Raw genomic sequence first — 72,089 nt, forward strand, 5'->3', positions numbered from 1 at the left:
TAGCAAGCAGGCGTTCAACCTTATTGAACCTGAGCAAAGGAGGAGTTGCAACAACAGTATAAGATCTTATCACAGTGCTTCTCATATCCTCAGAAGATCTATCTGTCAGTTGCTGGTCATCTTAACAGCATGGATCAATATATATTAAAAATACGTGAAAAAAAAACATGAACTTTATTTCCCTTTCTGCTGACAGGAGGGCTGTGAAAAGAAGACTTATTCAGAGGAATGCTAGTACTAAATTAAGCAAGCCACTAAGGCTGGCATGGGAGCATACATTTCTGATTGCTGTGCAGGGTCAGTGGCGGAATGCACCTACTTCAGGCAATCAGAAGAAAGGTATGGATGTGTTTGTGAGCCTGCAACAAATGCTCCTTTGCATTTTTAGCAGCCTTTAGTAGCCTTTTAACTGCTACAACAGAGACTTCAGAGTCTAGCCTGGTGCAATGACAACATCAAATCTCAGCTGTGTTTAGCAACCTAAAAGCAAAGCATCGGTTCTGAATCAGCCATGTGTACTACCCATAGAATCAACAGAAAGAGTCAGGTAATTAATCCCATCCCTAAATAGTGAATAGGATGATTGATGCTTGTCCTGGATTCAGCTGTAGCAGTCATTTTTCTCCTCCTTAGTAGCTGCTGCAGTGCTGTGGTTTTGACTTTTGGCCTGGGAACAGCGCTGATAACACTGATGTTTTTAGTTACTGCTCAGTAATGTTTACTCTGACCAAGGACTTTCTCAGTCTCATGCTCTGCCAGGGAGGAGGGGAAGCCAGGAAGAAGCAGAGACAGGACACCTGACCCAAACTAACCAAAGAGGTATTCCATACCACAGCACATCATGCCCATCATATAAAATGGGGGGAGTTACCTGGAAGGGCTAGATCAGTGCTCAGTCGGGCTTGGTATCAGTTGGTGAGTGGTGAGCAGTTGCATTCTCTTCTTATCATTATTATTATTATTCATGGTATCAGTAGTGGTTTTTGTTATACCTTAGTTACTGGACTGTTCTTATCTCAACGTGGGAGTTACATTCTTTCGATTCTCCTCCGCATCCCTCCAGGAGCGGGGTGGTGGGGGAGAGAGAAAGGAGGGAGGGAGTGAGAGAGCAGCTGTGTGGCTGACTGAGTTTAAACCATGACAGTGCTTTAGGGGTGTGCCTATGTCTTTCCATTTGCTACAGGGTGACCAGGTAGGAATAGGCAACTAACTTTTAGCTAGAGAAACTTAAATGAGGTGACTCATTACCCATCAAATATGTTCTGTTGCATTAATTGGCTGAAAATATCTGCTTAGACACAAGATATTTCCAGAAGTCCATTGCAGTCAGCAATATATCCTGTAAAGTGCTATCTAACAGAATTGAAAATACAGTACTCTAACTTCTGATGAATGCAACAGCTTTAAGCTTAATCTTCCTTATTATCTGCCTTTAATAATCATAGAATCATAGAATCATATAATAGAATCATAGAATAGTTAGGGTTGGAAAAGACCTTAAGATCATCAAGTTCCAACCCCCCTGCCATGGGCAGTGACACCTCACACTAAACCATATCACACAAGGCCTCGTCTAACCTGGTCTTGAACACTGCCAGGGATGGAGCATTCACAACCTCCCTGGGCAACCCATTCCAGTGCCTCATTACCCTAACAGGAAAGAATTTCCTCCTTATATCCAATCTAAACTTCCCCTGGTTTAAGTTTTAACCCGTTACCCCTTGTCTTATCACTACAGTCCCTAATGAAGAGTCCCTCCCCAGCACCCCTATAGGCCCCTTTCAGATACTGGAAGGCTGCTATGAGGTCTCCACGCAGCCTTCTCTTCTCCAAAATGAACAGCCCCAACTTTCTCAGCCTATCTTCATATGGGAGGTTCTCCAGTCCCCTGATCATCCTCGTGGCCTTCCTCTGAACTTATTCCAACAGTTCCATGTCCTTTTTATGCTGAGGACACTAGAACTGCACACAATACTCCAAGTGAGGTCTCACGAGAGCAGAGGGGCAGGATCACCTCCTTCAACCTGCTGGTCACACTCCTTTTGATGCAGCCCAGGATACAGTTGGCTTTCTGGGCTGCGAGCGCACACTGAAGCCGGCTCATGTTCATTTTCTCATTGACCAGCACCCCCAAGTCCTTCTCCGCAGGGCTGCTGTCTGCCCAACCTGTAGCTGTAAGCAAAACTAATCTGATTTTGTTCAGTTTCTTCATTTCACCCCTGCTGAGGATGGCACCCAGCCATCTGTGGTACTACAGAGTTGGAAAGTAACCAACTCTAGGCTAACTGAACAAGATGGGTATGGTAAGAAGCCACACAGAAGGATTTTTGTCACCTTTTGCCTTTTCTGACCTGATGGTCTCTGATTTTACTATACAAAATGGAAGGTAAGAAATCTTGCCAAAATGAGAAGCAACATCAGGTTTGTGTGGAAATATGACATTACTCATAAGACATTGACTGATTTATATTGACCCATGTGTCTGAAAGTTAGAAGACCCCAGAAGGTGAACTATGACCATTTGCTAGAGAAGTTCAACATATTAAAAATCTGGTTATTATTTTTGAAAGCTGGTGTCAGAGTGAAAGTTAAGGGAAGCAGATGGTCAATCTTTCGGTGCAGAAAGTTCTCTCAAAAAAAAAACCAAAACAAACAACCCCCTGAAAAAAGACTGAATCACAATCCATTGCACAGCTTTTCTCATTATGGGTGCTCCAGTGTGATCACTTTTTATGGACTGTGATTGAACTACTTTTTCATTTAAATTCCCCTGCAAACCAGCATGCCAGGCCCATACAGATCGTTTATACCCAGTCAGTTTTGGTGACAATAATTTCCTTGGGCTCCCAGTTCATTTCCCCACCTCTGATGTAAGGAGGAGGTCATCTTCATTTAAGAAAACCAGGTTAACTTAGAATCACAGAATGCTTTGACTTGGAAGGGATCTCCAAAGGTCATCTAGTCGAGCTGCTCTGCAAAAGATCTTGAGCTAGATCGGGTTGCCCACAACCACATCAAGTCTGGCCTTGAATGTCTCCAGGTTGAAATGTGAGACTACATCCCAGAAAACTTTCCCCCTCTACTGATACTATCCTGTTAGCTAGTTTGTAAATCTGTTCAAACAACATGCATGTCAATTTTTCTTACCTTTTTCTCTTGTACGTTCTGTTTGCCTCACAAATTGCTGACACATTCAAACAAATTAAACTGATTAGTGATAACTTCTTGATTGTCAGCAGTGGTGCTATGCAGAAGAATCCCTACTGAATTCAGTATAGTATTCAAGACACAAAGTTTATTTTCCATAATGTACGAAAAAAGGTGGGAAAACAAAATTAATACCCTCTCATGTCTTCATACATAAACATTGTTGAGTTTTCAAAAACACTACACCTGCTGTCATTGACAAGATGTCATAGTCTAGAGGGTTTGTTTGTTTGTTTTTTAACTGCCATTTCCAACATATTGTGGTCTTCAGATTACTAAGTGCAACAACATCCAGAGAAGACCAACCAGACATCTTTGAAGACCAGCCCTTGAAGTGTACTGTACTTGTCACTGGCCTGAAGAACTTGCAGTTTAGGCAAAGGAAGGCTGTTTATGTTAATATTACAGAAACTTGGTGAGGTGATGACTGGAGTGGCCATTCCATGGGCAATGTGCAGCAGAAAAGACTTTTGTACTTCCTTCCACCCCTGTTCTCATAGGCCCTGATAAGTGTCAGAAAGGAAACAAGCAGCAGCTCATCTGTTATCTATTATTAATTATATATCTATTATTATTTAGTTAACAAACTAAACATTTGTAGGATTGTGGTGACCAGCCACGAGGAAGGGACAGTTAGAGGGCTTGTCTCCAAGTGTGAGGACCAACTTTAGCTCCTGCTCAGTAATTCAGTTCCCAGGAAAGACATTAAATAAAAAGCAAGGTAATTGATGTAAAACTTTCAACTGCTCAGGCTATACATAGACTGTGTTGTAAAGGAGTGCAGTGAGAATGAGCATCTCCTCTCAGGGACTGTGGAGATGTTTGTCTTTCCTTAGGAAGAATAACAGCAGCAGAACGTGCTAGTACAGTGGTCCAGGTTCATATCCTGCTTTTAATGCATATCAATTACTTCAGGGGAAGTGTCCTAATATTCAGGCCTATCTTGAATCTAGCTTTTTTTCTTCCAGTCTTTCTTAAATTATTCCTTTCCCTAAAGAGACGATGAAATTTTCCCATGTTCAGCACTGTGATGGGGCTCTTCAGCATCCTCTTTGGTTGATTGTCTGCTTGGCATCGGAAGGATGGTAAAAAATTAAAAAAAAAAAAAAAAAGAAGAAAATGAAAGTGGGATTTTTCAGCAAGACTGTTCATTTTGTACATAACCCTTTTGGCACCTGCAGCTATTATTTATACGAAACACTAATATTTTGAACACAGGTACAGAGAAGAAAGACATTCTTGATTCAAGTACACTGTAGCTGCTGAAGATGCTTTTGTGCTAGGACTATGGGCAGCCTCTTTTAAGAAAATTTATTCCCAGGAGGCTCCTTTATGTTGGATAATTATGCTTACAGTTATTTTAAGATGAAGTTCATCACGGAATACTATCTTCTTGTAAATCTACAGTGACACCTTCATTATCTCAGACTTTACAAAGAGGTTTGGAAGATCTTCACAGGCACTGATAGGGGTTTAGTGATAGATTCCTAATAAAAATGCCTAACTTCCATCTATATTTTTGGAATATTGTTCATGTGGATTACAGATTTGCTAAGAAAGAAGAAAAAAAAATTGTAGAGATATGAAGGAGGAAATAAGGGAAGCAAGGTTTTTGCTCTCAGATATGACATGGATTGTCCTTTTTATTGCTTTAAGTTAGAGATGTAACATGGTGAGCTGTTACTTTTATAATTAAGTAATCAGTAAATGTGTAACTCATTTATGATATCCCTGCTGTACTGGTTAATTGATAAACACAAGAACAGGAACAGCAGCTTTAAAGTTTTGTGTTTAACATATTGTTTGGAGATTTGGAGCACAGGAATATTTTTATTACTGTTTCTGCCAGACCTCCTAAATGACCTTGGAAAAGTCACTTCATTTTTTGTGCCTTGATTTCCATCATGTGAAATTAAACAGGTAACTACAAAAGGAAGGAATTATGAGAACAAATTTGTGCAGACACAAGCTGTGTACGAACTGGGGCACTGAGGTCTGTGGAGTGACTGCACAGAGAGAAATAAAAAGCATTCAGTGGCAAAGGCATAGCTAGCTGCTCTTTCTATCATAAGGGGGGGAAATAGACTTTGTATAGGCTTTGTGTTCAGTGGCAATGCACCTTTTTTGTTTGGTTGGTTTTGTTTCGAGAGGATACAACCACATTGGCTTTAGAGAAGTCTACTGTTGCTCGGATAAGTTTCAGTCTCTTTGCTATTACACAGCTCAGGTCATGTAAATCATGCCATCATGAAAAGATATTTCCATTGTGTAGCATTTACTTGTTGTGATCTGTGACAGGAAAACCAAAGGAGGAAAAACTAGCATGTAACAATGAGCTTGCTCTAGTGGCTCAGCCTAAGAAAATCACATCTGAGTTCAACAAGACCACATCCTGCCTCACTGGGACCTGTCGAGATTATTTACTGGTTCAGACTGTGCTGAAGAGTAAAGGGATAGGGGGGAATAGTCAGTGGTACGCAAGAGATGGGATGAAATTGTGAACATAATTTGAAAGCTTCAGATAAACACTTGGAGGTAGACTGTAATTTTATCAATCCAGTTCACCTCTTTTTGCCTCACCAAGCCTGAGTCTTCCCCACGATCCTCCTCACTTGTCAACATGATGCATAGCTTTAGTACTTGTCAGTATATCTGACACAACTGCATGGATTCTACCTATAAAACATGGTGTTATTATTATTATTATTGCTCTTTGTTGTTACAGCTGTTATTTTTTTAGCACACAAAGTCTTTCATGTGGCTGAGGTCCGAATGTATTGTATGAACATGAATGAGAAGTATGAACACTTAAATATATCGAACACCCTCTCTCCTCAAAAAATACTGGTAAGAGCTGCCTTTTTATTAGATTTCTGATCCTTCTGGTTGACATAAAAATACCACAATAAAAGTGTTTCTCAGGATATCTCAGCAATTTCTTTTCTGTCCTGGCCAGAACCAAGGGATGCAATAAAACAGAAAACAACTGAGAAAAATAAAAGCTAACTGAATATTTCACAACCCTTAAAGGTGTTCATTCAAAGTTAGGTACTTCAGAACACGTAAAGGCTCTAGGGAGAAGGGATGCTATTTGTATAGTTGCTTTCTATACATTGGTAAAAATTACCTTGGAAATGGCTGACTTTACAAATGCTTCTATTGCTTGTTTTACATGACTGTCACTAGCATTGTGAGGTCAATAAATGCAGCTAACAGATGGTGCAGCAGGACTAGCAGCCATGAGGGACAGTTTACTAACAAAAGAGGAAATGATTTTTAGGATTTCCCTTGCATATTTCAGGCTTTTTTAAATCTTTTTTTTTTTTTTCCTTTTGGACAGACCTCATCTTCATGGCATTTTGTTTGTGGGTAAGTCCAACAGTAGTAACAAATCTGTTTTACTTTCTCCCCCTGGATCGTATTAGGGTTATAGCTTTGGAAAGCAAGTAACACCAGCTGGGTTATCTCTGTTGCCCATACCTCGAGTGGCTCAGGGTATTGTTATGGGAAGACATATACAGATCTCTGAACTGTTGTCATTCTTAGTTCCTGACCAAACACTGACACATCGTGTTATTTACCAGGTGTAGCACTAGAACACAGCAAAAGCTCTGTAAAAGGAGATGTTGCTGATGACCTTAAAATTTACTGTGCTAAATGGAATACTGAGTCTTATGGCAAAGTATTGTAGAGTTTCCAAAAGCCATGATGCTGGTATTATTAATGACATGATAAAGTAGGCTGCTGGAGCAGCCATTTTGAATCTAGCATTAGCTCACAGGCTGCTTTGACTGCAATAAGCTGTTTGTGTCAGGATGAGGAGCTGATTCTTTAAGAAAATGTCTTTTGAGACTTTAGGACTTCTTCTATTGCAACTTTAGAGACTCACACAGGCCCAAATCTGCAGCTCCTATCAAAAGGGCAAGAACTTACACATATGTCTGACTTTTAAGCTCATAAAATTCACCAAAACACTGAGCAGCGTACTGAAAAACAATGAAGTTGATAATTAGTTAAATGAGAGTGGATTTATGCATATACAGAAATTCTTTATTGAAGTAAGGCATCAGAGTCATTAACTATGCTTTTTCTTAAATTTAGCTCCCTTCTTCACTTCTTAAAAAACTTTACTGGAGGGGAAAAAGAGCCTTGCTTGACTATTCTGATGTCAAATGTGAGGTGTACTTTTCATCACTGAACATGTCATGCAGCTTCATATTACATCTGCATTAGCATAGAAATTACTGCATGACTTCATTAGGTATGCAGATTAATCACTTACTCAGTCTAGTAGGCTTCTGTAGGGAACTTCGTAATTCACCTGTTCATAGAGCAGCACAAAGATTTCCGACATACACTTCTAAATGCCCTTTGTCAGAAAGAATTCACTTTGTATGGAAGACTCCATGTGAATAAATTTTATGTGTCCAGTGTCGATTTTCATTGTCATATTATTTATTACACCAAGTTCAGCTACTATTGTAAGCGATGTCTAACTCCATCACTGGTCCTCAGAGATGACAGTATACTGCTTCATATAGCTATAAATATAAAGAAATATAAAAGAGTTATAAAAAGTGCTTCCTCAGAAGGAACTGCCTGTTTTGCCTGATGGCACTGTCAAAATTGCTAAGGCAATATTAACTGACCAGAAAAACAGGAGCAGATTCCCAGGATTTGGAACACTGCATTTTAGCAGTATGTTTCTTTGGGGCCTTGAGGTAGGTAGGTAGATTTGCCTGCTTCTCTGTCTTCTAAAGAAATAAATAAATACTGCATTTCATGAAGGACTGGGAGACCTAGCTCAGGAACTTCCCTTTCACCCTTTACCCAAGCAGGATAATGACAGGGGGAAAAAAAAAGTGTCACACCTTTTATTCTGGAAGAAAAGAGTTTACTTTTTAATTCAAAGTATCATTATGCTGAATACCCCCAGGCAAGGCTTTCATAAAATATGTGCATGTGTAGAACTTGCAATGATACAAGTAGTGTCTGAATATGTTCCAAATTGCATTGTAATTAAATTTGGTGCCAGGAGCCTAGTGCTTCAGAGAACCAGTACTCTCAGCATCACCCACAAAAGCCAGCAAACATCTACTCACTTTTTGACTTACTTAGCTGCCATTTCACTCTCAGGTGTATTTTACCTAGGAAACAATATGCCAGAAACTCAGCAGTTTTAGTGTGGAAGATGTCGTAAGTTGCCACTTACAATGGAGACAATCCTCAAATCGTTACAAGTACAGTAAGAGCACTACTACACCATGAAGCTGGGTATCACTCCAAAGGAGAGAAAAATAAATACTTGAAAGAAGAAAGTATTTTGTCTTTTTTATCTCTTCTTGTGTCCTAGCCAGCAGTAACATTCAGGAATACCACAAATATCTGAAAACTTGGACGCTCCAAAACTCCTGAATAAGCAGTTCACATACACAGACTGTGGGTTTAGGAAATGCTCACAACATTAAATTTTAAAATGTGGTGATATTATGATTATTGTTGCTTTTTTATAACATAAAAATAGAAAACGAAAGCATTCTAGAGAAAAAAAAAATCAGATCTTTAAGAAGCAGGTATGATAATTGCATATCTTTTTGGTTTGTTTGGTTTGTTTTCACTGACACATCAAAAAAATGCAGACAAGTATTTGCTACCAAAAAATCTGAGAGCTCAGATGTTTTGAAAATGTTTTGATGAAAAACATTTAAGTGGATGAAGAGCCTACACTTTTAGTGATATATTTAGTACTTTCAAATCTCCTCCCTAAAAAGATATTTTCCGTTCCAATCTGTATGCAGAGGTATGCACTGTAGAATGAAACATTATTGCATGGTATATATAAAATAAATGAAATTACATGTCCATATTTAATACATATTTGAAGAGGGTATGATTAAGGCATTAAAGACAACACTTATACTGGTAAACTGAATAGTCAAAAGATAGGCATAAGCATTGGTACATAATCATCTATAGTATTTGATTACTCTCTTGCTTATGGCACAGGTTTGGCTTGTGCTTAGTACTGTCCCAGGCAGTCCCTAGACAGGGGTTCAAGGGCAGAAAGTGACATAGATTGTTCCCAAAAGGCAACATGAACAAGACCACCTTGTTTTAGTGAGAGCACAGAGAAGCAAGAGTTTTTAGTGTTGAGCCCTCAATACGAAACAATTAGTCCTTTCAACTTTATAATTGCCTATAATGTCCCTATAATTTATATAGGAACAATAATTTTAAGTTTGTTAATGACATGAATGGCCAAGCATTGTGCCACTGTTTACAGGGATTAACAAAAGGGGTCAGGAGGCCATATATCAATCCTGGTGTGAGGCTGAGGTCCTAAACATATGCAGCGTCAGATAATAGCAAAACATCCAGTCCCTAGTCATAGTTGTCACCATGAGCCCACTCTGCTCTGTCTCTGTGCGTGACCTCACCTGACTTCACATTGCCTCTAATAGCTGTACTCATTCTTCCATTTGCAATGCTGCCATCCTTTCCAGGATTTGACCAGTGACTGCAGTCCTGCTTGCATTCATTTAGTTAAACCACCGCATATAATCTTGTAGATATTTCTTTCTGCTGCTGAAGATTACTAATTTGTTCAATGAGTGTAAACCCAAATCTTTACTGAAGTTTAACATTAGCTTATTTCAGAAGGAATCTATTCCTGGATGATTTCAGGAGAAAGTTTCACTAAAATAAATATATTTGACTTCATGGCCTTTTGCATTAGTTCAACCAATTTGCGTTCAAATGAAACTTGATATTAAACAATAATAATTTTTAGAAGTGCTTATCAACAGATGTATGACTACCAGCAGCTGGCCCTGGATAGGACTCCAAACATCCCTCTGAGCTGTGATCAGTCTTCAGGACAGGACTGAATTGTAGAATGCTCAACTGCAGAAAACTTTTCAAACTTAATCATAAATGAATGCAAGAAAAGTGGTAAAGGCAGATCATGTTTTTACAACAGTAAATCGGCAAAGTTCAGTCTCTGTAGGGTGTATCTATTTAAGGCAAAATTATAAAAAAAAAAATCTCTGCACTTCCCCTCCCTAAAACATTAAAAGCCAAGATCAGGGTTTAAAATTAAAGGTTGTATCATAACTGCCTATTTTTCTGCTGATTATTGGTCTCTGATCCTCAGTATAATGAAGGTGGTCAAACGTTAGGACAGACTTCCTAGAGAGGTGAACAATGCCTGTCAGTGTTTAAGTGGCATTTGGACAATGCCCTTAATAACACTCTTTAACTTTTAGTAAGCTCTGAATTGGTTAATCAGTTGGACTATCTCATCATTGCAGGTCCCTTCCAAATGTAATAGTCTGTTCTATTCTATTCTATAATAATATTTCAGCACTCCTTGTGTGCTAAGTATCTGGACTTGCAGTTCTCATGAGCTGTTCTCTTATCCTCTCTGATCTTGCTTCTCATTTCCAGCTATAAAATGAGACCACATTCCTTTCTGATTGTTTCTGCTGTTGTTACTGTTAACATTTGTTTTCTTCAAACAATATCAAGGAATGTCTGGAAAATCAATGTTTAATAAGTTACAGTAATGTTTTCAATTTCCTGTCATCTGCTTTAATGTACATGTGTACCCTGTCATTTCTCATCACTTTCTAAATCCATCTTGTTATCAGCAAGGTATAACTTAATGTACAGCTAACTCCTTCCTAGGTGACCTTAAAGCATACACTACTGGGGATGCTTCACAGAAGAGTCATTCTTTCTTTTCAGTGAAGGTGACAGAGGGAACAGCTTGGAAGCAGCAGCACAAAACTTCAGCAAGGACTTTCACACTTGGGTAGATGTCCCCTCCCCCAAAAAAAAGTAAAGAAGAAAGGAAACAAAAACCCACACTATTTAGTCAGAAAAAAAAACATTTTGTCTGCAACTGTGTGATCACTGCATCAAAAGAGACTTTTTCCTTGCTTCTCTGACGAATGCAGAGTCCTAACTCTGAGTCATACTAGGTCTCATTGCACTGTCTGAGGATCCAGCCTTTAATGCTTATAACTTTTACTTTGCCATACCTTTTTCTCTGCAATGACTTAACTGATTGACAGAAATGAGGCTATGATAATTCATTTTGATGCTTCCTCTCCTACAGACATGGTGCTTTAAGAAGTTTCTTGATGTAACAGAAGTTAAAGCAAGGGTACAAAGGTAGAGGGTGCAAGACCCTATTGTTGTGGTGCAAAGAGAAAGAAATAAGGAGAGCAGCAGGAGGACAAACAAATTAAGAGGGATTTCACTATCCTGAGGAGATTAATCTGCCTACATCCAAGCAGTTCAGTTAGTCCTATTTGGATATCACTATGCTGACAATTCCCTTAAAGTAGTAAAAGTTTGTTGTGAAGAGTAATCTAAAAATGGAACAAGTAATGTAGGGCTGCAGACCTCTTGAAGAAGAGTCCTTGGCTTAAGCCTCCACTGTTTGAATGTTTCATAGATTGGTCACTGCAAGTCATTAAATCTCACCAGACCCAACAGGATGGCCTATGAAAAAGGATGGGTGTATATAACTGGCAGTGCTGGCACTCAGCCCACAGTCTTATTTTTATAGCGATTCTGCCAGACACTTGTTACTTTTGGTTGTGCTTCCCCTTTTACTTGTTCTTTTAAATTCCCCTTTTACTTGTTCTTTTAAATAACATTAAATATAATTGCTGAAGCATGCAAATGTCTCCCTGCCCATATGTGTTAAAGTCTTAGGTCAGCATTTTTGCATGCATAAAGCTCCTCAGACCCAGATTTAGTGAAGACTTGGGAGATTGAAGAGGCAGAGAAGTAGTGAATCTGGGAAAAAGGGCTAACCCACTCATCCCAGTTGTGAAGACACCAAAAAGACTGTGAACTCCCACATAGATTTCTGCATTCAATTCATTACCAGTTGGTACTTAGAGATAACATTATGGAAGTTTTTGTTTCTTTGCTTGGCTTTAATTGCCTTCCTTATTAGGATTTATCTTTCTGATATAAGAAAATATTATTTCAATAGATGCTGCAATATTATGCAAAAAGACTCAAAAATTATTTCCCATACAACATTATTAATGAATGTTTATGAGTTTCAATGCAAGCAATTTAAAGGGCTTGGAAGATACCTTTCTTGAGAGCTCAATTCAACGCAATAGACATTGGTTTCAAATAAAGTAAGCTTCATGCTTAGGGTTTTCTTTTTCTTCCAGTTTTCCCTCCCCCCCCCCCCCTTCCCCCCCCGGAATATACGAAACTGTTTTTCAAATGCTAACTAATCTAACCAATTTTGTATTGAATCATGAATGCATTTTAATTTACTATTCATCTGTTATAGCAATGAATATTTCTGCATCCCAAGCAATATGTTAAAAGATGGCTTTTTGCAGCTTTTTAAAAAAAAACCCTAAACCCAAAAAACAACTTCTGCAATTTCTTCCCACAGTCTGATTAAAATCCAATTAATTACAAACACAATTAAACCTTTCTACCACAGTTTGCAGAAGAGGGCTGATGAAAGTAAAGTTGTCAATCAAAGATCCAATAGGGAATAGTAAGTTGTCATCTGCATAGCTTTAAGCCAGTAAAAATATGAACTGAAAAACATTAATAGTGTATTGTCATATGCAAGTTTATTAGGAAATACCTCATTTTATTAGGAAATACCTCACTTCTTTGATTGTTGTTCTATCATCAGATTAATGCAATTTTTTTATATGGCATCTTCTTGACAAAGTCCTCCTAAGGCATTTCACACTAATAAAAATACATAGAATAAAAAGGCAGTTAAAAATACAATAAAAGGAAATTGAATGTTAAGGTACAATCCAATCGTATTGTGAAATAAGTGTTGTAAAAGACAAATTTGATAGCACCCAAACTTCTCCAAAGTTTGCTTTTAATTGGTATTTTGAAATTTCATAAAACCAATAAAATGCATAAGCATATTAAGTAATTTAAAAAAGATAATATACACAATATACATCAGAATTTTCCCCAGTCTAGATTGTCAGTTGTCATAAATCAACACTTCCTTGCTGACTTCAATGAAGTTACAGCAAATAACACTGAAGACTGAGTCTGTTACATATTGACTTAAAATGTAAAACTCAGATTATACTCTCTATCCTGTGGGGGTTTGGTGTTGATATTGGTTGCAAGGAGGTTATGCCTCTGTTTCTTTACTAACATTACTGAAAGTTCCCTGAAGGGTATATGTGGAACTTCTCTTCCAGAGGTCAGAAAGTAGGAGTAAACTTCCCTTTTATGGGATGAGCTGGTGTTTAGAGTGCTTCTGCATGCTCAGTTCTTGTTTTCATCTAAGAACAAACCAATCTGAGAAAATTCATATTTTTGGCTCATAATGAACTAATTACTCAGCTATAAGCTATGAAGGCACAAATGTGGTATGAGGGAGAGAAAAGAAGGCAAAAAGAAGCAACTCTCTATGCTGTCTATTGGAGGTATGCTGGACAGAAAAGAGAGAGCTTTAAACTAAAATGACTGAGGGAGGGGGACCCCAATGCATTCCATTCCTACCAGTCTGATGCAAGTGCCAGCAAGAGATATCCAGAGAGTGGAGAGCAATCACAGCACAAAAGAATTCCTGTCTCTCCAACCAGCAAGTTGACTTCATCAGGGCCCCAGCTTAAATGCCTCCATGCAAACGAACATAACATGGGGAATAAACAAGAACAGTTAAAGATGTGCACACACCTGGAGGGCTATAGTATCACAGAGATGTGGTGGGATGGCTGCTATGACTGGAGTGCTGGGATGGAAGGATACAGGCTCTTTAGGAAGGACAGGGTGGGAACACAAGGAGGGGGGGGTCACCCTCTTATGTCAGTGACCAACTGGAGTGTATGGAGCTCCACCTGGGGATGGATAAGGAGATCTTTTGGGTCAGGAATAGAGGGAGGGCAGAGACGGGTAACATTAAAGTGGGTGTCTGCTACAGGCCACCAGAATCAGGAAGACTGAGTGGATGAGTCAAACTATAGGCAGATCTGAGCAGCCACATGTTCACAAGCCCTCTTCCTCATGGGTGACTGAAACCACACTGATATCTGTTGGAGGGACAACACAGTAGGGCACAAACAATACAGGAGTTTCCTCGAATGTGTTGTTGATAACTTCCTTATCCAAGAGACAAAAGATCAAATTAGAAGACGTGCTATGCTGGACTTTGTTCCCACCAATAAGGAGGGATCCGTAGGGAACGTGAAGCTCAAGGGTAGCCTTAGCTGCTGTGACTGTGAAATGGTGGAGTTCAAGATCCTTAGGGCAGCAAGGGAGGCACAGAGCGCGCTCTTTGTCCTTGGCTTTGGCCTCTTCGGGGACCTGCTTGTTAAAGTACCATGGGATAAAGCCCTGGAGGGAAGAGGGGCCCAAGAAAGCTGGTTAATATTCAAGGATCACCTCCTCCAAGCCAAGAAGCAATGTATCCTGACAAAGATGAAGCCGGGTAAAAGTGCCTGGAAGCCTGCATGGATGAAAAAGGAGCTCCTGGATGAACTCCAGTACAAAAAAGGAGCCTAAAGAAGTGGAAGCAATAACAGATAGCTTGGAGGAATACAGAGAAATTGCTTGAGCAGCCAGGGATCAGGTTAGGAAAGCTAAAGCCCTGACACAATTGAACCTGGTCAGGGACATCAAAGGCAACAAGAAAAGATTCTGTAGATATGTCTGTGATAAAAGGAAGGCTAGGGAAAATGTGGGCCCTCTCCTAAAGGAAATAGGAGACATGCTTACCCTGGAGATTATGGAGAAGGCTGAGGTACTCAACAACATTTTTTGCCTCAGTCTTCACTGGCGAGAGCTCTAGCCGCACTACGTAAGTCACAGAAGGCAAACCAGGGATTGGGAGAATGGAGTCCCCAACATGAGGACATGGATCTGTTAGAATGAGAACAGAAGAGGCTACAAAGATAATCAGAGGGCTGGTACACCTCACTTATGAAGACTGGCTTGTTTAGATTTGAGAAGAAACCTTATAGCAACCTTCCAGTACCTAAAGGGAGTCTACAAGAAAGATGGAAAGGGACTTTTTACAAGGACATGTAGTGATAGGCCAAGGGGAATGGCTTTAAATGAAAAGCAACTAAACTCAGTTCAGCCCAGAGAAGACTATAACTCTATAGGCTGAGAGCACCTACAAAAGTTCAAGGCTTGATTGTTTGAATGAAGGCTGGAGGCTTTTTAAACTAGTTACTTACAGGAGTCTGAGACACAGTCATGAAAGCACCTCTAAGCAGATAGCATGTGTTTGAGAATCTATGAAAATTGTAGCCCCAAAATTGGCTTAAAAAATTAAAAATCAGTTCTGAACATCTTTTTAGCCCATTCATTTGCTTATTTTTGATTGAAGTCAAGTGGCAAGCATGCCTCTGATTATTTTCCTTAATACTGACAATCTAAGCAGATATTTACATTATTTTATTCCTAAATGTCTGGCCCTGGTCACTTGTGGTAATATCCAAAACCAAAAGAAGTCAATAAGATTCACTTTGTCAAATTTTAGTCTTCAACATCTGATTTAGTCTTTGAGAGATCCATGTAGTCGGTGAAGAGAACCAGGGAATGATTTGTTCGATATTTCTCAGAGAGCTGGTTTAGGGTGAGGTGAAGCTTATCTTTATGAGTTCCTGTCTTTTCCTCACTATAAAGGGAACCTATAAGGACTATAAAGGGAATCTAGTGCAACTGTCTTATATTTAGATGTTTACATTTAGTCAGAATATTCAACTTGCACTGTGTAAAGGTGGGGAGGAGCCAGTAGTCCAGCTGAAGATATAATGCTTTTTATACAGAAATTCCTCTGCTCAAACCCTTAGGCTATCTCCCTTTCCCATGTGTCTTGAACAAAAGGATGTCACTTTTCACTAGTGGCTAACTCAGTTGTGAGGCAAAGTGAGTGAGTGGGAAGAGTGTAATAGTCACAGCACAATGTGATGATCCTCTAGTGTATTCCCTGAAGAAGTATCTCAGACAATTTCTGCTAGGCCGTCTTCAAGTAATTACTGTCAATTCATGCTTATCTGCCAGCTCTCTCACCAGGTTTTCTTTTCCTTGACTTCCTTAGTGAAGATACTGATTCTGACAAAAGGACCCATTTGTCAAGGAGCCAGCATGCTAAATTTTCTTTTCCTTTCTTTTCTGAAATTATGCAAGGGATTACAGTCCAGCCCAAACCAGCATGTATCTTATCATAGAAGTTAATAAAGCACATAATAATCAATGTCAAATGGACATTGGTGATAGCAGATACAGCTATGTCATTCAGTAGACGGCTGCTTGTCACAGCCACTTCTGGACATCTTCATTTTAAACCTGTAAAATCACAGAGGGCTTTTAAATAGATCACCAAGGCTGATTAAGTAATTGCAAAGCCTGTAGTTGTTAACACACCTCAAAGAGGTTTTTGAACATAGACACTTCTCCTTAGGGACCATACTGGAAGTGAGAAGTCCCTTAAAGTTATCTCTCAAAAGATGAGATAACTTGCTTAGTCATAAGACATAAGGGGATAGGTTTCCTTGAGCTTCCACAGTGATGACCTCAACTTCAGCTTGGCCTGGGATGGGGTGATATTTAGAGCATATATCTCCCAGAGTTTGGATAGGGGACCCTCTATTTGCAGCTTGTGTGTAAGCCTAGTTTAGGCAATAACAAATGCAAATCCTTTAATGACTAAGTACAAATGGATTCAAATGATTCTAATTACCACATTACTTAAGTTCTTGAATGGAGAATGTAATTGGTTCAGACCTGTGAGGGCAGGGATAGGGACTGCTACTTAGAAGGTTTTACCATCTAGTACTGCAAACAGTAAATCTACAGGAGTAGGCAAAAATCATTTGGTGTATCCATGTGCTTTCAGTAATATCACAAGGGTTGTGTAACAATTTATTTGAATGAAAGTTTCTATCTTTGTTCTTAGGCTACAGAGAAAACATGAAATTGTTAAGTTCTCTGAAAGACTACATGATCTGAGATCCTGAACACAAATTCTTTTCCACTGTAATTTCTGGCTTCAGTGTAAGCACACCTTAAGAATGAAGGAAACCTCGAGTCCATCTGTATCATTTTGGTAATCCTACAGCTGTTGTGATGTGAAACACAAGTCCAGATGTAGGACTCACATGTCCCACTACTAAGCCAGACTCACACATATCTGTGCTACTAGACAGGGTTGCATTTCTGCATTTGTATGTCACTGATTTGTTCCTATTTTTTTAAAGTGCAGTATTCACCTTCTGTTGTCAGGTCAGTTTCCACTATACAGAACAAAGGTGGTCACATGATGAAAAATGTAGTGTGATGCTTCTACATTTTTTTGTTCTATAAGCATAAATTTTAGCTTCAAAGCAATCCACACAACACATGGGGGTAAAACAAGAATGAAATAGGAGGAAGGCAGAGCTTTTTACCCTGACAATTTGAAGAGGGTGCTTTAGCTTTCTCAGATGCTAGCATTTTGTCTCAGGATTTGGACTTATTATGAGTGTGGTTTGACTGTCAACAAATTGATCCAAAACAGCTGTCTTCCTGATAGTAGTTCCTCCAAGCCATACAGTCTGTCTGGAGGACAGGTCCTTCTTTGTTCCCCCCCCTGCCTTTTTCCCCCAGCACTGTAAGGGGTTCACCCAGTAACTTACTTGCTACCACATTTTTTACTTTCCTAGTCTTTTGGTGGATGAAGAATTCAGCAATGCCCTCTGAGGGCTCACACAAGTGAGTCACTTCTTTGCAAAACATCCTCTGATTTTGTCAGTTGCATGAGCTAAAGCCAGCGAAACTCCAATGCTTTGGAAGAAAATCCAGGGGCACCTTGAGGGTTTAATTTTTTTTCTTTTTTTTTTTTTTTTTGTAAAGTTCAAGATGATTAATTATATGGGACTCAAGATATGTAAAAGTTATCCAAGTTTTCACCATTAATCACATAAATGAACAGAAAATAATTAGTTCGTAGTGACTTTCTGGCTTATTATAATCAGCCCAACTCAAATCGACTTAGCCCAGAGAGCCAAATATAGCAAGCAAAAAACCTTGAGGCATTTTTTCGCTATGTGTTGCCTGTTATCACACAGTGAGATTTCTGTTCAAATGATGTGCCTTATTAAGGCAGGCAAAACCCATTTAAACAATATATCAGAAATGCAGACAAGCTGCAGAAAATACGTGTATAAAGGGTATATTTTTTTCTTGAAAATTATTGATGGCTAAGCCTGCTAAAACTTTAGAAAATGTGTTTGCTAAATCACTGACATTATATTTTTCTAATAATACAATTGATGCTTTTTTTAATTTTGCAGTCATTCTTTTCTCCCTTCTTACTTTCCCTTGTAATGGACTTGAGTAATGGCAATTATTCCCTTTTATTTTACGGGCTTAAACCATGTGCTTATTAGAATAAATGTTATCATTACCCTTTTTATTTTATGATTATTAATTTTTTATTTGATTGACAATACTTTTACTGTAGGCTTAAAGTCTTGAATATTACATGTGATAGAACAATAATAAAATAGAAAGGCTTGGTTATGATTCTTTCTTTCTTTTTCCTGATAACTACAAATTTAATTCTTAGAGATCTACTCTAATTGTAGGTATCCCAAAATATGTTTAAACTGATAATTTTTTTGTCATCTGTGGGAATTTGAGATCTCACTATCTTTGGCATTTTGACTGTGTGCATGATTTCATAGAATCACAGAATCATTTAGGTTGGAAAAGATTTTTGAGATGATTGAGTCCTACCATTAACCCAACACTGCCAAGTCCATCATTAGACCATGTCCTCAGATGCCACATCTACACATCTTTTAAACACCTCCGGGCATGGTTCCTCAACCATTTCCCTAGGCAGCCCTTTCCAATGTTTGACAACCCTCTCAGTGAAGAAAGTTTTCATAATATCCCACCTAAACCTTCCCTGGTGCAACTTGAGGTGATTTTGCCTATGTCTGGGAGAAGAGACAGACCCCACCTGGCTCCATCCTCCTGTCACGCAGTTGTAGAGAGTGATAAGGTCCCCTCTGAGCCTTCTCTTCTCCAGATTAAACATCCTCAGGTCCCTCAGCCATTCCTTATCACACTTGTGTTCCAGGCCCTTCTCCAGCTCCATTGCTGTTCTCTTGATCTGGTCCAGCCCCTCAATGTCTCTTTTGCAGTGTGGGGCCCAGAACCGAACACAGGATTCGAGGTGCAGCCTCACCAGTGCCCAGTGCAGGGGGATGATCACTGCCCTGGCCCTGCTTCCACACTATTGCTGATACAGGCCAGGAAGCTGTTGGCCGCCTTGGCTGCCTGGGCACAAGCTGGCTCATATTTAGCTCTGTCAATCAGCACCCTCAGCTCCTTTTCCATGAGCAGTTTCCGGCCACTGTCCCAAAGCTTGGAGCAGTGCATGGGGTTGTTGTAGCCCAAGTTCAGGACGTGGTACTGAACCTTCTTGAACCTCAATTTGCTGCAGCCCATCAACCCACAAATTAGCTCTTCCTTAGTCACTGTGTCATCCAGGAAAGTGTGGAGGAATATCAAACAGTACTAGAAGTTTGTGTTTGGGAGTTTGAACATCTGTGTCAGCAGACTGATGCTTCAGTCAGCCTCCCTAGGCCCCAGGCGTGGCTGTGAACCAACCTCCCTGGGATGGTTCCATCTTGGTTGGACCCACCTTTTTCCATACTGTCAATGAAGGTGACATCTGGACTTCTGCTCAGAACTCTGACTTCATATTTGAATCAGAAGAAGAACAGTAAACACTTGTGAGTTTTATGATTCTCTGACTGCTGAGAGAGCATCCTGTCAGGTGAGTTTCACAGCCAGCACACTTAAGTAAGTTAAGTGATAAAGTTGTAAGTAAATAGTAGTCTCTGTTACATGTCACCAGAACTGTGATATTGAGTGAGGAAAGGTACATAATCAAATGCAACTAAGACAAGGTCCCAAGACTCTCTGGCATTGATAATGAAGAGGCAAGACTCATGAGAATATCACACACTCTTCCTGATAGCTTTTTGCCCTGTAACTTCACCCTGGTGATGCAGCAAACAAATTTCCTCTCTTTTCAAATCTCCCTGGAACTTTAGCATGCAGCTTGGACACTTTAAACAAAAAACCTTCTCTAAAGTTAACATAGCTCAAAGGCAGTGATGAAATCTGGTCAGAGTCATCTTTTAAGCAAGAGAAGCAAAGTCAATACATGTAGACTCCAGATATACAGGATGAAAACACAGTGGAGGAATGGGGGTGGTCAGAATTTTCAGCTTCACTCTCTACATAAAATTTGCAAATACAAACTATGCAGCAACTGCTTAACTTGTGCTCTATTACAGGAACAAGCCTGTAAATGGAATCAAAGATTAGTCAGTCTCCTTAAAGTTATCCACCTTTATTTTATTCCTGTACTGTGTAGAAGAGGTGTCAGTTCTTGCGTCATAGCATTTAGAACAAAGAGCAAGTAGGTACCTAAAGACAATGAAAGGCACACATAGTACCTTTGCAGATACCTAAGAAACGTTGAAGACAGATTATTCAGTCTTATCCTTCCATGTCTTGATTTTGGTACTTTCATCCTAATACCAGTTCCAAAGCGCTTTGTTTTGAAAAATAAAAACACTGCTCAAGTGCTTTTAAAGTATCAGTGATAGAAAGATGTCTTTATGTGCTTAAAAGCCCAGTTTTACTGCAGTCATCCAGAAAATAAAAATATGCAGCTTGTTTCCATCTTAATTTTATGAGATTTTTCCATTTCAAAGAGCTGAATTTAGATCTCTACACAAACTTTTCTGGGGAGAACAAATACACAAACACCCCTGAAATTGGAAATAGCATCCAAGTTGCACAGTGTAAGGACTGATAATATCTGTTTGAGAAAGTGGATGCCTAGAACAAAAGAATACGTGTGATGAAAATAGCAGAACTCTGGAGACCCTCTGGAGACCCAATAATTACAAGATTTATGGATCTCTGGAAATGGAAATTGCATCTAGGCTTTGATAGCACTCATTAATGAAAGAGTCATGACTGAATGCAGAGCCCTCCCTGACTTTGTATTCCCACCAGGAAATATGTATAAGAGAACACCAAGACCTTTATTTTTTTTTTATTTTTTTTTTTTTGTCTTTCTTAATTCTCTGGTAAACCAGGTACCAATGAATACAGAACCCATCCAAACCAAGAACGATTTCTTAAAACAGGCAATTGTCACCATTTCTGGGAGAGAGACATTCCAATCCAAATTTAGAATTCAGTTCATGCTCATTTCTCAGTCCATGTCACAACATCTCAGAAAGCTTTGCAAGTCTCTGTGGGTGAGATCAGACTAAGACTTACAGGATGCAAGTGAAAATTCTGAGGTCTGCTAATGACCTATGTAACCTTGACTTGGTCATTTTGCTTTTCTTCTCTTCTACCCATGTTTTGTCTGTTCAGGCTAAACTCCTCCTGGCAATGCCAGCCTGTTATAATATCACAACCCCTAAACAAAAATAACAGAAAAAACAGCTGAAGCCTCTAGCCACCAATAATGTAAATAATAATAGATTTCTTTTTCTCTAAACAGCAATGCTCATGCATCAAACAGGGTCATAACATAAAGATTTGTAATAAAATAATAATAAAAATTTGAAATATTGTTACTAATAAAACATCTTTTCAAGTTTTCTCTTTTACAACACGTGTATGCATGTTGGTGAATGTGTGCAGAGCCAAATTAAATTTTGCATATTATATCAAAACAAGTGCAATCACAGTAACCATTTATTTCTCGGCAGTTTCATTTTTTTTTTAATGAACTTTCCCTGAGGACAATTGTATAATTGAGCATTTATTTATTATAAGTAACAAAAGGAATTTTGATTGTTGCAGCTGTGGCAAAGAAATACACTTTGATAAGCATACAGTACCATGGATGAAAATAACAACACAAGTAAGTAATTAAAAGCTTTGGAATTTAAGGATGAAATACTCTGCTGACATTTCACTGCAGAATTTTATGTAGTTATGCTAGAGAATTGGGGCCTCAGAAAAAGGGAACTCAGGAATGTTTGACCTTATTTCCCTATTTCTCTAGAAAAAATCAATTTCTTCTGTTTTAGGCAAAAAGAAGTCTCACTAATACGAAATGTCAGACTGCCTGTTTTGGAAAACATAAAATATAAGAACATAAATTACATAAAAAAAAAAAAAAGTTCTGTTTGTTTTCATATTTATACACATGGTGGGAAGTAAAGGAACAGAGTCATAGAGCAGTGTCCCACAGAGACTGTCTACATTAGGTACAAGATCATCCATTTTTTTTTTCTGGATGAGGACACACCAGCAAGTTGCCCTGGAGAAAAAAGCTCCTATGCTCCAGTTTAATACTAATTATTTTATTTATGCTTTCACCTCAGTGTGACTTCAAGGTTTTTGTACGTCTTTGGTAGAAAATGATAATCTATTTCACATATAGTAGTGGGATAAGAGGAAAATATTGTAGCACACTGTGGTTTTAAGCAGCACTATGTATGCAAATACCAGTCTGTTAAGTGCTTGACTGTACATTACACCATTGAAAAAAAGTTCTTTTTCATAGTATTGACACAAATACTTGCAGTTTAAAAAACATTTTTAAATGTTGTGCTTTGCTGGTTTTTATGGGATTTTTTTTCTGTACTGTGATTACTCTGTATATGAAGATCCATTTCTTAACATTTCATAGACCATTATTACTTAACAGTTTACCTCTGATAAATTTCTCTTCAGATGTTTTGTATTCTTCTTTGTAAGAATCACAGATAATATTTTTCCCCCACACGGAAGTCAAATGTATGGAAGACAGCAGTGGCAAACTTCTTGTTTATTCCAGACCTAAAAGCCGTCATAAGAAATTATGCAAATTTTTCCCTTCCTTGATTATCCATTCTGGGTCACAATAGTGCAACTACTGGTTTTCTGATGTAAAATTTGGGGTTTGGATGCAAAGGTTTTGGGAGTTTGTTTGTTTTTTGGTTGCTCTGTTTTGTTTTTTCTGGTCAGTCTGTTTTGGTTTAAAGTCTGACAGCTTTAAGTTGAAAAATTTTCTTTGCAGTTAATAGAAGCTGAACAAACTAAGCCCTCTTTGCACACACTGGGAAAACACCTGTGTATCAGGATCAAATTTGGCATGACATCGCTGCAGTTTCAGGATCATTGTTCGAGGAGGATAATTCAGGTATTGATTGGAAACTATTTCCCCTTCCTCAGCAAAGCAAAAGCAAAGCAAAAAAAAAAAAAAAATTGCTTTTGGGAAGAATGTTAGATGTGTAAATGCTGGTATCTCTAGCAAATAAAGTTCAGGTAATATAACAGTTCCATCAGCAAAATGGATTAGGTGGCAGAAGTCCTGGTTGTTTGAGGCAATGTGTTTGTGTTCAAAAAGAAAAAAAAAAGTGCTAGTAAGGCTTATTTGCAGTACTTTGTTGTGAAGGGAGCAGCATCAGTTGATGTGAAATTATATGAAAATGTATGCGAGAATTTTTAGTAAATTCTTTGGGGCATTTGCCCAAGTTTAGTCACAGCTCAAAATCTTTACTCCCACCTTATTAGTTTAAAGCTGTGATGGAAACTCAAAGTGACAGCACTGCCAACACACTGAGACATAATGCCACAGAGAACTGTGCTTCCGGGCCAGCAAACAAAACATCAGCTTCCAAGTGAAAAGGCATTGAAATAGGGTAAAAAAGCCATTGTATGCTATGTATCATCACCGTATAATGCTGTAAAGTAGAACAGAACATTTACTAAGGAATACAGGGGTCAGAAGTGTATGTGTATGGAGGTTCTGCTCATAATTGTGTCATAATCAGCAGCCTAATTTATTTATGTCAAAATTTTGAGTAATTATAGGGTTGGGTAGTGGTAGTAGTCTGCTATTAGTCTAAATGTTTGATTAAAATCTAAAACAAACTTCCTCTCCTCTTTCATGCATATATGCACAAAACAAAGTGAGAAAAACATAAAGACCTAACGTGTAGTTCTTACATGCAAAAGTAAGCAAAGCAAGATGAAAAGGCTTTGAAATTACATTTAATGCCATAGCATCTCTATTCACTCATAATAACTCCATTAAACTTGACAACTGAGAGGATACAAAGAAGTTTGCCCACTTTCTTTTCTGCTCAGATTCAGACCTCTCACACCTTCCCAGGGCTGCTATCAGGCACTAGTGAGTAGATTTACTTCTTAGGAAGTAGCCACTTCAGCTTCACTGTTCATTTGAAAGTTCAGGAGGAAGCTGCAAAAATGATGAATAGGGCCAAGGAAAACCAAATTTCCTCCTTCTGCCTGCTCCAGTGAAGTCACTACAGCAGCCTCCATTCTTTGAGTTGGAAGTGTTGATGGGGAGAAGGATGGAGACTAGCAAAGAAACAAATAAGCACAGCTCATCTGACTTCATGGCTCTGGTTAAATGCCATGGCCTAGACCTTACACAGGTGCACTTCACGGGGATCATGACAGTGAATCTGCATGAGCCCAGTCAGAGTGGGATGGGGCTTTTATATATGTTCCATTACGATTCAGTTAAAGAATGACAGTGAGTCGAGATAATCTTAGTGACAAAAATATACAGAGATAAAAGTGTTTCTTCAGGATTTACATGTGTTTTACAAAATAACCTCAAGGTCTCTTGATACCTAAATCAGCACCTAAACAGAGCCTTCAAGAAACCTGGAAAGGACTTTTTACAAGGGCAGGTAGTGGCAGGACAAGGGTGAATGTCTCTGAAGTAAAAAAGGAGAGATTAAGATAAGATACTGGGAAAAAAATTCTTCACTATGAGTGTGATGAGGCACAGGATGCCTAGAGAAGCTGTGGCTACCCCATCCCTGGTAGTATTCAAGGCCAGGTTAGATAGTATTTTGAGCAACCTGGTCTAGTGGAAGCTGTCCCTGCCCGTGGCAGGGGGTTGGAACTAGATTATTTTTAAGGTCCCTTCCAACCCAAACCATTCTATGATTCTATGGTATAGGATGGCTTTTTAGCTTGTGCAATGGAAAATATCTTTAGGAGTCAGTTCTTCGGAAATGGAAACAAATAAAGACTGTTGAAAATTTTCCACTAATTTCACAAAAGACCAAATCTATTCCTATAAAAATCCCAAACCAATTTCACTCCCACTCACACATACATGGACACACAAAGTCTCGGTTGATGACTTGCCACTGTAAAGTTTCCTTGTTACTGACATTAACATGTAACAGTTCCTACCACTGTGAATAACTATTGTTATTTTTAATAACTGTGCAACAAGGGCCTTTAAAGAAGACCAAGACACTGAAGTGCCAAGAGTTAAAAAAAAACAAACCAAACAAATAGACAAAAGAGATCCTAATTAAAGAGTTTTAAGTCTAAATGGATGAGCTGATCTGAGGGTACTAGGAGAATTACAGCCACAGAATAAGTCATCATGCAAAGCACTAAACATACCTACTCTCTGGTGTTACAGCAGCACTAGTATGCAATATCTGCAGTCTCCTGGTGAGATGCCAAAAGGAAAAGGGGAGCACCATCTCCCTCAATGATATAAACTAAGGCAACAAAAGCATTTGTTGGCATCATTGCATCTCCCACAAGCATCTTTCAGCACAGTAGTGTTAACAAGGTGATGCAATCTTTTTCTGCCTTCTCTGACACATATACAGCCAACAGCAGAGATTAAGCTTTAGACACGTGGTGATGAGCACATTCTTATAAACCTAACTTCTTTCTGTGAAAAGGGAAAAAGAAGCAATACGCCATTAAAGTGAATATCACTGAGACCCTACTGAGAATGCCCTGTGAAGGTTTTCTTCTAACCTCTTTGCTCCTCATTAGTAACTGAAGGATGAAAAATTCTACAGATGTAGCTGAGATGCACAAGCAGAACAGACTGAGGTTTTATTAAATAATAATAAAAAAAAAAGTGTTGCTGTATGCTTTCTAAAAGAAAAGAAAACCAAATAGAATCATCTCAGATAGTTTTCCAAAACTGAGCCAATTCTTTCGGCTCTGAGGCAGGTTCAATGGCTTGATCAGTTTACATACTTTAATGATGAGCAAGGCCCTGTAGACCATCAGCAATTCAATTGTGGTGGTGTCAGGGATTATTTACCATAGCTTGTGATCAGACTGCTTAGCTATGTTACATGATGCAAGACCTTAACTTGTAATAGCATGTTATACTTTTTCTGCCTCCATGTTTTATGTTCTTTCTGCAATTTTCCATGGCTGGCTGGTTAAACATGAAAGAAAGACCTAGGACTGAACTGTACTGCGAACTGAAATCTGCAAAAAGTTGAATTTCAGCTCTGACTGAAACTTCTTCAAGAAACACATTTCCCTTATTCCAGAAGTCAGCTTAAACCTGGCCTGTAGATCTTTATGCTAAATGTACAGGTGGCATCTATTAGCATCAATAAGATATCCTCAGAGTTTCACTGGTTCACACAAATTGAGGATATAGTTCTACGATTTTTGAAGCAACATATCTGCAGATGAATTTAATAAGAATTATGATTAAATAATGCCTCCAGCATATAGTAAGATCGTTTCATGACACTTCAAGTCTTGTTTTTCACTGTTCTACTTAGAATTTTCTGGGTGTACGCAACATTGTTGTTCCTTATCTATAATAATAATTAAATAATAATGGTTCATCATTAATAGAAATTTTCAAAACTACACAAAATTTAAAACACTTCAAAAAAGTTTGGGGCTTCTGCTGATTCTATCCTTACACTCTTTTCATACCTCTCCAAGGATTTATCAATATTTTAAGATGAAATTCAACTCACTACAGCACAAGCATCCAAAAATCAGATGTTTAAAATAGTAACTTAGGCTTCCTTCATGGAAACACTGTCATTTTCAAAAGGAATTTGAACATTTTATGGTGATTTGCCATTAGGAAGTGGACCTGTTCCTTCCTATTGGCTGAGGAGGAGGACCAGCCTCCCAGCTTAGATTCAGCACTGTATTTTTAGGATGATATAGCTTGATTAACAAATGTCATTCATTCAATTTAGAAGGATTCACAGAAGCATAAATATTTTCCTTTTCCTTCTCTCCTACGTTCAGCACAAGACACGTTAGCACTTCCAGTGCTTTAGAAGAAAATACATCTTTGTCACAAAAATGCAAAGATTTTGAACTCCTTTCCTATATGAAGTGGAAGTTGAGCTCAAAAGCCCTGCTGATGTCCTACAATCCTGCAATAGCACAACATTTGTTAGCTGATGTTAAGAAATGGACTTCATCGCATATTAGAGCGGAGAGGAGAAAACACTACAGTGTGTGCTAAACTGACCTGAGGGAAAATTACTATTAGCAGGATATAAACCCAAGAAGTCTAGTTGTATTATAAACCCAGAGCAATGCAACTTGTTCCAAGGACATTGTTTGTGCATACAGCTCACAGGGCAGTGAGGCCTTATTCTTTATTGCGGCATCATTGCTGTAATGCAAATAAGAAATAAATGCTATAAAACCACCACAAAAGGCAAAATAACACCTTAAAACTCATCAGATTAAGAAGGCAAGGAGTGATTTCAGGAAAGAAAATTAAGCTGTTAGAACAAATAACGGCATGTTCTGACACAGAAAATACGACTGCCATGGTAGTTTTTCATGAGTAGGGAATGTTGGGCTCAGACTGTGAGTGAATACTGGTAAGATTAAAACACAAAACAACCATCCATGGGAAGAAGGTGTGGAGGGAATAAAAAATGATACTCTGGTTCCTGTATCCCCAGTTCAAACCTGGGTCCCTGGAAGTGAAAAAGCAGGAGAAGAAAGATGAAAGACAAACAGATAGGACTAACATGGGATCTGTGGCCACCAGTGAGAGGATTGGAAAATATATGTCATTATAGTGTGCTATGAAGGATATGTATGGTAATTGTGACAGTGTACAAATAGTAACATCCTTCTCAAAGTCTTTCAGTATTTAAGATAATAATTTTGTGAATCCCGGATAGCTTCTTGTGTTTCAATAGCTATCTTACCTACGACAGCAGCACTACTCTCTGGAAGCAGCAGCTCTACAATAGCAGAACATTAGGAGCTCCTGTGGCAAAAAAGGGACTTCTTTTATCTATCCACCTAGACTCCGAAGGTGATTACACTTGCACTGCAGAACTGAGAGCTCATATTCTTCATGAAAGTCCTTTCATCATGTGCTGCACATAGTTCATCTTGTTTCTTAGTCAGTCTTACTGGCTTAGGCTCAGCATTTTATTAACATAGCTATGTGGCCTGCAATTGGAGCAATATTATGCCTGGACAGTTCAGCATGTGCTTTGCTCGATCAACAGGAATGTTTCTAAATGCCTAAAATCATATTATTTGTATTTTGGGTTCAAATATGCTGGCTGTAAATAGATAGCTCAAGGTTACATGCTAAGCCAAAGCTGAGAATTGTCTTTCCCTTCTCCATGGCCAGCCCTAGGCTATACTCTGATCTGTTAGTGGGGTTATGCATATTCATGTTTTTATAGCCTCAGGAACCAGGTCCTTGTATGGCCTCAGCCATAGACACAAGTCTTCTCTTGGTGGAGAGCAACATAAAGCAATAGAGCAGAAAGGCAGGCCATATCCTAAAAAGCAGATGAAGCCAAAGGAGGCACCAAGGCATCTCTCAAGGACTTCCAGTGAGGTTGAAAGTTGTTTCTTCTGCACATCTTCTTGCCTGCAGATATGCTGTTTGCCCTTTAAAGGATGAATTTTCCCTCCAGCACAGGAATCTTGGTGGTATGGGGAAGGTATGACTTTCCTTTCTCCTTTCAGCACCTTTGTTCAGTCTGTGATCCAGTGGGGCTATACTCCCACCAGCCTATGAAACTGCCATATACTGCAAGGATCCTGAAAGGACCCTACACCTGTTAAAAGCATCTCCCTTGAGCGTATGTTGAAGTACCATGTACAAGGACTAAGCTCTACATGTGTCTTAATGTAACTGGCAACTCAGTTTTCCAACAGGATTTCCCTACCACCTCCTTCTTCACAGAGATTTATTCTTTTCTTCAGATTTTTCATACTAATATATGCATAAAGAACAGCATGGTAGATTCATTATCTGAGCCACCAATACAAATTTAATCCATCAAAACACCACCTACAGCCTATAAATCCTATATTCATAAACTGCATTGGAAACCTTAATGGAGTTGTCATTCATCCCTACTATTATGATGATGATACAACAGGAGATACGTATGCTTTAAAATTAAAGTATATATTCCCATCCATAGTAAAGCCTTCCTGTATATAACCTATAATATGGAAATAGAAAATTATTAATCAAACCTTTGAAAAACAAGTTGAAAGGATTTCTCCTTTCCTTTCAAAACATTGCTCTGACAAAATATAACTTTCAGAACAGACATTTTTGATTCTGAAAACTTTCCAAGCATGTGTATCCACAGAAACTAGCTGGCCACATGCACATTTGATAGTCAAAACTAAGTTTCGCAGTTCAATTTCTGAACCAAAAAGGAAGGAAAAATCCTATATGTCTTCTCAGAGGCTAACTGAAGCCTCACAAAACTTGTAAATTTTTGCCATATAGTCTTGCAGCCCAAGCTTCCTAATTTGGAGTCAGTTTGGTAAATCTTTCAAAGTAGACTGATCTTCTGTTGGAAGAAGTTATGGATTTGATGATGATGTATGTTGGAAACAGCATCTTCAGTGACTTAGTATCATTCTCATTATAAAGCAGCCAAAACCTGCAGTTGATGGAGCCAACTCATAAACTAGCACCAGCTTTATTGTTTTGATACTACAAAGACACTCTGGCAGCTCTCAGGCATTGCCAGAATCAGGCAGAACAAGTACTGAAGGAAGTTGTTTTAAAACAGAAACAGTCTCCTGCTTTTCATCTTATGCCTGGAGTTTCTTTAACAGATTATTTGCACAGTTATCCACTATAGTCAGCCTGAGCATAATTCACCCATCCTGGTGACTATAAATTAGATGCAACTGGGGAAAATTGACTAATATTGATTCATGTAAGGAAACCAGTGTCTATAATACAAATGTAGCTGATGAGTATCCATTTAATTATCTTTGTTGACTCCACTTTCCTTTTTTTCTGATAGAGCTGTCCTCCAGACTCTCATTCTTTCTGCTTTTGTTTTCAGACAAGACCTAACCCAATCAGTTCAAAATCTTGAGTAGTTTGAAGCAACATCCGCAGTAGTTGCATTCCTGAAAATCCATGAAAAAATTAGTCTCACTCCTCTCCCAAAATAATTGGAAGAATCCTCATCCTGGAAAGTCAGAGAAGTGATTGTGGAGAGACTGCAATTAGCCAGAAACTGGGAAAAAAAAAAGAAAAAAGTTGACCTACACAATTACTTTTTGTTACAGAGAATTGTTATCTACAGAAACAAAAGCCACCCAGAGTAGATTAAAGAAGCCCATTAATTGCTTTTATTCATTTTAGGGATCAGGGACTTGAGAAAGAGGGAGTTTTGTTTTCTCTCTTGAATGCTGCCATCTCCCTAGGCCCCAGAAATGTTGCTCACAGGGAGAACAAAGTGTCTTGGACAAAGCATCCCATTTATATGCTGCAAATCACAAAAAGCACCATGATTTCCTCCTTCAAAGGATCATGATGTCATAGCTGCAGAATAGTACTGACTGCTGGATGTGGAAAGAGTTAATACTGATTCCTGAAGGAAACAGGTAGGTATGTTACTAATGCCAGAAGAGTGAAACAGTCTTTATTCTCCCTGTGACCCTGCACTGCCTGCTGCAAGCCTTTTGCAGGCACAGGTTATTACATGGCACTTGAGGAATGCTTAGCTCCCCTCCATTATTCTGATGAGGTTTTTCGTATTTTCTTTTTTTTCCAAAGCACTGTGTCTTTTCCTGGGAACAAGTCACCAGGAGGGAGCTTTTTAATCTGTCACTCAGGGACTCATATAAGCAAATACCTGTATAACAGGGTTTGTGGAATCCAGAGAAGATTGAGTTCTTCAGTCAAGACTTGAAGGTGTGACCTCCTGATTTAGAAGACAGAGTGCTACTTCTGGAGTTTACCATTTCCACCATCCTCCTCATCTGTTTTTGTCAAGCTCAAGAATTGCACTGCCAGTGGAAAAGGCTGCAGTTCTTAATGAAATCAGAAGTGCTGGGAATTAAATCTGTGGTTTCTGAAAGATCATTAGCACTCTGTTTTAACCCCTTTTTCTTTCCTTTTTCAGATTCAGACCTTTCACTGTTAAAAACTTCCAGATAGCTGTTTGTGTTTTTTTTGTTGTTGTTGTTGTTGTTGTTGTTTATTGCTTGTTTTGTTGTTTTTTTTTTTGGGGGGGTGGTGGTGGTGTCAATTTTTGCAACTAATTTGTAGTATTTGTTTGCAAGGATGACCATTAGCATCCCAAGATTTTTTTTATTATTACTGTTCTCTGTTACAATGCCAGACAGGAGTTTAAAACAGGCAAGCAGACAGACGTATAGCTCAGGAAAAAGCCTCAGTAAACCATAGGAGAGAACTTCTGAAACAATGTTAAAAACACTGATTTTGTTGGCGTAAATCTGTAAACAAACCTATGGTAATGAATCATCAAATTTTCTGCTGATGAAGACTGGTTTCACTTCAAAGCAAAGAATTCATCACTCAACTTACTTCTAGGTTTACCTCCAGCTGTGTGGTACGTTTACCCTGGCTGGACACAAAGTGCCCACTCCTCTATCACTCCCCTCCTCAACTGGACAGGGGAGAGAAAACATAAAGAAAGGCTCATGGACTGAGATAAAGATGAGAGGAGATCACTCACCAATTACTGTCACAGACAAACAGAACTGAGTTGGGGAAATTAGTTTAATTTATTACCAATGAAATCATAGCAGGATAATGAGAAACAAAACAAATCTTAAGAATGCCTTTCCCTCTCCCCTCCCTTCTTCCCAGGGTCAAATTCATTCCCCATTTCTCTACCTCTTCCCCACCCAATGGCACAGGGAGATAGGAAACAGGGGTTGTTGTCAGCTCGTCAGACATTGTTTCTGCTGCTTCTTCCTCCTCTGGGAGGCATTCTCACACCCTTCCCCTGCTCCAACGTGGAGTCACTCCCACAGGAGACAGTTCTCCATGAACTTCTAAAATGTGAGTCCTTCCCACAGGCTGCAGTTCTTCATGAATTGCTCCAGGGTGGGTCTATCCATGGGGTGAAGTCCTTCAGGAACAGACTGCTCCAGCATGGGCTCCTCTCTCCATTGGCCACAGGCCCTCCCAGTAAGCTGCTCCAGTGGAGGCTTCCCACGCTTCAAAGCCTCCTTTAGAAGTCCCCCTGCTCCGGTATGGGCTCCTCCATGGGCTGCAGGTGGGTCTCTGCTCCACTAGGGCCCTCCATGGTCTGCAGAGACAGAGCCTGCCTCACAATGGGCTGCACCACGGGCTGCACGTGAGTCTGCGCTGGTGCCCAAAGCATCTGCTTCCCTCCTTTATCACTCAGCTTGGTGTCTGCAGAGCTGTTTCTCTCACACATTTTCACTCCACTCTCCCAGCTGCAGATACGGTTGTGCAGAAGCTTTTCCCTCTGATTAAATATGTTCACCCAGAGGGGCTACCACTGTCACTGATGGGCTCAGCCGTGGCCAGGAGGGCCCATCTTGGAGCTGGCTGCATTGGCTCTGTCAGACATGAGGGAAGCTTCTGACAGCTTCTCACAAAAGGTGCCCCTGTAGTCCCCCACCAAAACTTTGCTACACTAACCCAATATAATCTGAGATGAAAATCTGACACCTGGGGGGTTGTGCTTTTAGAGTTGAGAATAGGAAGAGCCGTACCCTCAACAGGCATCCCCCTGGTATGGAAGCATACCTGCCTACAGAACATGAGACATTTGCTACTCTTCTTCACTGGGACAGTTAAAAATCCTTTCTAAAGATGTTTGGCCGCCTGGGTATCTATTTTGTTGTTTTGCCTGGTCGTTTTCTTGTCTGGTTGGTTGATTTGGGGTTTTGGTTCTATATTTGCTTGCTTTTTTAATCAAGAAAATTCTGATAATAACAGAACTGCACCCAACGCTGAGGAGATAGAGCTGTTGTGCTGTGGACAGATCATAGGATAGAAGATTAAATTTGTCTTCCCATCTTTCATAATCATTCTCTGCGTGGCTTCAGGCAACTGGCTTCCCTATCATTCAATTTCTACATCTCCAAAATAATAAGTGATCCTCAGTATCTTTGTCAGATTTGTTGATATTCAGATTTATTGTGAATGAGCTGTTTCGGTGTTATTGTTGCCCTTATTATTATTAATACTTATTACTATTATTATTGTTATTATGTTTCTTGCACTGGTGAGAACAGCTTAAGGCATATACCACTGTGCTGGGATATACAGCTTGCAATAGAAAAACTAGCCTGAAAGATAACCTTGCCACTAACAAGGTAAAAATGAGAGCACCAAGCAACTCAATAGCCTGCTTCACTGATAACAAGGCTTTCAAATACCCTGAGCCAGATTCTGTTCTCAGCAAGATGAGGGTAAATCTGAGGGGTCCTGCTGAGGTCTGCAGGACTGTAGGGAAATTACTGAAAATCAGAATTTGGCCTGGTGGTACTTAAAGTAACGTGCTCACTCTAAAGGGTCTGATATGTGTTGGTGCTCAGTGTGCTACACAGAGAAGGAAAAACAAGAGAGACACACACATGCTAATTAAAACTGCAGATGTGACTTGGCGGCTAGATTAAATAACACCTCTGGAAAGAGGGGGAGCTGTCAGATATAAAAGCAGAAAGATCCTCAATTAAATTGCTTGAAGGGCTGTTGCTGATCTAATTTCTCTTAATTTCTTGAAGCAGAACCCCTAGCCATCTCTTTCTGAGTGACGTCTGCCAGTGAAATGCTGTCTTGTACCTACTCCCAAGTGCAGTTTGACTTTTTTTCCATGCAGGTTACCCAGGAATGCAGGTGGATGTTTAGAGAGATCTGTTAAGCACATCTATTTTATCAGACACGGGTGAAAACAGGGGAGACAGGGCACACGTAGAACTGAGGCTTCCAGAACAGTTCATTTTCAGGCTTTTTTCATTGCAGAGTAAGTACAGAAAGCCTAAGTCGCAGACAGGACAACAGTCAGCAGTGCAGATGGAAAATACATGGGTCAAGGCTATGCACATTAAAGCCAGCTCTCGACATTGCTTTTAATCTCACAAGCAAAACCAGTCCTTTTTCCACTGGACTAGGAGAGTTGGCTTTCAAGAGGATTGCATTGCCACGAAACACACACAGAACTTTCCTTTTGGGTTACGAGAATCACTGAGAATTTAAAAAAAAACCCTCACATAATTCTTAAGGAAGAAACCAAACAGCACACAGAAACCCCACAAACCGAAAACTGGAAATAAGCCTCTCAGCCTGGCTTATTGCTGAAGACAAGGTCTCCTGTGGCTGCTATTCCTACAACAGCTGCTGTGTGGCATTGCTCCCCTTCAGATGAAAAGAAGCAGTGTGCGACGGCGGTGAGTCAACAGCGCTCGCTGCAGCGCATTTCTTGAAGACAGTCCTATTCCCTGTCCTCGTAACAAACTGTTCTAATTGTTATGTTGACTATTATGGCTAAAATTGCAATGCTCTACCGTTCAGGATTTTTTTGTCTGTATTTTGGTAAAACTACAGTGAGCAAAAAGTGCCTCTTATAAATTATTATTATAACAAAGAAAAAAGAAAAAGAGCCTTGAAAAATAATCTGCTGGCTATGAAATCTATTATGAAATACATTTCAATTAAAAGGCTACATAATTTATATGCATAAGCTTTTCGTCTGTCAATTTTATATTTTTGTTGTCTTGTCATAATGCCCTGAAGTAAGCACTTCTGAATTTTAAACTTTAGCATTTATTTTAGTAATCATGCTGTGAAGATAAACATCCCTTGAGGAAGATACACAATTGGATCTTGTATACTAGTAAGTTAGACTTTGTACAGGTTATTACTGCACTAGGAAGCACAGGGGTTCAATAACAACAATTAATATTTAGAGACACACTGTTTATGTATAGTACACACATCAGTTAATTAAAGCCATGCAATGGTTGTGACTCTGAATCTCAGTTCTGGTATCTTTGGAAACATTTTGGTGGCATAAAAGGATCAGAAGTTGCAAAATATTCATTAAAAAATTCTCCTTGTGTCAAACTTTAGTTAGGAATCTTTTTCTTGTGTCTCTTCTAGCAGAGGGGACATGGAAGAGTATGACTGAGAATTGCCATGGTAAAGCAGTATTTTAGAGACACAGCAGCAACTCTTAAAGTGGAGAGCAGAATTCAGCTTTTCACCAAACAGTTCCTGCACACCTCTACACAGTCAGCATGAGCCAGAACTAGAAAACTACCATTTTTTTTTTTTTGTGAACAGATTACTTTTTAGCTGAGTTCTTTGATCCAGTTTACTGAGTAGCCATATAAAGGTACTTGGGGTCAGCAGAACCTAGGGAAAAGCTTGAGAAGAAAATATCTTGGGACAATAACGGTGACGACAGTCACGTGAGTTTTCAGCTGCCACACACCTTAGTTTCAGGATGCTAATTAGCTCAGGTGTTTAAATCAGGGTGTGATCACTTTTAAGCAAATCTAAGATTACACTGTTATGAAAGGGGATAGCTATCCCCTGTGCCACAGCACTGGCACTCGGATGGCCTTGCGGTTGGACAGACCCTACTGAAAGACATTCAGACAAAGAAAAAAACAATTAGGAAAAGTTCTGTTACTGGCATGAGAGGAGGTTTAATGCACAGCTGGGAACAGAATTAAATACATGTTCATGCCTTCTTGATACCTGCATGAACAGATGAGTTGAAACCTGAGGTGAAACTGCACCTATAGACTTGCTCTGGACTGGCTTTTGAAAGGGTCTCTTTCACTTTGCTGGCCACAGAAAAAAATATACGGCCACTAGTCTGCCAATGTAGGCCTTAAATCAACTTTTCAATCAAAATTAGAAGCAATAGGGGCCTCTGAGCCAATGCACAGAGTCCTAGAAATAAAACTGGCTTCCTAGTACATAGCTCCTCTCATTCTCTGCAAGAAGGTCTCTGCTGAGAATAGTCTTGGTGCTTTTTGACTTATGTGGGAACAATCTGACCCCCACGATGTGATCATAAAGCCTATGACAAATGAGAAGGTGACTACTCAACCAGGGAGCAGGAGAGCCAGGAACTGGCCCCAGTTTCTCCTTGCTGGCTGCTCTCCCACCCAAGCTGCCTGCCAACCTGTGAGAAGACAGTGGGGTGGTTATTTATCTCTACCATGAGAACTGCTCTCAGGCACAGTGTTATCGATTTCAGTGCTGGCTATAGTGCTTGTTTTGTAACCTGAACAACTTATACTCTTCTCTGCCAAGTAGCATGAAAGCTGAGCAGATATTAGGACCCCATAACATTTCAGAGAGTATTGCAGTCTTTGTCCTGAGCTGTTATTGCCTTTAGACTTCATAAGAGGTAAGGATTCAGATCTATGATTCTTATGTTTGCCAATATAAGTTCAAGAGCTTTTATTTTTTTTCATCTTGGTTCCTGACTTCCTACAGAAACAAAACCTTTGTGATCATGATCATTCTGTATGAATCTAATTCCCCTGTCTGCCAAACTTTTGGAGCTCTTAGCCAGTTTCATCTAACTGTGGGAGATGAAAATTTGTATCTAAGTACTTAGGCTTTTTTTTAGCAAAAGTGGCAATTTTTTAGGTGATCGATTCCCAAAACAGCATGTCCATGAAAGGATGTTCTTCTTGGAAGGATGCCTGATAAGTTGTCATCAGGGGCTACAGCCCAACAGTCATCAAGCACATAGCTCAGGACCTGCTTCTACATACAGTGATTTTGCACTACCTTTCAGAGACGCTTAGGGGCATAGAGGGCAGCAGGAACATTCTGGGACAGTGCAGGAACTTGCAGAGTGATGGGACAACTGTTACTAAAGAGGGTTCTATAGTTTTGTTTCTCATGGATGTTGGATTTATTTCCTTTGTTATCCCTGCTTTCCTGATTGTGACAATCTTGTTTTTACATAATGAATCTAGAGATATGGCCCCAGCCAGCTCTGTTTGATGCACTGGGAGCAACTGTCTGTCCTCAGCATTTGTTACATTCTTTTCCTTCCTCCACACAAGCCTGAGAAATCAGAAGAAAGACCCTAAAACTTGCCAGGATTGTGGTTTATCTCCCTCTGGTGCTCGGATAAACTGTTGGGTAGCAGTACTCTGTGCTAAGACTGCATTTTTTTCAGCTGACCAATTGCTAAACTCAGATTATTCATAGAAAATGTCTTGAAACCATAGAGGCAACTAGAAATTAAACTGCCAGTGAAGCGTATATACACACACATATTCAAGTACAGAAGGTTTGAGATTCCCTTTCTGAAGGTAAGAAAATGCTGCCCTGATCGATTTAGATTAAGAGTTCAGGGCAGTCTTACTCACTGGTGTTATCTTGCCATCTATTTTTAATTACAAGCTTTAGTAGGTATTCTTAAAGAAATTTACTGAAGTACATTTTTTTTAAAGCTTTTCTGTGCCAGTCCAGTTTTTCTTCTATGTCTCCCTTTGTGACATCCCCCAAACAGACTAGGCTGACATTTCTGATCACTGTTCCCATCTCTTTAGCTCTGTAGTATTGTCTTTAGCAATCCTAAGGCTGAATTTCAGGCCAGTGTGCTTTCTATAGCATCCCACCGCAAAATAATCCCTCTGGGTATCATACACAGTGCAGATTCCTCTTCCTCCCAGGGTAGTACGGTGCATACTGCACTACCACCCCACTGCTCCCTATCAGGAGATTTGTCTTGCCCTGGACTTATTCATGCACTGGAGTAGAAAATGAGAACTAAAAAGAGAGAAAAAAAGATAAAATAACAAACTAAAAAACATTAAGAAAAAAAAACCACAGACTCATATATAGCATAAATCACAGCAATTTTACTCAGGTCAGTACAACAATGGGGATATTCACTAGATGAGGCTTAAAATTTCTAGCAGTAGAAGCAGTCATGTTTCAGTATTACCTGCAGCTTTCTCAGAGAACCAGTATTTTAAACATGCAACAAACCAGCAAACCACAGTGTAGCCATTGCTTTCTTGTAGCTGGCTGCTTATTTTAGACAAGAAGAAATCTGCTCCTTTCAAAATATAATGGAAAAGATTACTAACCACCAAATATATAGCAGCTGGAGATGCCCGTTTGAATGCAACACACACATCAAAATACAAAGATTTTTAACAGGTTCTAGTGCACAACAAGAAAAAAAACAGCAAGAACCTAAAACTGCGTATGGATAGCAATGCACTTGTTCTATCCATGCTCTCTGCTTCCATGTATTTTTATCATTTAAGGATATTAAACACACACAAAAAAAAAGTGATGAGTGCACAAAAAAAAAAAAAACAAAAACAAAAAAACAAACCATTTTGCAATTATAACCTAATCAGCTCCAAAACTCTGCAGGTTGTAGGGCACACCACTGAGTTGAAGTCATGTTGAAGAAACAGCTTAAAATGAGTCACAGTCCCCTGTTTCTGGGAAGATTAGACACTGGGAGGGAGAGGGGGAATGGGGAGGTGTTTGGGACTTTTTGTCATTCTTTCCCCAAACCAGAAAGGAACAGCTTCTAATGCTACAACCATCCTGTTTGAAAAGGTGACTTCAGACTGCAGGACTACCTGGATTTATTTTCCCAAGCATGGAAAGTGGCACTAGGTAGGCTGTGTGATCTCCAGACAGTTGTGCTCTTTCTTTGTGAAAAGCTTTGAGATTTATGATTTCAAGCCACTGGTGCAAACAAAAAGTCTTAGCAAAATTAGGATAGAGAAATAAGTTTTCTACAGGATTTTTAAACCAATCTGAACAATCCTATTTGCAGAGATATAATTCTCCCTTCACATTTATCATATGATGTGAAAATTCTACAGAAGGGGTAGCATCCTTTATTAGATTAAGTGGCTATTTAGAGTAATTTCTATAGAATCCAATTTAATGTCTATAAACCCCTATAGGTTTCCAGCCTTTTCCATTTGGTAGGATTTCTCCATAGGGACAGTTATTAGTGGCTGCAGGATCTGATTCACAGCAAAGTTGTTTTGTAGAAAAGAAAAATGGCTTCACTATGGAAGGTTTCAATGTAAAGCAGGGTCTGCTTTTGCAGACAACAGCTCCAACCTGATGCAACTCCTTCAGTCAAACTTGGGCTAGGTATACCCACCATAGTGATATAAGGCTATGTAGGGGTTCAGTGACACTTTACCCAATTGACGTTTTGAAGGTTCAGCCCCCAGGCAGCCCAATTTTTTTTTTCCTTTTTTTTTTTTAATCTTTTCGAGGTAGACTTGCACAGTCAGGAGCTGAATGGCAAATCAGACTGCTTGTTGTGAGTAACTCAGGTATAACAGCAAGTTCTTTCAAGGGGGAAATGGCTCCTTAATCTGCCATTTGGTAGAAGCTGGTAGTTTGTCAGCACCAAGTCACATCCTATCGATCTTCCTGTGATCGTGCAGCTCTTATTGCCCTCCCCATTACCTGACTGCTTGCAAACTACTTGAAGCTGCATTTTATGAGGCAGCAGTACGCATGGTCTCTGCCAAAGCCAGTTCAGGACAACACAGAGAGGAGAAGCAACTCAGCCAGAAGGAACAGTTTCTCTACCCCAGCTCAAATGACTATCTAGATAGAAAAAACAGATTCACAGTCTCCCTTAAACACTGAATCACACTCTTGTGCCTAAAGTACTTTGCAAACACATGTTCCCAGTTGCTTTCCCAGCACACTGTGGCCCTTTGAATCAACAGCAACGAGAAGCAGCACAGACCGAGGGTTTCATTTTGCCAGCAGCCTGCAGCATTAAGAGCGTGCAAGTCGTACACACCTTAAGTTTTAACGGTTGCCATGGCGATGAAAGAAGGCATTACAAAATGCACAAGCTGTTGAACATGTTGCCGGAGCTGAGAGGAAGAGCTAAGAATAAACTTTCGGCTAATTCCCCGTAACAGCGCGCTCCGAGCAGCTGCTGCTCGGCCAACATCGCATCCCAGTCAAGCAGCTCGTTAATATGAGGCAGATTGGAGCAGGAGGGTGTCATCCCGCTGAGCGCTCCTGGGTCCTGGTACCTTGCGGCCACACCACCGATTGCAGCGCAGCGGCTGCAAATGGATGTTTCTAAAGAAAGAAAGGGCTAATTTTATTATGATGATGATTATTACTATTTAATTCCTCATTTCCGTGGGCTGACAGATAAGATCGCTCCAGCTGCCTGTGTATGAATAGCCCTTCTTTTATTTCAATACTAGCTGCAAAAGTCCATTCATGAGTAAAAGGCTTTAGTGATCAGTCGAAACAATAGAAAAGGTGTCCACCCGGCCCTGCAGCTAAGAAAGGAGCAGCAGTTTTAAAGCTAGGACGAATGTTATCCTTCATCATTTTTGTAACCGTGTGTGTGCCCTCCTGCCCAGGCATAATGAAGGGGAAACATGTCAGGGGTCCTGGCTCCTAACACAGGGGCAAAGAATGCTTCAGGGTTTTGTTTTCCTGGTTAGAGTGTCCCTACCTCCCAGAGCATCCTGTCACACAGACATAGGGTCTGAATGAGGCTGAGCAAGAGGGCAAATGCTCCTTGTGCTCCCCCACAAAACTGGCTTGAGAGTCAGTTTTTCATTTTCCATTCCCTTCAAATGTTTGTCTCCACACTTTCTGATACGAGGAAGAATTTCCTTAGCGGCCATGGGTACGAAGTCTGGTTTTGTGCCTGACAAACACCCACTAGATGGCAACATCCCTCGTTCCCTCACACAGCGCGGCAAGAGCCGGATCCCTCTTGGCTCACGAGCGGGTGTGTGTGTGTGTGTTTGGGGGGCGGCAGATAAGACACGGAGATCTGGGATGGTATCGTACCATAAGATTTCTTAAGCATAAAGAAAAACGTATCAGCAGAATATTCATTAGCAAACTCACCCTAGCTTTAAAAAGGAATTCAACAGTGACAAACGGTGTGTGGTACCTGTATCTGTTGAGGATACAGAGGGCTATTTCTGAGCGCCTGTCCAGAAGCAGTTTCAGCCCTTGTAACTCAAAGATCCCTCCATCAAGAATATAGAAACCTGTAGTCCCTGACAGAATTTGATCTCCATACTCCTTGCCCTCCTTTCTCCCGGAATTTTTCTGCTGCCTTGCTTTTCTCTCAAGCATTGTCTTAAACTAGTTTTGATTAGAAGGTTTTTGTGTATGCATCTGTTTACATATCTGTAGAGTGCTCATCGTACTTGGAGAATAACGCACAAAAGTAGCAGTAAACTACCGAGGTTTCTTTGTGAACAGAAGATATGCACTCCCTCAGTCTCAAATCTGCATACATATATTCTCATGCATGCACACACGTACTAGCAGCCACTAGAAATGTACCTAGAAACATGCAGAGAAATAAAATTTGTTATAGAAGCAGCAGACAGAAGAAACAGTGGGATGGAACTTAAAAGAAGAAAGAAAAAGTGGTTATGAATTACTAAAGAGTGCTATAGTGATCCAGCATTAGAAGGGATAGAGGGATGATATCACCATCTGACATGACAGCTTATTATGAAGTAGAAAAGGTCAAGTTTTGAGCCTCCCCTGTAGGTCAATATATGTCGTGTTTGTCAAAGATATTACCCCAGCCCTGCACATGCACCCCGTAGTGATGCCCTGGGTGATAAGGCACCTGTGCTGCGATGCACAGAACCAAACACTCAGCCCTGTGACACCCCCAGAATGGGTCCTGCTTAACAAACTGATAACCTTCAATCTTCAGGTGTTATCAATCTTCTTAGTTTCAAAGGCAGGGAAGATGTGTCTCTCATGAGAAAATTAACTTATCAGTACGTGTTGTATTTTGTTTTCTTGTTTCTCTTCCTTTCTTCTTTGAAATACCTGATACAGACCTTCTTCTGATTTGTTTCCTGAAACTTGAGCAAACATGTGGTTCAAACCAAACTCAGCTGTTTAAAAGGGGGTAAAGGAAGGGAGCTTGGGGAAGGACTGCCACAATCATCTCTACAGAAATTGAGGCTGAAAAAGACATGAAAAACTATGAGATTTGACTTGTTGGGTTTTGTCTTCAAGTAAGGTCCTACTGGAAATATTCACATCCTCCCTTTCCCCCAGATAAACAGTGGGAGGTGAGGGGGAATGAAAGGAGTGTCCTTAAACACTGTGAACTAGAGTGTGACTGGAATAGAAAGGTTTGTAACTAGATTGGCTAGAGCACTGTAGTGTGAGGAAGACTATTTACACGACAGATAAAACCCAAAGGAAATATCCACAGGGCAACAAATATTGGAACTGAGCTTTAGTAATGGTTAAAGCTAATGTAATAAGAAGGCCCTCAGATTCAGTAACTCATCCGTAACCCTCTGGTGCAGCTCACTGCACGTCTTACAAGAAGCAAGAGACTGGTGATGTCTTATCTCATGCTGACCACTCCCATCTTTAATCAGCAGATGAAATCTGTTCCATGGCAAATCATAGACTTACAGGAGCACAGGACACTTTGGCAGTGGATTCAGACTGTTTTCCTCAAGCTATTTAAGAGTGGTCACTTAGGACATATGTACACTGAATGGCAAGGGAAATTAACACTGCCACATATTGGTTATCCACACCTACGCCTGAAACGAACATGTTTCCAATTAAATGTGAAAGAGACAATTGTTGAAGTCACTTTGGCAGTGAGAACTCTCCAGCTGCCTCTAGATTCCTGAATAAGTGAAATGTTTGACACAGAAGCATATGTTTTTGGCAACATTGTTTAATCCATGTTTTAAAGGGAAAATTGAAATTCTACAAGGTGTGAAAAAAAACATCACTGGAACATTTTCTGTTTGGAGTGACAGAGACCATGTCACCCTTCTATTCCTGTTCTCTGTAGACTTTCATTTCACAAGAACTGCCTTACAAAGGAACAGATAGGGAACACACAGGGTAGGCACATAGCAAAAGAAGGCAAAGACAGCCGCAGCCTCACATAACAGAGCCCTGCTCTGCAAAATACTAGAAAGGGCCTTGAAAAAAGCAATGCAGTCTGAATTAAAAAAAATCAGTGAAATCTTTTGCAAGATTAATATATATCTTTGGAATTCTTCTCTTTTTATCAGTTAAGACTGAAGATGTGCGGTATGGAGTGGGAACATACCCTATAAACATAAGCTGGTGGAGGGTTACAGTTTACAGGCATCCCGCAGCTCTGCTAATTGTCTTATGTCTCCCAGCTAGCACCCAAACCTAGATTGTCTACTTTAGCAAACCAGACACATGGATATGATCATCTGACTCATCTAACACTGTCTGCTGCAGTCAACAGGTAGCTTCTGGTAGACCTAGAACACTGTGGTTACTGCACATAGTGCATTATTGCAAGATCTGGCTCTAGAAACCCACACTTGACTAACATCCTTTTTAAAATCTATTTTTACTTTGTTGAAATGTAAGTGTTTTTACATTTCTCAAATAGAACACTAATGGATAATTTCAATTTCATGCAAAAAAAAACAACTTTCAACAAAATAATTAGCAAACAACAATAAAACAAAAAGAAAAATAAATAAAACCAAAATCACACCAAAGCTATAAAAACTGAGCACATAGTAAGTGCTCCTGCCAAGTTATGCTTAAAATGTATCATTTATTCCCCTTCTTTGCATTCTGTTTCTTAGCCAGTCTTTGCCCCATTATAATGTGTTTTCCTTTGTATTCCATGATGGCTTAGTTTCCTTAACAGCTTTTTGTGAGAGAATTTCTCAAAAGGTTCTTGAAAGTCCTAAAAGATTATGTCAGCCAGTTCTCCTTTATCCAGTATTTATTTCAAAGAATTCTAATAAATTAAAGAAGCTTGAGTTTCCTTTGCACAACACACATTTCTTTGTAACATATCATGCTTATCTAGGATTTTTTATAATCCTACTTTTAATTATCATTGAAGTCCATTTGCTGAAGTAAGGCTCACTGGTGTGTAATTCCCAGAATCATCCCTAATGTCTTTTTAAAAGACAGATAAAACATCTCCTGTAGATGATGTTAATGAGAGATTGTACATTTCTGTTAGCAGCCCAGCCACTTTGTCCTGAAGTTCCCACAGCATCTAGTCCAGGTGGCTTGTTACCCAGGTTGGAATCTAGCCAGGAGAGAGGGGTTAACACCTCTACCCATGAGAAAGGTGCTTTGAAATCTTTAATAGCCAGATACATTGAGAACTTCAACCTCTATGTATCTGCTGATGTTCATTTTTTCCTGGAGCACAGAGCCCCATGCTGGGAAAATATCATGGCTTTCATCTGTGGACTCAAAGGGTAGGATTTTTAGCAGTTTTATAGACTACGGAACTGATAGAACCATTTCAGCCATTTGTATACAAATATTCAGCAATTATAGTGAATGAATGAAGCTCATTCCATAATTCCACTGAGCACTATAGTATCATGTAATCAGTTTATTCTACCTGCAACATAAAATTCTACTTAGTTACACAAGAGTACATTTTATCAATTATTGATTTATGAACATCTAAGGCTTTCTTCAGTCACCATTTATGCTCTAGGTTTTATCATCTCTGCTGTGCTGAGACTAGTGTCATAGAGTGGCATAGTCTATACTACTTAAAATTCTACATACTTCAGTAGATTACCCCATTAACCATTATGTTTTCCAGGCTGTATAGATTAAAGTAATTAAACTTGTCCTCAAAGACCCAGCTCTTTGATTATGGGATCATTCTACCGCCTGCAGCACATTTGAGGTGATTTGCGGTAATATTGTCTTTGGGAATTTAGTGACCATATTATACTGACAGTAGTGAGAGCTGGTGGCCTTCGCAAAAAACAAATTTCATCTATGCCCCTTAGAAAATATTTCACAAAGGCATACTGGGGCAAGGCATCAATGTTATGGATGGCTTTGGGAGACCGGCGCTGGCCTGTGTAGCCCCCTAAATCAGGGTTTATGGTTTCAGGCTGTAATGAACTTGCAACTATGCTCTAGTCGGAAGTGGCTGAAAGAGTTTTTCAGAAGACTATAAGTTGGCCCATGTGAAATGAGTTGGATAGCAGCAGCAGAGAGAACAGGTGCCCATATCATACTTAAACCAAAGTATCCCACTCAACTCTCAGGATAACAATATCATCATCAAGGCCAAGGATAAAATGAGAATGGTGACTAAACTGTTTTTCCCTGCTGTAGAGGTGTCCCTTCAGGTCAAATGAAGGCATGTTGGCCTGAAAATCTAATGAAAGCTGCATATTTTCTGACTATGCTTTATCTTCTCTATGGATAAAAGGGAGATTTAAGAACGTCAATCCTGAATCTTCCACTGGCATGAAATTCGCTAAAAAATAGGTAAAGGAGACAAAAAAAAAAAAAAAAAAAGATGCTTGCAGACAGGTTGCTGATTCATTGTGGAGAAATTTTCAAACCCATTCCCTTTAGAAATGATTCCTCTTATGTGTCATATATTTTCTGTTTTTCTCTGTATTTTTTCCTTCTTACAAAGGACTGGAAAACAGGATCCTTGCTTCTTAAGGGTTAATCTGCTTTGGCTACCTATTCCTCACCTGCAGTCAATATTCTCCCTCTGTGACAATGATAGCCATGAATTCATATATACAGCAGTAGTGCCCAGGGGCCCCAGTAGGAATCAGCATTTCATCTATAAGATGAAGCAAAACATAACACTGTCCCATGTGACATTTTTTCTTAATAAACAAAGGATGAAGGGATATAAGTAGTTATTCCCATTTTACAGATGGAGACCTGAAATCCAAAGTGATTAAAAGACAGATGCAGAAAAGGATTTAGACAATGTACTGACTGCCACTTAGCCTGCATTCCATATACTCATTACCCTCACTCGTGGCCATCTGCTTTTGATATGATCTATATATTTCATGGATTCTTAGTTTTTTGACTAAATTTTTCTGGGTACATGTCTCTCTGCCATAATACAACCCAAATCTGGATCTGCCAAGCTGCTAGTTCAAGCCAAAATTTGCAATGGGATTTAAAACCTAGGTTTTTCTTTGCTTAGCTTGTCAGTGTGCCTACAGAATTTAGCTTCTCAGAAATCAATGATGGAAGACCTCTTTTACAAAAGAACCTGAAACCTGGATGACTAGTTCAGCTTTTTCTTTTTTGTTCCCTGACTTTCTGTTAAATCTAGAATCTGGATGTAGGTACCACTTTAGATGCAAGGTGTAAGGGACTGGTATTAAGTATGTAGCTGTCCAGGAAGCCATGAGATATGAAAATAAAGGGTTTTGCTTAGACCCCCGAATATAGCAGCTGGACACAACTTCCATGGTCCAAAGGCCTATTTTATTCAAGTAGTACATTGAGTAATACAGCTCAGAAATGAGGTTAGGAGCAGACAGCTAAGGTATTAAGGTAGGTTTTAAAACAGACTGTTTCACTTAACACTGCTGACCCAGCATTGTGGCCTAACCTTACCTGAAACAGGGTACGGGTGCTTCAAACTAGGTGAGACCATTAGAAATTAATTCTACCAGCTTCAGTCAAAAGTTGGTAGAAGGGGCAGGGCAAGATGTCTTCCTGCTGCATCTCCATTTGCTTTTCCAGCTTTTCTCCCATATAGCTGGGTTTAAAAACACTGCCATCTTTAGAAAGTTCCTGAATTTCATTCTGACCCTGATGGCAGCTCTGAACATCTCGTCTTGCTGTACACCATTCGCAAATGAATGACTAATAAAACAATAGTACTCAGCAATTCTGTAGCTCATACCAGTCTAGTCTGAGATACATCTTTAATTTTTGAGTTCCTCTTCTCAGCAGTTACCTGGCTGTTGTCTTTTCTAGTCTAAAGATTAGTCTAATGTATTACCTATGATGACAAATTAATCTGTGTTCACAAATCTTCCCAGGTATCAGAGCTCAAATACTATGACAGAGTCTCTGGTTAATTCAGGGAAAAAAAAAATAACTCTTTTCCAGAATTTCTGGGGCTATTTAGGGTGATTTAAGTTCTAGGGATGTTCCCAGGTAGCAGCTTAGTTGTTATCACCCATTCTTGGAGGCTAAAATAATTTAACATTATGGAGACAAGACATTTTGTACCACTTGGCCTCAGTGCCAGAATGTAGTTCCAATACTAATCCTGATATATTAGTATTGACTAATGATGGAGCTCTGTGAATCAGGCTGGGAGTTAGAGCTTTATTTTCCACTCTTTCTAGAAGTTCTTGTATTTGCATAGCTGTGCATTGTAATGAAGAATAAGATTTATATTGTTTTCTTGTATAAAGAATACTGATCTCTGAGCTACAGTAAATTTGCATGCTTTCACTGAAATCCACAGGAACATGATTAAATTTTGAACTACCAATTAAACCTTTTGCACAGTTATCACCCAGGTTCTTAGTGCTTTGCAAGATCAAGCTGCAAGGGTCTACTCCAATTATCTTTGCCAAAGGAAGGTTGACTGTGACTGTGTGTTGCCTGATGCATAACTCCGTATGATGAATTCAGAGTCGCTGTAATGAAACCCACCTTGTACTGCAATTATGCTCAGAACTTTCATACAAATGTTTCATAAATGTTGCACTCTTGAGAGGTGCCAGAGTGATGGTCCTGAAGGTTGAAGTGTTTCTTCTCACCCCACCACTGACAAAGAGTGAGCAGCTGCAACACACACTTTTCCTAAACTAGACCAAATCAGCAATCCTCAGTTCTGGGACTCGGAGATTTGTTATGATATTGCTATGTTTTCCTTGAGAGGAAATCTTTTGCAGACTGGGTCAGGGAAAAGGGCTCCATCCACAGTCTCAAATGAGTCCCAAATGTGTGCAATATACAAACTGATTTTCTGCTTTCAATCCTTAATTTCTTTGTCGTGCTCATTTCCTCCATTACTTTGCCTCGAGCTTTACTCTTCTGTTTAATAACAGTCTGGGTCAGCCTGACAAGATAATTTCTTTCACAAAACTGCTATGATATGGTGACCAAAAAAGCAGCTAAAGCAACATCTTAAGGTACAGGGTCTTTGAGAGCTAATAGGAATGTGTGATGCGAATGTTTTCTGCAGGTTGGAAAGTACAGTCTGCATTGGAAAAAAGAAACTGAAATTTGCAGGTTAGCTGCGGCTTTCTGCTTATGTCCCCTTTTTTGTCTTTTCTCACTCTCACGTCACATATTTTCCTCCCTTTCCCCAGAAGGAAGTAAATTAGCAACAACAGCAACCCTGAGAAGGAATTTACCTTCTCAGGTAACTTCTATAAGGTTTGTTTTTGTTTTCTGTTCCAAGGAACATTTTTACTATCTTCAATACATTGTTTCAGTGTGTTAAAGCACGGTATTCTCCTTACAGTTTTCTTCCATAGGTAAAGGGTCAATAAAGGATATAGTTAAAGACTCACTTAATAGTTTAAATTTTCATGTTTCCACTTCTTTTCTTCATCCCCAAATGACTAAGCAGATTAACTCGGTGGTGATAGGTTGGGGGAAGCAGTGGCATTAAACACTGTTCAGAAAAAAAACAAGAAGCGCCCCTAGAGCAGGAACCAGACTCCTCTGGTCTCTACCCTGGCTGAAAAGAGACCAGGAATGCATTACACAATTATGCATAGTACAGCACACTTAACAAAGTTGTTATGTATGAGACAGCTACTGTCCTCCTCAAAGTCGTAAAATCCAAATTCTTGTTGAACTGTGAGAAAAAATGTTAGGAACTTACAGGACTAGGCAGAATCCAACAGAGGCATGCAGAACTGTAATTACATGTACCAAAATTTACATTTTGGATGAAGAGACAAAGGTTGCCATTTCCAGAAAAGCTATCACTTACGTTGTTCTGAGGGACATTTTGCTCACACTGATCAAACCTTCCCATACATTAGTAATACAGTAGCATATAAGTTCAACAATAGAAATCTTTCATGTACTTCAGTCGTATACTTTCAGTTTGTGGCCAAGCAGCTGAACACATATCTTCTATGATCCTTATATTGCTTTTTAACTCTACGGGCTGGAATCCATCACTACCCATTTTCAAATGTGAGAATTTGAAAGGTTTATTCTGATCATTAATCAGCCCCTCCAATTAAGCACAATTACACCCTATAATGATAGTTATAATTATTGATTGATTAATTTTTCAACTATTAATTAAGAATCTAAATTAAAGTATTTTTTTTCATGTTATTTAAACTGAAACATGGCTAATTATTTTATCATTTAACCAGTATGTGCAATAACTGCGTTGGTTCTGTTTTCTCTGTTTCACTGCTGTATTGAATAAGCTGCATTTAGATTTTCAAAAATAGCTAATGGCTCCACAATGCCTGCACAACCAAACTGAGACATCTTTGTCTATACAGATTTTCAGAAACGGCTGAATCTGAAACAGCCCTTGCAACTGCAGGTACAAGCTGATCGCATGACATTAAACAGTTAATTTAAAAATCGTACACTGTACCTGCAAACTGTCATGGATACTTCAATTATTCTTTAGCTTATAATGTGTATCACAAGACATACACTGAAGAGGTCTTTTGTACTCTTGCATGAATGCCAGTGCAACTGAAGTTATATTACATGAAGCATGATGCAAAATTCTGGTCCTTAAAATTTCCAGTCCTAGTGTATTTATTTTGACTATCACAAAATGAAGTACAGCTGCAGATAATAGATTCATAAAGACAAAAGAGGAAGTTTCATCTTCAACAAGATGATGAGGCACTTAGATATACCCATAGGCACAACTCTTCTTCTTTGGAAGAAAATATATGTCAGCTACATGGCAAACTTATGTAGAGAATAATTCTTTAATTCAGCCTTCCACTTGTATTTCAGTAGACTGAACTCTGTATCTCAGTGCTTCAAAAATCATTTGGGGGATATATCATCTTTTAGTTCAAAACAACCTTTTTTGTTTGTTTTTTTTTCCTAACACAGATAGATAGCCTATCTGTTTTATACCATAGACATGATAATGCTCAGTTCCATTGAAACTGATGGAAACAAGGACAAGTTTTACAAAAACCTAGTTTTAAAAAACCTATCATCAACATTTTAGATGTCTACAACTAAATTAGCCACTTCCTGTATAGTTGCTACTTAGAAATAAAAAATTCTGGACTGTGATTCATTTCATGTTTAAATAGACCCTTAAAATGTCAGGCAAATGGCTCTCTTATACAGCTTATTTTTCTCTGTTGACTATAAAGGGAGACAAAGATGACTTGTTCAGCTATATAACTCTAAAATTAAGCAAGACCAACCTCTCCCTGTGTGTCCACAGGGCACATGTTATTTAAAACTTTAACTTCAGTCTGTGCCAAATATTTCAATGATGAAATACACATTTGGTGAATACTCATTTTAACAGTTTTTATGTTGAACATCTAATGGGATTCTCTGTGTGAACATAAATAAGGGTGAAAGAATCATATTGTTTAGCCCAATAATATAATTGAACTTGGTAGAAGACAATGTAAAGACATATGCACTTTTTATTAGGAAATCAATCAACAGGGGATATTGATTTACAAACTAATAGATTCTGTTAGAATAGATTCTTCTGACAACAAAACTTTAAGTCTGGAGAATGTTATTTTAATTTAAAAGCATCAGAACTGTCCTCTGGTTATATTTTTAAAAGCTTTACCAGTACAGAGTAAAAGAAAGTTGTGTCATTTCAAGTTAATCCCTTGCCATTTCAAAAAAAAGCAGAAAAGAAGCTCAAAAGAATCAGTCAATTGCATGTATGGCAGATGCAGTGGATGTACCTTAGTCTATAGGTTTTGTTGATAGTATACACAAGTAAGCTGGAAATTCTCTAAAGCTCATGACATGTTTTGAACAATATATGAACTGAACTGCCAGACAAAGGCTAAAAAATTGTGGAACTGTCTGCTTCATAAATTCTCTTGTACCAGACCTGATGCACCTGTCCCAAAATTGGCAGAGATTGATGAAGGCAAAAACATTTGCACCAAGGGGAAGGTAATCTCTGAGGGCTGACCTGGTTTTTAGATTGTGAGAAATCCTGCTTTTGCTTTTGTGGGTTTTTTGTTTGTCTGTTTGGTTTTGTGTTCTTTCAGTTTTCTGTTTTGTTCTTCATCTAGATTTAGACCTTCAGGTGACTAAAGCTGCACCTTGTCAAGGGAAGCTTAAATCACCCTTTACTCTGTATCAACAGTGGGATGAAAACACCACTTGGAATGGAACTTAAAGGCCTAAGATTTTCACTGAAGTCATTATGATGTCTGCACAAGAGAGATATTCAGAAATTCATACAACTCACATTGTGTGAAGTGCTGAAAAAAAGCTTTGGGCACCTTTTCACTCTCAAGTTCTTCTGAGTCCCTATCAGAAGTCCATTGTAGCAAAATGAAAGACTCCCCTTTCCTGTGAATTTCAGCTGGGCTTGTACTATTCCAAATTATCTGGTCTGAGTTTTATATTCTGAAACTGCAGTAAGCTCGGTCTGCAATGATGTGAGGACTAAATCTTGATATATTTTATGTACTATTTGACCACCTTCCTTTGACTTTAATTGAGTTTAGATGAAGTAAAAGCCCAGCAGTAGCCTGTAGAGTCTCCTTCACACTTGAGTACCAATGACCTTTCCATCAATATCTATATGGATACCAGTGCCTGCCAGTTCAGATACCATTTATAAACATAAATTTCCCTAAGCTATAAGTAATCTGCTTCCAAAGAATCTGTATCAAAATCACGAAATATCTCTTACATTTGTTGTTCTTGTTTACTTTTTCTGATTTTAAGCATACCAAAATATGTTGTCCATGCTAATCTGTCAACTGATGAATATTAATAGAGAGCTTGAAACACTCAAAGAATGTATTACTAAAATAGGCTCTGATTTTTAAATCATTACTGGTTCACCTATAGTCGTGTTAGTCCAAGGCATAAATTATCTATTCATTTCATACCACTGGGGACAATAAATATTGGCAATCACAAGTTTGGGTGCTTTTTCCATCTCATTCAAATTGTAACACAAGGTGAGTTCTCAGCGATGAACTGAATTTCCCTGAAGTTCACAGAGCTTTCGTTATCAGCATCTCTCCCTAGCACACAGGGCCTTGCGTTGCTCACACAGACAGCACCAAAATGCACTGCAGAGCTTTTAATGCATTCTGAATAGCTCTTGTCATTCAGGATCCTTCATTTCATGTTTCAGATTTTCCCAGGGGGCTTTGATGTTAATCCATTTCACACTTCTAACACATCTGTTCTTCTTCTGGCTTTCTTATCTCTTCTGAGCATTCAAATAAAAAAAAAAAAGAGAGAAAAGAAAAAAGTTTTATCTGTCATTGTGCAGTTTCTGAAGCAAGACTTTAATGATGAAGCACATTCTACCTAACTTCATTGATACTTGGTTTTAGCCATGCAAGGAGTTATGTATGCACAATATATCCAGGGCTAACATTTTCCCCATTATTTTGAATTTCTCTAGACTCTTTATGCAATTAAGAAACAGCTGCCTGTCATAGTCCCTAGTAATAAGACAGTGTGGTCCAGTGAACCATATTTTTGAACATCAACATTTCAGTTTTATAAGAAGAAGCTATCAGTCTCCAGCAACATTCACAGTGACCAAAAAAACTTGCATGTGTAGCTGCCAGTATGAAGCAAAATAGCGAGCAAATACCTTTCAGTGAACATTTCTAGTTATAGCAGGAGTGACCAAAATTCAGTGTTCTGGTTCTTACTGTAAGATCTCAGAAAGGTACCTCTTCTACCATCAAAAGGACAAGTTTTGAATTGTAAATAAGCAATATTATTAAGCAACACAAAGAATTATTTATTATTTTCCATCACTCTAGAAGTGGGATTTGCCTCACATACCTATAACACCCTTATGTATCTAGTCAAAGCTAGATGCTCAGTCTCACTCTGTAGTCAGCAGTGAAATAAGGGAAACTTTGGGTGTGATTCATCCCATCATTACCATCTAGATAGGTGGGATGAATCACCAACTCTAGGTGTCATTTTCCATTGACACACAAAGTTTCTGGATGACAGCTTAAATTAAAAGGTTAAAATTCAGGTAGCTAGAGCCAAGTAAAAATAATCCAAACTAACTTGTGATTTTACATGGAGAATAAAAGAACTATTATAAATGTCTTTTTTTTTTTTTCCATAGGCCTGGGTAAAGCATTAAGGCTATTAATGATCGTCCCTATTTTAAATATGAAAATGCACTATTTCATGGTTAAACTTTACAGGAAATGTTCTATTGTACAGTCGCACCCTATTTAAGGCATGTTTTGTGGGACTGACCAAAACTGGTTGCTTAACAAAGGCAGTAACTTAATAATGCTGAAAAAGAATTGTATTCAAAGCATCTCTATAGACAGCAGGTTACTTAATAACATTCTATTGTAGGCCTGTCACTGTCTATGAAAGACATGTATTATCATATAAATGAAAAGACCGCTTTTTCTATCATCCATATCCTCACTCCCCCCAAGAAAAAAAAAAAAAAGAAAAATCTGTTCTTTGCAAATTCAAGCAACACAAAGTTCTTTGCAAATTCTTACCAACTCTTGACAGTACTCCAGTATTTTTAAATCACATCAAAATGTAACTAAAAGTGAGGCAAGTATTCTGTCTTATTACTCGATGGTCAACTAAAGTTAAAAATCAGATTGATCTAAATTAACAGCCTGTAGACCACAGACCTAGAATGATTGCTTCTGGCTTACATCCTTTTCTACTGCTGTCCCAGTATTCCTGCTTAGCACAGGGAGGCACTTACTCTCAGAATTCCTCGGTCTTGACTGTATGAAAAAAGCAGACCAGTGTAGACGGTGGACTGCAAAGATGCTTGATGCATTAAAGAAATGTTAAGCAACAAAGATGATTTAGGCATTAAAAAGTTTGTCATAAACATTGCAATCTCTAGTGAACAGGGAAGTCAAAGGATGTGTGCAAACAGGGGGGTAATGGATCTGCCTAGAAAATCTGATTAATATAAGAAAATGTTACTCACATAATCCCATTTTGTTCAAAAGAAATCAACTTCTGAGAGTAATTACATTAAAGCAAAGAGAACTTTTTATGATGGAATAATTTTCTGTCAGAAATGCTGATTTTCCAAATGAAACAGTGGTTTCACTGCTATTTTCACCAAAAACCTGGTTGAGACAGTTTCTACGAAGTTTTGTATCATTTGAATTAAAGCGTATGGTCAAAATGAAGAACCTTAGTTTATCAAAACTAAATGTTTTACAAGGTCATGTTGATGTCTTTCAACCAGAACTTTAATTTTGTGGATAATGTAGATGTTTGGATAATTAATTCTGATTTAGGAAAAAGAGACATTTCAAAACAAGTGCATTTCCTGAAGAAGAGACATTTCAAGTTGCAGTGATGATATGGATTATTCTCTTGAAACAGATACACACTTAGGCCTAGAACTCCTAACTTTCCAATGAGTAGAAAATTTCAGACAGCTGCTCCACATGTTTTAAAACCCATGTCTAAAAGTTCTGAATAGTCAAAAAACCTCAGTTTTCCCCTCAAAGGGAGCTTTTTATCACTGAATCTTTTACTTTACCCCAAACTGACACAAAAATAAAAGGTATTTTAGATATGTATGTGTGTGTGTGGGTGTATACATATGTATAGAATGTTAAGAATTGCCAAAAGAGGAAGTAAGTAGCAAAACAACATGTGGCAAAATACAATAGAATCAACCAGGGGGATGGTTTGTAATTTGTCATTCTTCTGATCTGACACTGAAGTAGTTCAGAAGTTATGATTTAGATGGTTTGTCCTGTCTTTCATGACGCTATTTCTAATTTTGCAACCAATATAATTTTCATCTCCATTCATAACTGAACTCCTAGTTAGAATACAGTTCTTATCATACATTTCAGTGGTAAACTCTGCCAATTGGGAAAGGGAGATGGACTTCATCAGAGACGCCTGATTAGAAAGGAAAGGAGGGGTAGCAGATAGTCAACCATACCTCCCATTGGGTAAGGTGGTGACAAACGAGTGTTTCTAGCTTCAGTCTGGTCACGCAAACTGATCTGATATGAATGTTTCTGCACTAAAATACAACAGTCTGTGCTGTTTTTTCGAATAAGAAATGAGGAATTTTTTCCTGATGTCTTTAAGGTGATAATTGCTTGCTACTGCTTCTAGATAACACAATTGCTAATCAAGTGTCAGAAATGCCTGGTTTGAAGCTACATGCTGTAGATGGTGTGTGCAGAGGCATCTTTACTGTTATGTGTCTGAAGTGCTAGTCATTTTTCTTTAACATATCCCAAAGGACACCGGAATTCATCATAAATGAAAAATGCCATAAAGACCAAGACCGTTGTTTCCCAGTATGGCTTCATTTCGTATTATGTGCTACCAGTGTTCTTCAATGCCCTCTGCTTTCTTCTTTCCTTTTAGAAGTAGTCATGTGGCTTATGCTCTTCAGCTCTTATTTGGTGCCTACGGTCTCCAAGTCTGCAGACTCATTGCTACTGCCTTTGATTAACCTCTGCCAGCTGAATATTGTCTTGCTTGAGCTGACTAAATTATATTCTAGGAAACAGACAGATTTTCGGTTGTAACAGAGAACCATTCCCATCCTCCGTCATCATGCAGTTCTGGAGAGTTTATCCATGCCTGCTTCCCCACATTACCTTCTATTTCAATCAGGTACAACTGGAGACTAAACTTACGTGTAGCCTTTTGGGACACCTGTGATTTTTGCTACTTCCCAGTAACCTGAATATTAAAAACAAAAAGCAAAACCATCTATCTGACTCATATTTTGTCTCAGAATGAAAATTAAAAAAAAAAAAAAAAAAAAAAAAAAAAGAAAAAAGAAAAAGAAAAAAGGAAAAAAGAGTCTAGGATGCCTGTGTTATTAGAATTATAAACAAATTTGAAGCTTCTAAAACAGCCTGTTTCTTTGAAGAGTAATAATGTACCTCAGCAGTGTTATCAGGCTGTTTTGACTCTATTTGGAGCTGAAGGAACATATCATTTCTCAAAAATCATCAAATTTCAAAGTAAAATCTTAACTCATTTACCCAAATTACCAAGGTGCCTGTGTTGAACACAGGATATTGCAAGACACACTGAGTATGCAAAGTGATTTTCCACGCTGGCAAATTATGTTCTGTTGTAGGAGGTAAATTGTGCAAACCTCATACCCTAAACTGAATTTTAATCTCTCCAAACAACAGAGACAAACAGCACAGAAATTATTTTAGGTAATTTTGATTTTAGACTCCTTCCGCCCTATACTAACTGCATACTACTCACTACCATCAGACAACCATGATCTGCATGTTGGAAATCATCTGAGAGCACACTCACACATACACACACTTATAAAGAAAACAAAATTAAAAACCTCCCCAAAGCCAAACAGTCCTTCCATATGAGGAGGTTGTTCTTTAGATTGCCCTGCAGAGAGGGAAAGCATGTGGCTGAACTGAATTTAAAGGGAACCCACTCTGGAGTTTATGAAAACCATAGAAGCAGAAAAGCTGACACAGAAGGGACAACTGCCACTGGATGGTGGGAAGAGAGAGGTTTCAAAAACCATTGTGAAGGCAAAGGTTATAAAGAGGAGAATAAGGGTAGAGGTACATATTTTAAAAGGACCTTTTATCCTTTGAAAACTTGTTTGCTTTGGTCTGTTACAAAAAAAAATTAGGACAAGGATTATTGTCCTATTCATTTCACCCTGTTTCATGGAACATTGTTCTATAAAAATAAGTTACTGTTATTATGATGATAAATAAAGGACAGATCTGAACAGCACTATAAATTTCGGTAGTTTTAGATCTATTACATGAATTTAAATGGATGTTTTTGTCACGGTTATCTATTCCCTTGACCACTCTTTTCAAAGAATTAAGGGTACAGAATTTTAATATTCAAATAAACTGCATTTTGCAGCATTATTTCTTCAGTATTTAGAAATGCAGCATTGCTAATAATAATGGTCCTGCCACAATATAAACGCTCGCTATAAATAATTGTTACTAGACACAAGCAAAACTCAGAACTTAGATCTTTTCCTAATCAAGATCTTTTATCCTTGTTCAGTGAGCTGTTGGATTAGGGTGAGGATGAAGACCTTGGAAAATTCTGACTTTCCAAATGATACAAAATTGTAAAGGTCTGGAAATAAACCAGGAATCAGAGAAGCATATCTAAAACAAACAAACAAAAAAATTCTTAGGTACTAGGAAGAATTACAAACACAGGCTGGAAACAAGATTTTGAGGAACAGATCAGAAATTATACTGACCTTGCCAAGGAAAGGAAGATACAGCATTGTTACTTAAAATGAGGCACAGAGCTACACAGATTGCTGGGGATAATGGAAAGCAAATTAGACATATTCTGCAATAGAATAGGGACTGAATATAGTGGAAAAACATAATAATAATTCAGATGATCAGTACTCCATTTCACAGGTCTCTGGCATTTCTGTGTCACACAGAGATATTTAAACGGCTTCCTGGTTACCAGAACCTGGGGCAAAAAGGAGGAATATTTTTGAACAGTGTCGCATCAGTTCCATGTCAAGATGTATAAGATAAAATACAAACCCAAGATGCTTACATGAGTAATAGCTATTGCAGCACTACTGTAGTCACGGCATGCTCTACATGTTATTGTCTTCCAATGACAAGACTTTCTTAAAGACAGTCTTTAGCCACTCTGACATGCACTTCCAGAGTTATTTTCAAAGTAAAACAAAAGCCACAATAACATCCAGACAGGTAGCTTATCATTCTTCAGAGGTGAAACAGAGAATAAATCAGATTACCCACACTAAACCTTAAACTATATGGTTTGTGTGCTATGTGGTCTGTCTAGATTTAACCCTTATGCAATATACTATTATGGAGGAGAAACAGGAAATTTGCTAGGAATATTTTGAAAAAACAGGCTATGTTTTATTTATTTTAGAGGAAAGAGAGGCCATAGTGGCAATAGTTGGATTTGGCAAGAAAATGTAGAAATGCAGAGCCATCCAAAACAGGAGATTCAGAGAGAAAGTTTTGGGGTTTCCTTCTACAACTTACACTGCATTCTCAACACTCCTCACTAGGTCATTCATCTAAATTCAAATTATTGCTCTGACCATGCAGAGTGTCAAAACCACTCACATGTTATTAATCTTCAGGTTTCTTTTCCAGTCTTACATTTAGAGCTATTCACTCCTTCTTGAAAACTATTCACTAGAAGAGGGTCTTTTAGTTGGACCTTCCACAGCTGAAGTCAGCACAACTGCTTTTGTGTGTTGGTCCAGTAAAAGACAGAAGGAGCTTAAGGAGAAAAATGTTTTCTGAGGTAATAAAGTACTTTGGAGATGGCAATGCCTTTTCTGACCAAGGTCCTGCTAAAATATTTTCCTGATGTTTTAGGATCCTTTCCCCTTTCCATCTTAGGACTCAGTTGCAAATCTATGTAAAATGCTGTATTGTGAAGAGAATTAAGAACCTGATCTAAATTAGCTATTTTTTAAGCTGGAAGTAGAAATAGATGACTTCAAAGGTCCTTTTCAACCAAAATCATTGTGTTTCTAAGGTTACTGTTCAATATTGCTTTTCACAGGTTGTCAAAAAGGAAAAAAAAAAGAAAAAGTTTAGACTTAAACAGCCATGTCTGGTGACATGCAATCAGTTTCTGATCCAAATATATTCTGTGCTCAATAATATAAAGTCATAATGGCACAGGGATGTACCTCAGAAGAGATTAAATACGTATAATTGAGATTTTTGTGACAAATATAAGTCACATATCCACCTTTAAAAATTTGATAAGCAGAGCCAGAAAAGCTTTAAATAGAAACAAGAGGTGCAAGCGGTGTATATTCTAATTTAACATATGGCTGGCCTGTGTAACAAAAACCTTCACTGAATGAATCTATACAGTACCTGGAAGTGGATGGAAGATTGGAAGACTTGATTAAAGTATACCTGAATAATCCAGAAATAACATAACATAATCACCTCCACTTTACAAACTTTAATTGGGGATAGTTTACAAAATGAGTAGATTTTATCCTTTTTTAAAATTATTTTTATTTTATTTTATTTTGGAGGTCTGTTCTTTCATTGCTGCAGATTAGTTTGTTTGTGAAAATAGTAGGAGTTATCCTGACATTTTAATTACTGAGCAACGAGGACAGGAAGAAACCAATGAAAATAAGCAAAAAAACTTTCTCAACAAACAAAACAAAAAGAAGTCATATGAACCAGTTTTAAACCTTTTTTTTTTTTTTCCCTCCAGAGGTTCAATTCTTCACACAGTATAATGAATAGCACATGCTAAGCATTGAACAAATAGGTCTGCAATTATACTGTGGGGTCTTGGTGACACTGATAAAACATTCACCATCACCACTGCATTGGAATTAGGCTAATTATGTACATAGTTGGGTATCCATTAATCCTATTATTATTATTATTATTATTATTTAACAGTATTATTCATAATTTAAATTTTCCTTCCTTTAATTTCAGCCCTGTAACAAACGAGAATGTTCCATGCTTAATTAACAGCCAAAAGCTTGAAAGTACACTATAATGGAACATTATGGGGGTTCTATAGTGAGTTAATGACATAGCAACCAGCTAATGAGAATGAGGAATTTTTAAAATAGCAATCTAAAATGAATGGCACAAAAGCACAAGTTGCGTTAAATAACATCATTGCTAGTATCCTTACTTAGTCTTCAGAAGTGAGATAGACTTTAGGATCATACCCTGCACTCCTTAGAGAAACAAGATTCATCCACGGCGTAACGGTGATTTTCTTAGTAGGAGGAAAGTTAGTTTAGTAAACTGTGTGCTACGGCACCAGCAGTGCCATCCTCAGTCTCAGTCAGGAGGGACACAAGAGGAGAAAAACCTGAGGATGCAAGAGTCCTAAACCACTTTATAAAATTCCATTTCATCCCGTGTCATATCAGGCTGACTTGTGGGATGGCAGTGTCCTCTAGACACCATGGAAAAGGTGTCTTCTGAAGAAGGATATTTAACTGAATTCAGCATACTGCCAAAATTTAAAGGGCCTGGATTCTATTTTTATTCAGGTACAATTTAACTGAGAAATATTCAGGAGATCTGTATACCCTGTCCTCATATGTAAAAGGGTAATAATATTATTTTACTTCAACAAGGTGTTGGGGGACCTATCTGCCACAATGGTTGCATGGAGGATAACAAGAAGGATTTTCAAGAAACTGATAATTTTTTGCCTGCACAGCCAGTAGAACTTAGTATTTTCCATAAAGTTTTTCAGTATTAGTGGTACTGAAATTCAACTCAAAGCTTACCAAAGTAACAGTATTTTTTACATTAAGTAATTATCATAGCATACACAGAATACTCTCTATTCTACCTAATTTAGTTGAGTCTGAGCTATTAATTACATCTTTCATCTGGGAATACTTCTCTGTGCTTGTTTAAGAACAGTGTTACAATCAGCCTAAGATATTTCTCTGTAACAGATGAAACGACTTCACAAAAATGCTTCTTTCACTCAAAATGAATCCCTTATAATCCCATGTTTTGCATCTGAGACCGAAATTCAAGATGGGTACATTTAAATTACATAAATTCTAGCCCATGTTTACTTTATTTGCAAACTATATCCAACAAGCCAATTCAGACTCTTTTTGTCACAAGCATGTGTGAGTTTAGACCGCGTTTGATAATTCTTCATGTGCATAATGCAAAACTCTGCAGGAAATATCAGTAACAAAGTAGTGACCAGGCCATGTTGCATCATTTCTTGCTCTATTACCAAAAGTCTGTGATGCCAAAACTGGATCCTGTGTCCAAAGGGGTAGAATGTGAAGTCGGCTCTGATTCAAGACATTTCAAAATGGTTTTCTGCTCAGTGAAAGAAAATTACATGTTTGACTTCAAGGAAAAGGAAAATATGGATATCTTTCTCCCATATACCCCAATAATATGTGGGAAAAGCAGGCAGAAAAAAATCATTTATATGGAATTGTAAAAACAAATAAGTGCAAAGAATTATTGCATTTTTCTGTGAACAAAGGTGAGCTATGGGTTTTAACATAAGAGTAAGGCTGCAAAAGTAAGAAAGCAAGAGGTATATCAAACAGCACATCTTGGTGTGTCTACTGAAGAACATATGCCTTTTCTTTACAGTGAGGATGAAGATATTACAAGAGAAAAAAAAAGTGTTTTTTCTGGTTCATGCTGTTTTCCTGCCTTCTTGGCATTTGTTTCAGTAATTGCATTTTTCCCCTTAAGTTACCATATCAGGTTTGATCTGATTTGAACATGGGAAGACTAATTTTGATTTGCTAGAAAGGTCTGACAAGACATTCAATTGTTTACATATCAGAACGTAACCCTAAACCCCAAATAAGCCAAAATGAAATAATTTCTTATTCATATGTTACTGGTCCTGCACATATTCTGCATCAAGAGAAAAAAATTACTGCCTCTCTCATTCCCTTTGTGTAGGTCAGAAATGAAAATGAAATAACTGGGGATACCATGCCAAACAGTCATAAATCAAATCTACCCCTAAATAAGCAGTATTTATAATAAAGATATGCAAATAGCATTGACAGAAACCATGCAAATCATTTCACAAGTAAATCAGGGTAAGTGGGCAGTAATAAATTCCAGTTTGACTGGTATGGCAGAAATTTAGATGAATTAGTGAAAGGTAGGAATGTTTTACAACCAGATGGAAAGACAGTAATCATTTGATCAAGTGCAACTGGACACTGTAAATTATTCCATCTTTCACTTCAGCATGAGACAAACATGTGATATTAACTTCTGCCAGATTTATTTTTGTAAATGTTTTAGGTGAGGATAAAAAATGTACAGAAATATCAACACCAACATGTAATTGAATACATACCTAATCCAATAACTATTAGAAGAAGGAAAAAATTATCTGTTCATTATTGTAGAGTTTTGATGAAGCTCCATCCATAATGTTTGTAGAAGAGACTTTAAGATACAGTGCAAACTCATATCATCTCCACAAAATATTAATTTCTTCCCTGGCTGCATTATATGAGAGAAAGGGAAACAGCAAAGACAGCCCTGAGTAACACAGACATGCCAGTAATTCACAGAAGAGAGGATCACTTTCTGTCTCTTTGGACAACACTATTGCTGTGTTAATTCTTGTATCTGGTGCTTAAGAACTAAAGTAACAGGTATATTAGAAACTGGAGAGACAGATAAATTAGGTTGATGAGGCAGAAACATGAGTTCTAATGCAGCAAGGCTCACGTGGACCAGGTATCTGGGCTGAACCGTGTCTTTTCACACACAGATATTTAACATTAAATACTAAACCACTATGTTATTTGTACAGAACTCTCTCTGTGGTTCTTACGTATATATTCTTCTTGTGTTAAAAATAGAAGATAGAAAGAATATAACCATCAGCTTAAAGCTTAAGGTTCTGTATTATGCAAACGGTTCCATAGTTACACACCTACAGTGGAGCCAGACCTTTTCTAGTTATTTGTCTAGAGTTTATGACATAATTTTGGAAGTAAATGATCAAAACAAGGGATGAACAGGTTTTTCAAACAGGACTATGAATTAGCTACCCTGCCGGGAAATATTTATAATGAAGTAAATTTCCCAAGCAAGGTGCCAGTGCTTCCTTCAAAAGAAACGCAGTTTCAGGCAGCAAAACCTTGTCAGAACGTCACTTCTCCTGTACTCTCAACTCCTTCCTTATCAGAAAGATAATTTTTCACTAGTTTCTTTTTCTTTTTTTTTTTTTTTTTTTTTTTTTCTTTCTGCCTTTTTTTTCTAAGGCAGAAACTTTAGTCTAATTTCTTAGGTGACTGAGATGCTAATCAAGCAACTCAAGATAGAGAGGCTAGTGAAAATCAAATGTGAAACTGTCCAGGGGAAACACTCCACTTTGAAGTAAAAGAGAGGAAATTGTCATTTTGAAGCCACTAGAGACAGGCTTCCTGATACAAAGAAGACCCTGGGGAGTCACTACCTGATTTGCTCTTAGTCAGGCTGGCATCTCAGTGACAGGGCAATTGTAATTAGGATGAATAAAATGAGAGATGTGCCAGCTCCCCAATTTGTATTTCACTGAGCGACATTAAAGACACAGCATTTTGTTTAATATTTTGAAGAAGCAGGCACTGTGATAACAAGTAGCAGGACTTTCCTCTACAGGAATGACTTACATAAAATCTGAATATCTCTCCTTGCAGAGAACAAATATGATACAGGCAAAGGAGCCCAGATGGCTGAGGTTTTCTTGTTAGAATTTCAGGAAGTCTTTGAGAAGAGTTAAGATAGAAAATCAAATGTAGGGATTGTTTTTCCTTCTGCATTCAATTATGCAACACAACATATAAAAACAGTGGTTTCATGGAGGCAACTGACACCAGAATCTGATCTTTCATCTTTTTTCATCTGTGTCAGTGACATGGACAGTGGGATTGAGCGCACCCTCAGCAAGTTTGCTGGTGACACCAAGCTGTGTGGTTCGGTTGATATGCTGGAGGGAAGGAACGCCATCCAGAGGGACCTTGACACGCTTGTGAGGTGGGCTGATGCCAACCTCATGAAGTTTAACCATGCCAAGTGCAAGGTCCTACACCTGGGTTGGAGCAATCCCAGGCACAGCTACAGGTTGGGCAGAGAAGAGATTCAGAGCAGCCCTGCGGAGAAGGACTTGGGGGTGTTGGTTGATGAGAAAATGAACATGAGCCGGCTTCAGTGTGCACTTGCAGCCCAGAAAGCCAACCGTATTCTGGGCTGCATCAAAAGGAGCATGATCAACAGGTCAAAGGAGGTGATCCTGCCACTCTACTCTGCTCTCGGGAGACCTCACCTGGAGTATTGTGTGCAGTTCTGGCGTCCTCAACATAAAAAGGACATGGAACTGTTGGAACAAGTCCAGAGGAGGGCCATGAGGATGATCAGGGGACTGGAGCACCTCCTGTATGAAGATAGGCTGAGAAAGTTGGGGCTGTTCAGCCTGGAGAAGAGAAGGCTGTGTGGAGACCTCATAGCAGCCTTCCAGTATATGAAAGGGGCCTATAAGGATGCTGGGGAGGGACTGTTCATTAGGGACTGTAGTGACAGGACAAGGGGTTACAAGTTAAAACTTAAACCAGGGGAAGTTTAGATTGGATATAAGGAGGAAGTTCTTAATGTGAGGGTGGTGAGGCACTGGAATGGGTTGCCCAGGGAAGTTGTGAATGCTCCATCCCTGGTGGTGTTCAAAGTTGGGTTGGACAGAGACTTGGGTGGCATGTTTTAGTGTGAGGTATCCCTGCCCATGGCAGGGTGATGGAACTGGATGATCTTAAGGTCCTTTCCAACCCTAAATATTCTATGATTCCATGATTCTATCTTTTCATCCAGCTCATGAATATTATAGGGTACAGATGCATCAAACACAGTTCTTTGCCATTAGAATCAGTAACTCCAAAAGAGAATATTTTCAGTATCATTTTTGAGGTATTTACAATTATTGACAGATAAAATAAAACCCAGATGCTCCAGAAAATTTATAAAGTTATATATATGTAATAACTAAAAGTTCATATTTAAGAACTGAACTCCAGTAAAAAACTCTTTTAAAGTGAGATAAGTAACTCAAATAACATGTACAATGGCCAAGTTTCATGTCAGTCTTCATCTCCATAGATGCACTAAAAAGCAGAGATAGAAAAAGAATATGCTTTAAAACAGACAAAAAAAAAATACCCAAAGCTACAACAAAAAAGAAAAAAAAAAAAAAAAAAAAAAAAAAAAACCAAAACAAAGCAAACCCCCCTCACCAAATATACTTATGTCACTGCAAAGAATAAGGGAGGGCAGTTATGAAATAGTCGGTGGCTCCACATATAGAGAAATATGGTTCCACAAAGGCTGAGCCCTGGTTATTTTTGTTCAACAGCCACCAGATTGCATCAAGTACCCAGTGAAAAAGACAACCACAGAGTTGTAAATATAACAAATATAATTTTGCACTTTGTTTACATGAGTTGAAATCAGGACCTGAATGTGAATGCAGTTCAAAGCTGGGAAACTTTCTCTTCGTACAAATTTTCATGCTATACTTGAGTGCTAGAAGATGCCAGTACATAGTATTTGATTTTATTTTACCTTTCTAGGAGCTGCGTTTAAAAAGTGGAGGCAAAAGTTCCAGAAGCCTGGAGAAAATTCATATTTGAACAATTCTTGGGTATAGTTGGCTAACTTTCGGAAATCTAGTTAATCTCAGGATTTTTTTTTTTTTTTCAAAGCAAATACAAACTTTAATGCTGAATTTGTCTGACCATTAGTAGGTCAATCAACACTGCAGGGGCCATGAGTCCAACACACTCGAGTCCTCCTTTGCCATAAGAGGTCAAGATGGTAAATGCAGCTTTAACCATGCTGCATCACTAAGCTTAAAACTTCACTGTGTCCCATTTGTAGCAGGCCCTGAATCTAACACTTCTGAAGTGCCTGTCTGCTACAAACTGAAGCAGGTTTGAAAGCAGGTAGAGTAGGAGACAACCTTACTGTAATTGGTCCCTCTGGCAGTTCTGCATCTGTAATGTAGTTGGTCTGTCAGGGTTATCCAAAGACTTCTGTTTTCTTGGGCTCCCAGTCCACTGTGCACCATAACCATTAAATTCTGTTGATAAAATAATTTTTCAAAGAGAAGATACCTTCTTTTCTGACTTGTTCCAGCTGCCTTCATCACCTTTTTCTATCACGAAAGTTATCTATTGAAGAAGCTATGTATGCCTATTCTAGTTTCATGTTTGCAAACTAAATTCTTTACACAGCTCTGTAGGGTCTGTCTACCTCCTACTTACCTACCTGTGTATGTACCAGTCTACCTGTCTGACATAGGAAATTAGCAATTCCAAACTCTGATGTTAAGCCTTACAGGTTTTGTCACCAGAGCCCAGCCTCATTGCCATTACAACAGGGGCTGTAAAACCAACAAGAACAACAACAAAAGTGGGTCTCTTCACAGAACACCTCCACAGTCTTAAAGGATATCAAGAAATGTAGAAGATCTGTGACTTTTGAGGGGAAAGAAAACAGTGCTTTAAATTTAAGCAAATTAAAAGATAACAGGGAGGTAAATCAGATTATTTCTTTTAACAACAGAAGATGAAGAAAAGCTCCTTGGCTATCATGTCTCAGCCCCAGATGAGTAATTTCGTCTGTAATATGATCTTTTGAGAATTTTCCATTTGAAAACCAGGATTTGAGACATTAGAGCAAAATAAATTTACTCTAGTCTGGTGTACCACCATTACCTCATTCTTCAGAAAGCGATTAAGCTGGCTAAAATTCCCTGGCAATATCCTAAGCTTTCTGTTTTTAAATCCCTCTTACTCATGTCACCCCATTTCACTCAGCTGAATCCTAGCAACAGTTTTGTTTGCAGTTTTCATCAACAACATGGTTAGCTTTTCTACTGGAACAAGGCCTCATGGCTCTCCTTTAATAGCCCAGCAACCACACAAGTGTAAGATCCGTTAAGGTTTGACGGGAAATAATAATAACAGCAAATAAATAAATAAATAAATAAAGCATTGCAAATTACTGCTAGCCAAAGAAGCTAGGGAGAATAAGAGGACTTGTATGGACACATCCATGGAAACTGGCTGGAGAGCATTTTGGCTTGTTTTAATGAGCAAAATGACAAGCTAATGATGTCTGGAAAGTAATGGGAACATTGTATTCAAGATAATTAATTGTGTCTAAATGAAACACATCTTCAACAAAGCCTTTAAAAAAATCAGCAAATAACTGTAAAATGTTGTTGCTATCAGTAGACAATAAGAAAACTCAAGCAAAAACTTGACAAACTTTAAATAACAGTATTAACGCAGGTACTATATGGTAAGGAATTCTTGGTATTGCAAGGAATAACAAGCTGGGCTATGGAAAAGATAATAAAAACATTTAAAGAGGAGGTGAATAATGACTTTCTAAGTGAAATGGAATGGGCAGATGGGTGCTAAAATCTAACTTGCATACTTGACATTTGGAGCTTACATATATATGCAGTCCTAAATCATTAATGAATCATGAAAGACACAAGGCCATCATTTCCATTATATTTTGGATATGTAGACAGGAGCCAGCACTTCACTCCACATGAGCCACAGGGTGCCAAAAGTGATCTTGAGTCTATAAAAGTACATATTCATCTGCCCACTTCGGTAACTGCCCAAGAGTTTGAAGACATGTTTGGACTGCATCCAGAGCTCCCCATGGAAAGATAACTAGCTAATCCAAGTTAGCTTCTCCACTGCATTTGAAATGCTAATTGAAGCTCAAGGTTGTGTCCAAAACCAACTTCGCATTCATGTTGTGCCAGCCTGCTCTTAGGTGTAGCTTTGTGTCCACATCCAGGAAACTTAAGGTTCAAACCCCCACTGAAAAATAGAACCTACTTGCAGTGCATATCGAGCTTGTCCTGGCCACTTGCACTTACCCTGTTAGGGACTATGGCAGAATCGCATGAGGCCAGGGTACACCTTCAGGGACAGAAATATCCTGTTGTGAAGGAAGAGATGGGATTTGTAATGAGCTTGATCTTGGGAAGCCAACAGATAAGTTACAGATGGGTAAAAAACGTGGGTCTGGGAACACATATTAAGTCTAAGTACGATTCTTGGCTCAGAATGGCAAAATCTGTACAGACAGCCATAAATGCTACCCACTGCCTTACTTAGAGAATCCAGCTTGCAAAAGTAATCCATTCTGTAGGGAATTACACCTGTGTACTAAGCCATGAGGATGAAAAGCTTTGCACTATTTGAATACAAATCTAGTTATTGTGTGCACAGACTAGACACAGAACTGAGTTGCTAATGTGCTTGAAATTCAGGCTCCTGGCTCCAATCAGATAAATCAGTTCTTGTTCAAAGTGTAAGAGAATAGGCTCATTTTCACCCCTGGCATAAGAACATGCAGGAGTGTAACGAATCTGGCTCCCAGTAGAGCTGGAAAATTCTGTGAAATATCTGATAAATATTTGTTCAAATGCTTTGGGCCCTGACCCAACAAAGCATGTGTACAGGCAAAAAGCAGATGAGTACTCCCAGCAAAATGAAAGGAATATCTGTAGATTAATTCACAGGTTGAAATCAAGCATACACTGAAACATTTTCCTGGGTGACTCTCTTTTATAGCAGGTATAAGCATGGAATCTAAGCACGGAACTCTTGGTACCATTTATTTCAGACAGAGAGGAATCATTGCTATTATTGTTATTACTGATACTTTGCAGTCCTTATAGTAGATGCACTTTGACTTTTATAATGTTTTTCCTTGTGGCTCTTTCCCATTCCCATGTATCACAAAGCATTTTATGCTGGCATAACTATATCTACAATAGGCACTTATGTTGGTATTTCTGTAACAGCACATCAGAAACTGATGAGAAATAAATAAATAACAACAACAGCAACAACAACAAATCCTTATTCTCCTATACAGAACATCCACACCAAAGATGGAGTACATTCTGTCATAGTCCTTCTTTCACTTCTTAGTAAGAATCAAATTGTCAGAAAGATGCAGACAAGACTAAACAAAAAAACCTGCTTACATAGAAGAAGTGATTAAAACGGCCTGAAAGTATTGAGGTCTCTAAATTGTGAAGAATAGCAAAGGAGTATTTATTGTTTCTCAAGGCACAAAAATTATAGGTAGTCAAACAGAATTATCAGATGTGAAGTACTAAAAGCAAACAATGGAAAGCAGTTGCCACAGTAACTTGTAGACACCAACCGCATCAAGCAGATTAAAAAGATGATTAGACAAATTAATGAAAGGAAAGTTCTTTCTACAGCGTAGACAAAGATGTAAACACTCAAAGTGTCAGGGCTCTGCACTGATTAAAGATGAGAAATATTGGGTAAATATCATTCTGTGCATGTTCTGCTTCTGGACTCTTCCACGTCATTGTCTATAGGATATTGGTCTAGATGGCAGAAGGGTTTAGATGCCAGGATAAACATAGAAACATAGTTCGGCATGGCAAGTAAACATGGATGGACTTCGTCAGTCTCATGCATTGCTCTCTTTTTACATCTAGGCTACAGCACCTCCATTAACTGTGGGTTTTCAGCTGTTTTGTCATTCCACAGGTCCAGTGCCAATAGGTGAAACTAAACTACAATCCTCTTATTATTTTTAACATAAATGGAGTTGGAGGAAGAAAGAGGTTCTGGCACCAGATGACATCTGAGCATGGCTAACTAAAAGACTCCTAAAGCAAACTCCAAGTGCTCCATCTATAGCCACAGCATAGTTCTGCCCTCCTGTGTCATGTCTCTTGCTTTTTGGTTGCTTATGCCTCGGTGAAGAGATGCAAGAATGCAGAGGTTCACTTTATTGTCAAAAATAGGTGCAGTGAAAATCTAGTTGCCAAATTGCCGAGACAGCACCTCTACTTAAGTTTAGAGGACTGCCATTTTCATTTCAAACACCTGTTCCCATAGGCTCAAAACTGGGAGCTACTTTACAAATCCAAGCCTACTAGACTTTTTAACCTGGCAGAACTTGCCAGTATAAATTATTTAAGTTTATACTTGTAAAGACATCTAGGTACCATTTTACTTGCCAAATAATCACACCCGTGTCCCTGACCTTTTATGTTGGTTAATGTCAGGGAGGAAAACATTGCTTAGAAAACCTGGGCGAAGCTGGCTTCTACAGTCAAACATCCCTCTCTTGCAAACATCTGAGAGCCTTCCAGTCTCCTTAGTTGTGATTAATGGGTCTATTCATGTGTGTAAAGTTATTAACAGAAATATTCATAGAACTAGATACTAAACCAATGAGGAATGAATTATCAGGTTAAAATGGGTGTACAGAGCTGATCAGGTTATGCTCCAGTTTAACTTCTTTGTAGTGACCTAAATTATTCCTGTACAGCCTATGAAGAAAAAAACAAGCCTATGCAGAAAACCTTGCAGCTGGAATCCTGTCTGGCTGATTGCTGGCTTTTATTTCTTTCCTTGTCATGGGTTCACCTTGGCTAACAGGTAGACTCCCACCCAGCTGCTCACTCCCCACTATGCATCAGAAAGACAGGGACAGAAAACTGGATAAAACCAAAACAAGAAAGCTTGTGGGTTGAGATAAAGAGAGGGAGGATGCTTACCAATTACTGTCATGCTCAAAACAGACAGGAAAATGAAGTTAATTTATTGCCATTTAAAACAGATTTGAGGAGTGAGAAACAAAGACAAAACTTGAAGCAATATCTTTCCTATCTCTCTCCCACTCTCCAGAGTCCTCTCCCCACCCTCAGCTGCCCAAGAACACAGGCAATAAACTAGTACCTAGCAGTTCCTCTCTGCTGCTCTTTCCCTCTCATACTTTTCCCCTTCTCTGACACCAGCTTTCCACAGACCTCAGCTCCTTCCGGAATATCCCCATGCTCTGGGGTGTATGTAACTGCTAAAGTGAGGTCCCCTCCAGCAGACTGCAGGGAGATGGCTGCTGTGAGATGGTCACACCTCCTCCCCCTCGTCCTTCTTCGGTGTTTGCACGGATGTTTCTCACTCTTGTTCACTGCCCCTCTCTGTTCAGTGTTTTTTTTCCATTTCTTAAGCATTTCTTAAGGCACCACTGGCCACAGCTGTGCCCTGTGGTGGGGCTGCTTCAGAGCTGGGTGGAGCAGGATGTTTCCAGTGTGGGCAGCACTGGCACGTCCTCACAGAAGTGACCTGCACAGGTCCATGGGCACCTGTTACATTTCTGAATGCTTATATTCACTGAAATGATGAGGAAATGGCATAGAAATCCAAAGCAGAACAACACAAGGGGTAAGCATCCCTCAGGAAACTTGATCATAGCAGGCTGTGCTCACACTGTTGGGACAGGCCTTCTGTGGCACCAAAGTATATGTGTCTCCTGCCATAAACAAACATAAACATGCGTCTACTGCCATAAACAACTAAAGAATACTATCACACACACGCACAAATGGAGTTTTGCATCAGGGTAGATGTTTAAGGTGGAGGTAACCCATCAGTACACAACGACCAAGGGTTTGACAGTGCAGCCTAAGAGTTTGAAATTAGACATCTCATTTATGCTCTGGCTGTGGTACTAGTAGGCTCCAGAAGAAGCTGTTTCTCTAAGGGATATGGTTGTCCTCTTCCGCTTCTGAACGAACTGGCAACCTCAGAGAGAAGTTACCACTAGAGGGACCACTGGTCTGATCTCTCTGAAGAAACCCGGAGTTTCTATGCTCCAAAACATCAGGCACAGTTAAATACATGAGATTGTGGTGATGTTTTTGATGTGGGTGTCACTGGTGAAGCTGTCGCCTGTGCAGTTAACCAGCCCCATCTAGTCTTCATCTACCTATCCGTGTTCCACACCTGAATGATGGGAAACACAGATTATACTGCAACTGTCTTAGGGGATATATAAAAGCACTTTTCCCCTGTTTATCAACAGGGAAGAAGAGGACATTGTACCCTACACTTCAGCAGAAAATCTGTAGGCTAACTATGAAGAAAAGCTTTAACCAGCCTCAGAGGAACAGTTCAGGCAATGGAATAGAAAGACAGAAGAGTTTGTGTAAATGAGGAAATAATATTCAAGGCGGGACATCATACCCAGCTATTAGGGATGGCATAGGTCTATGAAATTAGTCCTGCCACTGTGCAGGGGGATGGAGTAGCTGGCCAAAGCTTTCCATTCCAGCCTTAATAAATGTGTACAGGAGAAGATGGCATTAGTGGTTAAAGGAGAAGCCGAGGGTGCAATCACAGAGCCATGATATTAAAGGGCAGACACAACACTCTATTTACAATGAAATAAACATCATATACACACATGTTACCCATTTAAGTGAGGAGATAGGAAATGGAAGCAGGCACTGTCAGGCT

This window comes from Pezoporus wallicus, unplaced genomic scaffold (assembly GCF_028554395.1).
Source record: "Pezoporus wallicus isolate ANWC-B61680 ecotype Strahan unplaced genomic scaffold, APGP_CSIRO_Pwel_v1 contig_6996, whole genome shotgun sequence".
NCBI classification, from domain to species: domain Eukaryota; kingdom Metazoa; phylum Chordata; class Aves; order Psittaciformes; family Psittacidae; genus Pezoporus; species Pezoporus wallicus.